General features: G+C 48.6%; 2 protein-coding genes and 1 pseudogene across 2 annotated transcripts; 1 reads left to right on the top strand and 2 right to left on the bottom strand.

The window, feature by feature from the left end:
- The first annotated feature begins 22,175 nt into the window (after window positions 1–22,175).
- On the top strand, window positions 22,176–59,388 carry LOC139230230 (zinc finger protein 420-like; annotated as a pseudogene).
- LOC139229879 (histone H3-like) lies at window positions 38,115–38,525 on the bottom strand. Its single transcript, XM_070861511.1, has one exon. It carries the CDS (start codon window positions 38,523–38,525, stop codon window positions 38,115–38,117), a length of 411 nt encoding a protein of 136 aa, XP_070717612.1.
- On the bottom strand, window positions 44,945–45,294 carry LOC139229881 (histone H4-like). Its single transcript, XM_070861512.1, has one exon. The coding sequence runs from the start codon at window positions 45,254–45,256 to the stop codon at window positions 44,945–44,947; it is 312 nt and encodes a 103-aa protein (XP_070717613.1). The 5' UTR covers window positions 45,257–45,294.
- Window positions 59,389–72,089: the final 12,701 nt, after the last annotated feature.

Genomic DNA, 72,089 nt, shown 5'->3' with positions numbered 1-72,089 from the left:
TGTGAATCTTTGAAATTCTCTACCCCAGACAGCAGCAGAGGCTGGGTCATTGAATATATTTAAATTGGAGATAGATTGATTTTTGAAAGATAGGGGTGTCAAGGGTTATCGGGAGAGAACAGGGAAGTGGAATTGAGGCCAAGATCAGATCAGCCATGATATTGTTGAATGGTGGAGCATGCTCAGGGGCCAGTGTAAGTGGTCCCTGGATTTGATGCCTCAGTGTTACTGGTCCCTGGATTTGTTATCACAATATTAGTAATCCCTCAATTTGGTGTCACGATATAATTCATCCTGGATTTGATGTCTCATTTAACTGGTCCCTGGATTTGGTGTTATGGTATAAGTGTCTCTGGATTTGATCCCTCGGTGTAAGGGATCCCTGGATTTGATGCCTCAGTGCAAGCGGTCCCTGGTTTGGTGTCTCAATGTAAGTGATCCCTCGATTTGGTGTCACAATGTATATGGACCCTGGATTTGGTGTCACAATGTAAGTAGTCCCTAGATTTGTTGTCAACAGCACCTCATCACTGGGACTGAGGGCAAACCCGCAGCCCAGCAACACATTCAGTACAGAACGTTCCCACACAAACCTATTTCCAATTAACACTGCCCACATTAATTCACCAGAAGCAGCCCAGTACCTGCAAGAAACTGCAGCCTCACATCCAACTTCAGTGAAACACAATATAAAACATTTAAAGGAAAAATAAACTTCATCATAGTTCAACAGAGGCGATTAATGGGCAGTAAATCCCCCTCACTCATGTACCTCCTTCGCCCCTACTCTCCAACTCCCCCTCCCCAACTACTCTTTCACCCCTACTCTCAAACTCCTCCATCACCCCATTTCTCTCAAACACTTACCCCAACTCCTCTTTCACCCCTACTCTCCAAACCCCTCACCTCTCACTCCAACACCTCCTTCACCCCTACTCTCAAAGTAATCACCCCAACTTCTCTTTCATCCCTACTCTCCAAATCCCCCTCAACCAACTCCTCTTTCACCCCTACAATTTTATTTTTAACAAGGCATCCACACTGGAAGTAAATCTCAGGAGCTTCTGTGTGATGGTGAGGTGATCACTCGTCAATAAAGCACAGAGACTGGTGGGTGGCTGCACATTACCCTCGGTGAGATTTAATCCCCTTTCTCACTGAATACTGCAAACAGACAGTCACCTTGGTAACGGAATGGTCAGTGTGACATCATTTTCTAAACAAGAGCACACAAGACAATGGGTCATCAATAACTGGTAAAGGTATTAAACACTCTGCAATTGCATTGTGAATAATAGCAAATAAAATGCTGGAAAATAACTGGTGAATATAATAAATCATCTCTGTGGAATTGACTAGCAAACATTATGATATGTTTAGTTTACACACACACACACACACACACACACACAATGACATATATATATATATATATGTGTGTTATTTGAAATATCACAATATTAATAACCCCTAAAACTCGGTTGGAGTTTTATCAGCAGAAACAAATCCCAACTAGCAGAACGAATACGATTCAGTCAGGATGCGATTAACAGCAGTAATAACAGTAGAACCCAACCCCTGCAGTCACTTGTGAACTCGCAATTAAGATGACTGAGTGAATCCCTTCCCACACTTCCCCAGTGTGAACTTGCTGAAGTTTCAGCAGATCGGATGACTGAGTGACACCTTGCCCACAGACGGAGCAGGTGAATGGTCTCTCCCCGGTGTGAGAGCAACAATGAATTTCTAGATCAGACAGGGAACTGAATCCCTTTCCACAGTCCCCACATTCCCATGGTTCCTCCGTGGCGCGGGTGTCCTTGTGTCTCTCCAGTTTGGACGATCAGTTGAATTTTCATCCACACACAGAACACGTGTAGTTTCTCCCCACTGTGAATGGTGCGACGTTTTTCAGGCTGTGTGACTGGTTGAAGCTCTTTCCACAGTCAGTGCACTGGAACACCTCACTTGGGTGTGTGTCGGTGCTTTTCTAGTCACACTAATGTTTGAAATATTTTTTCACAGACATAAGAACATAAGAAATAGGAGCAGGAGTAGGCCATATGGCCCCTCGAGCCTGCTCCGCCATTTAATATGATCATGGCTGATTCGATCATGGACTCAGGTCCACTTCCCTGTCAGCTCCCCATAACCCCTTATTCCCTTAACAGTTAAGAAACTGTCTATCTCTGCCTTAAATGTGTTCAATGACACAGCCTCCACTGCTCTCTGAGGCAGCGAATTCAACAGACTTACAACCCTCTGAGACAAGAAATTCCTCCTCATCTGTTTTAAATGGGCGGCCCCTTATTCTAAGATTATGCCCCCGAGTCCTAGTCTCCCATATCAGTGGAAATATCCTCTCTGCATCCACCTTGCGAAGCCCCCTCATAATCTTATACGTTTCGATAAGATCACCTCTCATTCTTCTGAATTCCAATGAGTAGAGGCCCAACCTACTCAACCTTTCCTCAAAAATCAACCACCTCATCTCCAGAATCAACCGTGAACAGTCTCCAAACTGCCTCAAAAGCAAGTATATCCTTTTGTAAATATGGAAACCAACATTGCTCCTTCCACATTCAAGGGCCGATGATGTTCATCATTTCCAGCTTACATGGTGGGTTCAGATCTGCACCCGCTGTGCGCAGAGTGAGAATAAAATCAATGAGCTGCTGATTTTCTCTGCTGGTCACTGAGCCTTTTGTGCTGGCCCAATGGGGTGAGCCCGGCTGGCCCAAAAGCGTGAGCCTGTGCTGGCCCAATTGGGTGAGCCTGTGCTGGACCAATAGGATGAGCCCGTGCTGGACCAATAGGGTGAGTCCGGGCTGGCCCAATAGTGTGATCCAGGGCTGACCCAATAGGGTGAACCCGTGCTGCCCAGAATCACCAGACAACAATCAGCACAGCAAGGCTCCCTATCAGGGGCCACTGACCTGGGCACAAACATGTGACCTATCAAACTGACAGATACCCTGAAGCCCCGCCCACACTTTGACCCTGCCCAAAGGACCTGCCCTGACCAACATGGTGCCACTGAGCCCGCTCCCCTGAGCGCCCTGCCCAACATGACGGCTGCTGAGCCCACCCCCCTGGGCGCCCTGCCCAACATGGTGGCCGGTGAGCCCACTCCCCGCGCCGGGGAAAACAATTACCGTGAAGAAAGGCATGAAGAAAATGATCACTAAAGCTCCACCGAAGGGCTGCATGAAGCGCAGAAAGTCGAGGAAGGAGAGTTACTCCATCTACATCTACAAAGTGATTGATGAAGCAGGTTCACCCCAACACCGGCATCATCTCCAAGGCCATGGGCATCATGAACTCGGTTGTGAACGATATTTTCGAGCGCATCCTGGGTGAGGCTTCCCCCCTGGCCATTACTCCACGCACCACACCATCAGCTCCCGGGAGATTAGGCCGCCTTGCACCTGCTGCTGCCCGGGGAGCTGGCCAAGCACGCCGTGTCGGAAGGGACAAAGGTGGTGACCAAGTACACCAGATCCAAGTAAAACTGCATGCTGTCCTGAGAGAACAAACCTAAAAACAACAGCTCTTTTAAGAGCCACCCACAGCCTCTCTGAAAGAGCTGCACAAACCCATCATCATTTAAGAAATAGGAGCAGGAGTAGGCCATTTGACCCCTGGAGCATGCTCTGCCATTCAATAAGATCATGGCTGATCTGATCATGGGCTCAGCTCCACTTCCCTGCCCGCTCCCCATAACCCTTTGCTCCCATATCACTCAAAAATCTGTCTATCTCTGCCTTAAATATAATCAATGACCCAGCCTCCACAGCTCACTGGGCAGAGAATTCCATAGATTTACAACCCTCTGAGAGAAGAAATGTCTCCTCATCTCACTGTTAAATGGGCGGCCTCTTATTCGGAGTCTATATCCCTTAGTTTTAGTTTAGCCTATAAGTGGAAATATCCTTTCTGCATCCACCTTGTCGAGCCTCCTCAGTATTTTATCAGTTCCAAAAAGATCACCTCTCATTCTTCTGAGCTCCAATGTGTATAGACCCTACCGACTCAACCTATCTTCATAAGTCAACCCCCTTATCTCCGCAATCAACCTAGTGAATCTTCTCTGAACAGCTTCCAATGCAAGTATATCCTTAAATACAGAGACCAAGCTGTATGCAGTACTGCAGCTGTGGCCTCACCAAGCCCTGTACAGTTGTAGCAGGACTTCTCTGCTTTTATATTCTATCCCCCTTGCAATAAAAGCCAACATTCCATTTGCATTCCTGCATATTAACTTTTTGTGTTTATTATAATTAGTTCCTGACACCCTTTGAAGTTCCAGCTGTAGATTTAGTTTTGAATTCTCAGATAAGCAGCTTCACTGTCCGGTTCGAACTTAGCGTCGCTGTTGAATTTCCCGCCAATCTACAAACACTGTCCCTGGTCGCTCTTTCCCTTTGCTCTCAATCATTCATTTACAGCACCTGCTGGCAAATTAAGAGCTTGTTTTAAGGCTGAGACGCCAACATTAGCCACCTCATTCCCTTTCATGCCCTTTTCAATTGAAAAAAAATTCTAGTTAGGGCTCAAACCGTTTATTAACCCTGGAGTCCGAGTGTAACAACCCAGAATGAGAGTTCTTCGAGACCAGAACGGGGGCAGTTTGAACACTCAGCCCCATTCATACCAAACTAAGGACTTACACCTCCCTGTAATTGGCAGTGTAGAAGTCAAAGTCGCCAATGATGGAGCAGTACACGAACTCCCGCTGTGGATTGTGCCAGGGGATGGCCCCACGTTGTTTGGCAGAAGCTGGCTTGGAAAAATCCGCTGGAACTGGGACGACATCCGACTGGTTTCGTCCATCGACAACGCCTCATGTGCCTAGGTTCTGAGCAGGTTTCCATTGTTGTTCGAGCCAGGCATTGGAAGCTTCTCGGGGACGAAAGTGCAGATCCATTTGGTTCCTGGTACGCAACCCATCCACCACAAGGCACGGGCGGTACCATATATGATGTGTGAGAAAGTGGAAATTGAGCTGGACAGGCTGCAGCGAGAAGGCATCATCGCACCGGTGGAATTCAATGAGTGGGCTAGTCCGATTGTCCTGGTACTTAAAGAGGACGGCACGGTCAGAATTTGTGGGGACTATAAAGTAATGGTTAACCATTTTTCGCTACAGGACAGACAACCTATTTGCGACCCTGGCTGGACCTGACCTCGGCCTACATGACACAGGAGCTGGAGGAGTCTTCAAAAGGCCTCACCTGCAGTAACACGCACAAAGGTCTGTTCATCTATAACAGATGCCCATTCTGGATTCAGTCAGCCACGGCAATCATCCAATGGAACATGGAGAGCCTGCTAAATTCAGTTCCTCGCATCGTGGTTTTCCAGGACAACATACTGGTTACAGGTCGGGACACCATTGAGCACTTGAAGAATCTGGAAGAGGTTCTTAGTCGGTTGGATTGCTTGGGGCTCAGATTAAAACGTTCAAAGTGTGTTTTCCTGGCACAGGAGGTCGAGTTCTTGGGAAGAATTGCAGAAGATGGCATCAGACCCACCGATGCCAAGGCGGAGGCCATCAATAATGCGCTGACAAAGAATGTGATGGAGCTGCAGGTGTTCCTGGGACTCCTTAACTATTTTGGTAATTTCCTACCTGGGCACCCTGCTGGAACCCCTACATGCACTACTGCGCAAGGGAGGGGACTTGGATGGTGGAATTCACAAGAGGCTGCCTTTAAGAAAGCCAAAAATCTGTTGTGTTCAAACAAACTGCTTGTCCTGTATAACACTTGTAAACGATTAGTGCTAGTTTGCGATGTGTCGCCATACGGGGTCGGGTGTGTGTTACAACAGGCTAACGAATTGGGGACTTTGCAACCGGTCACTTATGCATCCAAGAATTTGTCCAAGGCCGAAAGGCCGATTGCATGATTGAAAAAGAGGCTCTGGTGGCGTTTACGGGGTAAAGAAAATACATCCGTACTTATTTGGCCTCAAGTTTGAGCTTGAAACTAACTACAAGCCGCTCATAAAGCTGTTCTGAGAGGAAAGGAATTAACACCAATGCTTCTGCCCGCATCCAAGATGGACGCTCACGCTGTCGGCATACAACTATGTACTCTGCCAAAGACCATGTACAGAGAATGGCACAGATGCTCTCAGTCGACTGCCATTGCCCACCACTGAGGTGGAAATGGCACAGCCAGCGGACTTGCTCATGATAATGGATGCATTCAAAAACGAAAAGCCCCACATTACGGCCCGCCAGATCAGGATCTGGACCAGCCAGGATCCTTTACTGTCCTTGGTAAAAAACGGTGTCCTCCATGGGAGCTGGTCCAGCATCCCAGTGAAGATGCAGGAGGCAATTAAGCCGTTGCACAGGCACAAAGACGAATTGTCCCTGAAGGCAGACTGTCTTTTGTGATGCAATTGTGTGGTCTTGCCCAAGAAAGGCAGAGATACATTAATTTATGAATTGCATAGCACCCACCCAGGCATTGTAATGATGAAAGCCATAGCCAGATCCCATGTGTGGTGGCCTGGTATTGACCCAGATTTAGAGTCATGCGTACACCAGTGCAACACTTGCTCTCAGCTGAGCAATACACCCAGAGAGGCACCGCTAAGTTTGTGGTCGTGGCCCTCCAAAACCATGGTCGAGGATCCACGTGGACTATGCGGGCCCATTTCTAGGCAAAATGTTTTTGGTTTTCATGGACGCTTATTTAAAATGGATTGAATGTGCAATAATATCTGTAAGCATGTCCACGGCCACTATTGAAAGCCTATGAGCCATGTTTGCCATGCACAGCCTGCCTGATGTCCTAGTCAGCGACAATGGGCCGTGTTTCACCAGTGCTGAATTCAAGGAATTCATGACCCGCAATGGGACTAAGCACATCACATCTGCCCTGTTCAAGCCCGCATCCAACGGCTAGGCAGAATGGGCAGTTCAGACCGTCGAGCAAAGCTTGAAACACGTGTTAGAAGGCTCCCTGCTCAGCTACCGCACCAGACCCCACTCACTGGACTTCCCCTAGCCGAGCTGCTCATGAAAAGGGCGCTTAAAGCAAGATTCTCTCTTGTCCACCCTGATCTCCATGATCATGTAGAGGGCAGGCGGCATCAACAAAGTGTGTACCATGACCGCGCAAATTTGTCATGCGATATTGAAGTCAAGGACCCTGTGTTTGTATTCAATTATGGACATGGTCCCAAATGGCTCGCTGGCACAGTCATAGCCAAAGACGGGTGTAGGATGTTTCAGGTCAAATTGACCATTGGACTAACATGCAGAAAATATTTGGACAAATCAAATTGCGGTTCACCAACAATTACGAACAACCCGAAGAAGACACCACCAACTTTGACCCTCCAACACACACACAAGTGGCAACTCACATGATGGCTGACCACGAAGCCAAACTCACCACCCCCAGCAGCCCAGCAAGGCCGACAGCCCAGCAAGGCCGCTGCCCAACAGCCGAGTGAAGAACTAACCAACTCACCCACATCTGCATTTGTACCGAGACGATTGACAAGGGAGTGAGAAGCCCCAGATCGTCTCACCTCGTAAATAAGTGTACTATTGACTTCATGGAGGAGTGATGTTATGTATTTAACTCCTTGTAACCTGTTACACTACCACCAGAGAGTCTACCTGTTGGCGTCCCAAGGGATCCTAGCATCTCTTGGGAGCAAGGTATATAAGCAGGCCAACCACGAGGTATCTGCACTCTGGAGTCTTATTAAAGGAGCTAAGGTCACACTTGCTCATTGCATACAGTACTCAGTTTCATCCTTTATTATGAACGTATCAGAAACCTCTCAAAATGACAGGATTATCTGTGAGGGAAGACTGTAATGTCTGGGTAAAGGAGATTGTGTATCTCGGCCCACTCATTTTGACCCTGATACCTAGAGTTTCTGATCTCTCATATTAAAACATTGTTGTAAAATATTTAATAATTCCCATTTTTCCCACAGCGACTACACTCCAAAAGTACTTCATTGGCTTTGAGACGTCCGGTGGTCGTGCAAGGCACTATATAAATCCAAGTGTTTCTTTATTTCCATTAATTAAATAGCTGAACTAATTTCCCAACCAAACTGTCCACTCTCCCATCTCCAGGTCGCTGCTCTCTCTCTGAGGCGGTGGGTGGCGCTCAGAAGTGCCTTTGTGTTGTGTCCGGGGGAAAGGTCGCGTTGTTCAGCCGCCGAATCCATAGAGAGTGCGGCCCTGCCGTTTCAGAGCGTACACTACATCCATGGCAGTGACCGTATTGCGCGTGGCGTGCTTGGTGTCGGTGACCATGTCCCTGATCACATTCTCCAGGTAAACCTTCAGCACCCCGCGGCTCTCCTCATAGATCAGGCCCGAGATCCGCTTGACACCGCCACGGCGAGCCAGGCGGCGGATCGCGGGTTTGGTGATGCCCTGGATGTTATCACGGAGCACTTTACGGTGCCGCTTGGCTCCGCCTTTGCCCAGTCCTTTTTTTTTTTTAAAATTCATGTCCAATCGTTATCCAATCGTTACAATTCTTTGTCAAACGCCAGAGGTCACCCTGCACCAGTCAAGGATCACTCTGCGCCAATGCTCTTAGCCAAAAGGCCTAGAGCCACTGCACCGTTCCTGGAAGTACTGCAATACCAGGTTCGTGCCATGGAGGTGGATGGGTCAGGTCCCCCACACACCTCCGTGGAGGTGGATGGGTCACCAATCCCACCCACCTCCTGTTTTACAAAAATGTAAGCATATACCTTCCTGACCAGGGAGAAACCACCCGGACGTCATGGTGGCTGGTCAGGTTAGTTATGCAGATCTTAGCCCAGTCCTTTGCCACGGCCAGACACGACGATCTTCACTCAAACTGTCGCTGAATGAAAAACGAACTGCTCCTGGCTCCTTTTTATAGAGCCAGCCCCGACCTGACTGAGAAAGTGCAGAGAGTGAGGGGCGGGAAGGGGAGGAGACAGAGTGAGAGATTAAACAGAGAGTGCGGCAGGGGAGGAGACAGTCAAGATTGAGAGACAGAGCAGAGTGTGGCCTCTGATCTTCCAGCTCCACCTCCAGCTTTCTGCAAACGCCAATTTCACACTGTTTTCTCCGCAATAGAACCGATACACAGCGCTCTGCACAAACCCTTACAGCCTCGGAATTCATATTCAAGGCTTCCAGGAACCAGAAGTTTTTAAATAAGGCCCCATTACAATTAACAATCACGAATATTCGCGCCAATATAGTCCCTTCCCTGTCAATCTCAGACCTTATTCCATCTCCTCTCACAGACGGGTTCCGCAGTTTACAAACACCTTATTCCAGCTGATTTGGAGAATCTATTGTTTGGGGTTTGAGTTGAGGCGGGGTATCGCCGCCAGTACCACCGTCTCACTGAGACTTTCCCCTTGAATCTGTGAAATGACAATGACCAGGAACTGAGACTGGAGCCAAACACAAACCCCAGTTACTGTGAGGCCTGGGCCGGACATCCCATTCACTGTTTTATTGCAGACACTGGGGGAGGGTGTGCAGACACTGGGGGAGGCGTGGGCGCAGACACTGGGGGAGGCGTGGGCGCAGACACTGGGGGAGGGGTGGGTGCAGACAGTGTTGGGGGGGGGGGGTGGGTGCAGACACTGGGGGAGGGGTGGGTGCAGACACTGGGGGAGGGGTGGGTGCAGACAGTGTTGGGGGGGGGGGGCGCAGACACTGGGGGAGGGGTGGGTGCAGACACTGGGGGAGGGGTGGGTGCAGACAGTGTTGGGGGGGAGGGGGTGGGTGCAGACACTGGGGGAGGGGTGGGTTCCAACACTGCGGGAGGAGTGGGTGCAGACACTGGGGGGGGGGGGGTGCAGACACTGGGGGGGGGGGGGGGGGTGCAGCCAATGTCAGCGAGTCACCAGGGATCCTGGAATCATTTCCAATGACTTCTGTCTGGAATCTGTGCCCGGCCTCGGGACAGGGATCATTTGATTCCGGGATCAGCTCTGTTCTGAGAGGCGTGGGTGTCTCTGGGAAGAGCCTTTGGGTTCAGATGTTTACAAGTTGCCCTTTTTATTTACTTTTTGGCCACTGTTTTTTTAGTCTTTGCTGATTTAGGCGTGGCCTTGCCCCTCGGTTTCTCCACCTGTTTTGGCCGCCTTCACCTTTGCAGCTGTGGCCTTCTTGGGGCTCTTGGGCTTCTTCGACGCCTCCTTCGCTGTCTGTTTTGCCGTTGGCGCCTTCTTGGTGCTCGTTTGCTTGGCTGGAGATTTCTTGGCTGCAGATTTCTTCACCTCCCTTCCCACATTCCCCGGGATTTCCTTCTCAGCGACTTTGAAGGAGCCCGAGGCGCCCGTGCCCTTGATCTGCTTCAGGGAACCATTCTTCTTGATACTGAACCTGATCTGGGACCCGCGCTTCTCCACATCGACTCTTTTGGCCGCCAGAGCCTTCTTTATCGCAGCCTGGGACATCCCCTTGCGATCGCTGACTTCGGCCACAACATCGAGGATTTGTTCGGCCAACTTGGGACCGGCTGGCTTCGGGCGGGAAGCTGCCGCCTTCTTCTTGCTGGGAGCCTTGGTTTGAGAGGAGCCGTTTCGGCGGCTGCAGTATCAGTCATGTCCGCGACTCTGTGGAAAATCTCTCTGACCGTCAGAGCTGGGTCAGAAATGAAACGAGAGGCGGCGACACAGAGCAACTTAAAGGCAGCGAGCGGACGGGGCGGAGACATCCTGCTGTTAGCTCCCCGCCCCTCCAGCCTCTCTGTGTTTCTCTCTCCTCACTAACTTTCCGATTCCAATTCAACTCGGGCCCTCCCGATTCCCAGACTGCCCTCTTTCTGTCCCCAAGACCGGGATGTTTGCTGTCGAGAAAGTTCCATCCGAATGGAAGGCAGCAATTTTGATTTGAAACCCGTTTCATTGCTGCACTGGTCGCGCTCTCTCAGCCGATCGCGGATATTTTCTGTTTTTCAACTGAAATTTGAAATCAAATTAAACTTCCTGTTTAATTCCGGCTTCAGGCCTGAGCAGGGCAGCAGGGCGATCCTGTGACAGGGAAATCTTTGAATTTTACACAAGAGGGACTCTGAAATTCTGCGATGAGAGCGGACACACAAACACAGTGACATTAGTCTAACCCGCCCGCCCCTTTAACACAGTCTCGCTCACACAATGTTGAAATCTGCACATTCAAACACAAACTGTTCCCAGATTTACAGTTCCCAGCACAGGTTCTCCTCTCCGCCCGGCTGCAGATTCTCGGGTCAGTTGTAGTTTCCAAGCTCAGTAAGTCGGCGCTCCTCACAGTGCCTGTTCCCAGATTCAGGGGCAGGAACCAATCACAGCTGTGGCTGGCTTAACCCATCTCTGCTTTAAGTTGGTATATTGTTCGAATGCAGAAATATGTTTCACTAATATGAAAATACAAATGATGTGCTCACCGGTCCTGCAGCCTCTCTTTGGGCCCAAGTTTCCACATGATTTGCGCCTGATTTTTAGGAGCAACTGGTGGAGAACGGACTATCTTAGAAATCGCAATTCTCCACATTTTTTTTCTGCAGTTCTAGTCAGGTAGAACAGTTCTACTTTAGAACAGAATTTTTTCTTCAAAAGGGGGCGTGTCCGGCCACTGACGCCTGATTTCAAAGATTCCAGAGTGAAAACATACTCCAAACTAAAGTAGAATGGAGCAAGTGAAGATTTTTGTAGAACTGAAAAAACCTGTTCTACACATTAAAAAATCAGGCGCAGGTTACAAATTAGGCGTCCAGAACGAGGTGGGGGGGGGGAAGGGAACTCATTAAATTCGACAATAAATCCTTATTTATAATTCTACAAATATTATACAAATAAATCCAACCTGAATAAACATTTATAAGCAAAGAAAAGATTAAATAAACCATCTTCCTACCTGTGTGAAAGTGCTTCAGCCATCGTTCGAAGGAAACCGCCGTTTGTTGCCGCGCAGGGGAGGGAGGGGAAGGAGACAGTGGCTTGTTGCCGTGGAGGGAGGGGAGGGAGGGGAAGGAGACAGCGGCTTGTTGCCGCGCAGGGGAGGGAGGGGAAGGAGACAGCGGCTTGTTGCCGCGCAGGGGAGGGAGGGGAAGGAGACAGCGGCTTGTTGCCACGCAGGGGAGGGAGGGGAAGGAGACAGCGGCTTGTTGCCGCGCAGGGGAGGGAGGGGAAGGAGACAGCGGCTTGTTGCCGTGGAGAGAGGGGAGGGAGGGGAAGGAGACAGCGGCTTGTTGCCGCGCAGGGGAGGGAGGGGAAGGAGACAGCTATTTGTTGCCGCGGAGGGGAGGGAGGGGAAGGAGACAGTGAGAAGGGAAGCCTCAGTGCTGATGTGCTGATGGCAATTTGATTTTATTAAAAAATGTTCAAAAATTAAACAGCTACAAAGAACTACAAAAATGGCCGAGTGCCAATGTTTTTTTCCACACTGAGCATGCGCGAACGCTCCAACGCGCATGCGCAGCGTTGCCGGCTGGAAAAAAACTAATTTAAATAGTACCCGCCCCCTCCCACTTACAAAATCGGCGCGAGTGTAGGCTCCGCCCCCCTGGGCGCCGCGCCAAACAGACAAGGAGCTGCAAAGCGCTCGAGAATAGCGTGTTTTTTTTCTGGCGCCGTTTTAGGCGCGAAAAACGGGCGCCCAGCTCGCAAGGGCGCCCGTTTTTTATCCTGTGGAAACTTGGGCCCCTTGTCTCTCTCTCCTCCGAAAATGAGGGACATATAACAGTAACTGGTGTCCGATCCAGCCCATACTTGTGAGAGACGATATTGGCTCTAATGAACAAAATGTTGAATCACTGTGGGTGGTGATTAGACATAAGGGGAAAAATTCACTGTTGGGCGTAGTTTATAGGCCCCCAAATAATAACTTCACGGTGGGGCGGACAATAATCAGGGGAATAATGGAGGCATGTGAAAAATGACCGGCAGTAATCATGGGGGATTTTAACCGACATATCGATTGGTCAAATCAAATTGCACGGGGTAGCCTTGATGAGGAATTCATAGAATGCATACGGGATTGTTTCTTAGAACAGTATGTTACAGAACTTACAAGGGAGCAAGCTATCTTAGATCTGGTCCTGTGTAATGAGACAGGAATAATAAATGATCTCCTAGTAAAAGATCTTCTCGGAATGTGTGATCACAGTATAGTTGAATTTGTAATACAGATTGAGGTTGAGGAAGTAGTGTCTCAAACGAGCGTACTATGCTTAAACAAAGGGGACTACAGTGGGATGAGGGCAGAATTGGCTAAAGTAGACTGGGAACACAGATTAAACGGTGGCACAATTGAGGAACAGTGGAGGACTTTTAAGGAGCTCTTTCATAGTGCTCAACAATATATATTCCAGTGAAAAAGAAGGGCGGTAAGAGAAGGGATAACCAGCCGTGGATAACCAAGGAAATAAAGGAGAGTATCAAATTAAAAACCAATGCGTATAAGGTGGCCAAGGTTAGTGGGAAACTGGAAGATTGGGAAAATTTTAAATGACAGCAAAGAATGAATAAAGAAAGGAAAGATAGATTACGAAAGTAAACTTGCGCAAAAGATAAAAACAGATCGTAAAAGCTTTTACCAATATATAAAACGGAAAAGAGTGACTAAAGTAAATGTTGGTCCCTTAGAAGATGAGAAGGGGGATTTAATAAATGGGAAATGTGGAAATGGCTGAGACCTTAAACAATTATTTTGCTTCGGTCTTCACAGTGGAAGACACAAAAACCATGCCAAAAATTGCTGATCACGGGAATGTGGGAAGCGAGGACCTTGAGACAATCATTATCACTAGGGAGGTAGTGCTGGACAGGCTAATGGGACTCAAGCTAGACAAGCCCCCTGGTCCTGATGAAATGCATCCCAGGGTATTAAAAGAGATGGCGGAAGTTCTAGCAGATGCATTTGTTATAATCTACCAAAATTCTCTGGATTCTGGGGAGGTGCCATCGGATTGGAAAGCAGCTAATGTAACGCCTCTGTTTAAAAAAAGGGGGCAGACAAAAGGCAGGTAACTATAGGCCGGTTAGTTTAACATCTGTAGTGGGGAAAATGCTTGAAGCTAGCATTAAGGAAGAAATAGCGGGACATCTGGATAGGAATAGTGCAATCAAGCAGACGCAACATGGATTCATGAAGGGGAAATCATGTGTAACTAATTTACTGGAATTCTTTGAGGATATAACGAGCATGGTGGATAGAGGTGTACCGAGGGATGTGGTGTTTTTAGATTTCCAAAAGGCATTCGATAAGGTGCCACACAAAAGGTTACTGCAGAAGATAAAGGTACACGGAGTCAGAGGAAATGTATTAGCATGGATAGAGAATTGGCTGGCTGGCAGAAAGCAGAGAGTCGGGATAAATGGGTCTTTTTCGGGTTGGAAATCAGTGGTTAGTGGTGTGCCACGGGGATCGGTGCTGGGACCACAACTGTTTACAATATACATAGATGACCTGGAAGAGGGGATAGAGTGTAGTGTAACAAAATTTGCAGATGACACAAAGATTAGTGGGAAAGCGGGTTGTGTACAGGACACAGAGGGACTGCAGAGAGATTTAGATAGGTTAAGCGAATGGGCTAAGGTTTGGCAGATGGAATACAATGTCGGAAAATGTAAGGTCATCCACCTTAGAAAAAAAAACAGTAAAAGGGAATATTATTTAAATGGGGAGAAATTACAACATGCTGCAGTGCAGAGGGACCTGGAGGTCCTTGTGCATGAATCCCAAAAAGTTAATTTGCAGATGCAGCAGGTAATCAGGAAGGCAAATGGAATGTTGGCCTTCATTGCGAGAGGGATGGAGTACAAATGCAGGGAGGTCCTTCTGCAACTGTATAGAGTATTGGTGAGGCCGCATCTGGAGTACTGCGGGCAGTTTTGGTCACCTTACTTAAGGAAGGATATACTAGCTTTGGAAGGGGTACAGAGACGATTCACTAGGCTGATTTCGGAGATGAGGGGGTTACCTTATGATGATAGATTGAGTAGACTGGGTCTTTACTCGTTGGAGTTCAGAAGGATGAGGGGTGATCTTATAGAAACATTTAAAATAATGAAAGGGATAGACAGGATAGAGGCAGAGAGGTTGTTTCCACTGGTCGGGGAGACTAGAACTAGGGAGCACAGCCTCAAAATACGGGGGAGCCAATTTAAAACCGAGTTGAGAAGGAATTTCTTCTCCCAGAGGGTTGTGAATCTGTGAAATGACCTGCCCAAGGAAGCAGTTGAGGCTAGCTCATTGAATATATTCAAATCACAGATAGATAGATTTTTAACCAATAAGGGAATTAAGGGTTATGGGGAGCAGGTGGGTAAGTGGAGCTGAGTCCATGGCCAGATCAGCCGTGATCTTGTTGAATAGCGGAGCAGGCTCGAGGGACTAAATGGCCTACTCCTGTTCCTAATTCTTATGTTCTTATGTTCTTATGAATGTTGGGGAAGTCCAGAATCAGGGGTCACAGTATAAGGATAAGGGGTAAGCCATTTAGGACCGAGATGAGGAGAGACTTCTTCACACAGAGAGTGGTGAACCTGTGGAATTCTCTGCCACAGAAAGTTGTTGAGGCTAATTGACTAAATATATTCAAAAAGGAGTTAGATGTAGTCCTTACTACTCGGGGGATCAAGGGGTATGGCGAGAAAGCAGGAATGGGGTACTGAGGTTGCATGTTCAGGCATGAACTCATTGAATGGCGGTGCAGGCTCGAAGGGCCGAATGGCCTACTCCTGCACCTATTTTCTATGTTTCTATACTCAAGACCCAGAGATGGCTATCAGAGAAAGTGAGAGAGACAGACACAGCATCAGTCTTAAACTCCCAAACTGTGTCGCCATATTATGCTCAATAATAGTATTACTCATTCATGTGCAGCACCAGCAGAAAAGACAGAGAAACAGAGACATTATCAGTCTTACACTTCCAACAGTGTTTCCACATTAAGCTAAATAACAGTATCCACCTTCACAACCAGTACAAGAGAGCGGATAGCAACAGAGAGACAGAGAGACGAGAGAGGGCTGAGCAAGAGACAGGAGAGTGCGAGGTAGGGTGGTGAGACACAGAAAGACATGCACAGTATCAGTTCCAGACTGACCTGTGAAATCCCGTTTTATCCTGAAATATCCCAATGCAGAGACAGAAGATGCAGTGTCCCCTCTCACTGATATTGTACCAGAGACAGACACATTATTAATCCCACACTGCAGGACAGTGTCAGATAGTGAAACATAGAAACATAGAAAATAGGTACAGGAGTAGACCATTCGTCCCTTCGAGCCTGCACCGCCATTCAATAAGATCACTGCTGATCACTCCCTCAGTACCCCTTTCCTGCTTTCTCTCCATACCCCTTGATCCCCTTAACCATAAGGGCCATAACTAACTCCCTCTTGAATATATCCAATGAACTGGCATCAACAATTCTGTGTGGCAGGGAATACCACAGGTTAACAACTCTCTGAGTGAAGAAGTTTCTCCTCATCTCAGTCCTAAATGGCCGACCCCTTATTCTAAGACTATGTCCTCTGGTTCTGGACTTCCCCAACATCGGGAACATTCTTCCCGCATCTAACCTGTCCAGTCCCGTCAGAATCTTATAGGTTTCTATGAGATCCCCTCTCATTCTTCTAAACTCCAGTGAATAAAGACCCAGTTGATCCAGTCTCTCCTCATATGACAGTCCAGCCACCCCTGGAATCAGTCTGGTGAACCTTTGCTGCACTCCCTCAATAGCAAGAACGTCCTTCCTCAGATTAGGAGACCAAATATTCCAGATGAGGCCTCACTAAGGCCCTGTACAACTGCAGTAAGACCTCCCTGCTCCTATAGTCAAATCCCCTCGCTATGAAGGCCAACATACCATTTGTCTTCTTCACCGCCTGCTGTACCTGCATGCTAACTTTCAATGACTGATGAACCATGACACCCAGGTCTCGTTGCACCTCCCCTTTTCCTAACCTGTCGCTATTCAGATAATATTCTGAGAGAAACAATGGCCCACATTTAACCCTCGCTTGCCTGTTGTAATCTCTGCAACCTTGCAGCTCAGGGCTGCTCGGTATTACTCTCAGTGACCGAGTGTTTTGCTCTAATTAAACTGATCTCGGACTGTTTCTGGCAGATATTAACTCCTGCACAATCCCAGCAAACACTCCCACTCCCTCGTCCCACCGATATTTCTGCAGGGTTGCTTTGTGAAGACGGGCTCATGGAGAGAAACACTCTGCTGGGAATGATCCCAAATTGAGCATCTCTAAGGGACAAGGCTCTCGGCTTTAATCATTCTCTGCCCTTTTCCTCCGGGCCCAGTTCCTTTGCTCAGATTCGGATAAAAGTAAATTGGGAAAAGTGCACTTTGATTTTTACAAGTTGAATTAGTGCGGAGAGCTGCGCATGCGCGGATACGCCCCGCCCCCGGTGTCGATTTCCAGTGAGTAGAAGAGCGCATGCGCCCTCCCTTCCCCCAGCCCTGCCTGTGATCGCCATTCGCTCAGTGAGCGGAAGAAGATGGTTTAAAACAGCCCGGAATGGCTACAGCGCAGCCCCGGGGTAAGGCACCGAGCAGCAGCCTCCTTACAGCATCGCAGCGCTTTGGTAGCGTGTCCGCAGATGGGCTCAGAAATCGACATTGAGTCCGGGGGGGGGAGTGCTGTGTGTAAGAAGCAGAGTGGACCAGAAACCAGTCTCAGTGCGTGGTGTGAGTGGGGGAAGGGAGAGGCCATTCTCGGGCTGTGTGTGGACAGTGTAAGGTAACAGAGAAAGTAAACCACCTCGTTCTTTCAAATCATTACTGCTTTCTTTCCCCAAATCAGTAGTGAATGTTCCTGATTCAGTTCCAATCTCACCGTGTCTGTTCTTGGACAGTGAGCAGTGGAAACACAGCCTGACAGTGAGGATGTGGGGAGTTTCACAAAGTGCATCTATTGCAGGCACCAAGAGAGAAGATATTTTAAAAACCGGTTATATTGTTTCGGTGAGCTCCCTCGGATACATCATATTCTCCCCAGCATCCATATCTTAGACCTAATATTAGTTCTCATATTATTCTCAGAGCAAAATTCTTTAACCAGCCAGAACAGATGTGAGCTTTCCTCCAACCGGAACACAAGGAACACTGCAGGCAGCTCCTTCTCACACACAGTAAGTAGATTATCACTCTCAGAGCGCAGCGACACAGAACTGGCCTCAATCCTATTGTCACAGGCAGCAGAAGCTGTCAGTCCCACAGTGATCCGAAGTGGCAGAGTTACATTGTGAATTTTATAGCCATATGGAGCAGTAGAATCAGATGTTGTTTCACCATTGAAACAGATCACACTGACAGGTACAGTAAACACCCACACTCACTTGCCAGAAACTGGCAGGTGGAGAATAAATCACACACTCACCTATCAGGAAAAAATGTCAAACAGCTGGTACAAACCACACACTCATATCAGAAGCTGACGGGTACGGAGCAAAAGCCATATTCATGTTTCAGAATCTAACGGATTCAGTATTTAACCCCGAACATATCAGAAGGTGACAGGTGCAGAATAAAACCCACATTCCCGTACCACAGACTGACAAATACAGTATACAACACACACACATATATGTTAGTGACAGTAACAGAATAAAATTTGCAATTGCATACCAGAGAGTGACAGGTAAGTGTAAATCCCATCTGCACATATCGGAAAACTGAAAGGCAGTAAGTAAAATTGTTACTTGCATCGCAGAAAGTGATAGGGGCAGAGTAAAACCCACACGCACACATCAGAAAAATGACACGTAGAAGGCAAAATCTTGACTCACATATCAGAAATACAGATAAAAATAAAATTGATTCTCATGTTCACATACCAGAGACTGACAGATACAGAGTAAATTCCACACTCACAGCAGGAACTGACAGGTACAATCTAAAACACAGTCATGTAGCAGGAACAAATAGGTACAGATTAAACCCAGACTAACATAACAGAAACTGAGAGGCACAGATTAAACCCCATACTCACATACAAGAAACTGACAGATACAGATTATACCCCACACTCATACCAGAAACTGACAGGTACAGATTCTATCCACACTCACAATCGAGAGACTGACAGGTACAGAGTAAACCCACACTCACATACCAGAAACTGACATGTACAGATTCTATCCACGCTCACAATCGAGAGACTGACAGGTACAGATTAAACCCACACTCTCATACCAGAAACTGACAGGTACAGTATAAAACATACAACCACGTAGACTAATAGATACAGATTAAATGCAGACTAACATACCAGAAACTTAGAGGCACAGCTTAACCCCCCCACACACATGCAAAATCCTGGCAGGTACAGAATAATACACACACTTGCATATCAGAGACTGAGAGGTACAGTACAAAACTCACTCACATCAGAGACTGACATCTTAAAATACATATTCCCATAACATAAATTGACAGTGAAATGCCCATACTCACTTATCAGTAATTGACAGATACAGGTTAAAGACACTTCCATACCAGAAACTGACAGGTACAAATGAAAGCCCACTTTTAATCAACCAGGAACATGCAGGTATAGAGTAAGGCCCACACATTCATATCAGTACTTGAAAGATACAGAATAAAACCCACACTCCCATAACAGAAATGGCAAGATACAGAGAAAGGCCCACATTCACATACCAGAGACAGATAGATACAGAGTGAAACTCAGACTTATTTACCAGAGACTGACAGATTCAACATAAACAATCACCTCCATATCAAAAATTGACAGTTAGAAAGTAAAATGAAAACTCTATCAGGAATTGGTGGTACACAGTAAAGCAATACTTACTTACTGGAGAATGACGGGTATGGAATAGAGCTCACATTCACATAACCAAGATGGACAGATACAGCATAAAACACACACACACAACAGGAATGGAATGATACAGAATGAAACCCACAGATAATTACCAGAAATTGACAGATCCACGATAAAACCCACACTCACGTATCAGAAACTAACATACAGAATAAAACCCTCATTCACATACCAGAGTTGGACAGATGCACATTAAAAACCATACTCCCATACCAGACACCCACAATATTAATTCTATATTTACCTGTCAATGGATCAGAGAGTGAAAGTGTCAATATCTATCCTACACTCACATCAATCAGAATCTGTCACATAATGTCAGAGAATGAGAGAGGCAGTATCTATCCAACACTCACCTGTCACGTAGTGTCAGAGAATGAGAGAGGTAGTATCTATCCTACACCCACCTGCCATCAGAATATGGCACATAGAATGAGAGAATAATAAGGGCAGTATTTATAATTAAAAACTCTGCCTCACTGTACCAGAGATTGAGAGATGCAATATCTATCCTATGTTAACAAATATATCCCATACTTATAGCAATATCAGAGAATGAGAGGTACAGTGTCTATCACATATTCAGCAGTCAATCCTACAAAATAATATATAAGTTCAATTGGTCACACTGTATTACAGAGTGGGAGTTAAAATATCTATATACTGTATTCAACTGACAATCAAACACTGCCACACAGTATCTTCTCTTAGGATAGAAGTACACTATCTATCCTAAAGTCAACAACAATTCCCAAACTGATATGTATGACCAGAGAGTGAATGGCAGGTATTACCTATACACACCTGTCAATCCTACACTGACACGCAGTGCCTGTCCGATAAACACCTGTCAATCCCACACTGACACACATAACCAGAGAGTAAGTGGCAGGTATTTCCTATACACACCTGTCAATCCCACACTGACACACAGTACCAGAGAGTGAGTGGCAGTGTCTGTCCTATACACATCTGTCAATTCCACACTGACACACAGTACCAGAGAGTGAGTGACAGTGTCTGTCCTATAAACATCTGTCAGTCCCACACTGACACACAGTACCAGAGTGTGAGTTGCAGGTATTTCCTATACACACCTGTCAATCCCACACTGACACACAGTACCAGAGAGTGAGTGGCAGTGTCTGTTCTACACACACCTGTCAATCCCACACTGACACACAGTACCAGAGAGTGAGTGGCACTGTGTGTCCTATACACACCTGTCAATCCTACACTGACTACAGTACCAGAAATTGATACATAAAGTGTTTAGTCAAATTAACCAAACAATTTAAAACTGTCCCATTTTATCAATGAATGATAGAAACAATATCAATCCCTTTTCACTGGACGAGTGAGTGTAGAACTGGATCCAGCCAGAGTCAGCACCTTAAGGGGAGGAGAGGGAGCGGAACCAGTGATTGTAGAACTGAACGCAGCCAGAGTCAGCACCTTCAGGAGAGGGGAACCAGTGAGTGTAGAACTGAACCTAGCCACAGTTAGCATCTTCAGGGGAGGGGAACCAGTGAGTGTACAACCTGAACCCAGCCAGAGTCAGCAGCTTCAGGGGAGGAGAGTAGGGGAACCAGTGAGTATAGAACAGAACGCAGCCAGAGTCAGCATCTTCAGGGGATGGGATTGAAAGGAACCAGTGTGTGTTGAACTGAACCCAGCCAGAGTCAGCACCTTCAGGGGATGGGATTGAGAGGAACCAGTGTGTGTTGAACTGAACCCAGCCAGAGGCGGCACCTTCAGGGGAACCATTGAGTATAGAGCTGAATCCAGCCAGACGCAGCTCTTTGAGAGGAGTGGGAGGGAAACGAGTGAGTGTGGAACAGAACCCAGCCAGAGTCAGCACGTTCAGGGGAGGAGAGGGAGGGGAACCAGTGAGTGTAGAACTGGACTCAGCCAGAGTCAGCAACTTCAGGGGAGTGTAGAACTGAATCCAGCCAGAGTTGGTGATGAAAATTGAGAGCAGAGGACAAGCTACCTGCAGATGTGTGATGTGTTTGAATGTCAGGACAGCGAGGGGGAAGAGTGTATGGGGTGGGGATTTACAGCTTTGGAGGAACAAGAGAAGAAAGAATGTTCCATAGAATCTAGAATTGTCTGTTCTGAATTTCTGTCCTGTACTTGCAGTAATGATTTTTGTAAACTCCTTTTCCAGGGTATCAGGAAGGGAGAATTTGCAGATGGGAAACACAAACCAAACATCAAGTCAAGATCTGACAGAATCACTCGATTCTTCAGGACCTGAATATCATCAGCCTTTAAATGTTGAAGAAAAGTTTGTTTGTTCTGTCTGTGGGAATAGATTTCAAACATCAGTGTGACTGGAAAAACACCAAGACACACACACCCGAGTGAGAGTGTTCCAGTGCACTGACTGTGGAAAGAGCTTTAATCAGTTACATAGTCTGTCAAAACATCGCAGCATTTTCAGCGGGAAGAAACCGTACACGTGTTCTGTGGTGGACGAGGCTTCAACTAATCGTCCAAACTGGAAAGACACAAGGACACACGCACCATGGAGAAACCGTGGGAATGTGAGGACTGTGGGAAGAGATTCAATTACCCATCTGAGCTGGAAGTTCATCGGCGCAGTCACACAGGGGAGAGGCCGTTCACCTGCTCTGAATGTGGGAAGGGATTCACTCATTCATCCCACCTGCTGACACACCAGCGAGTTCACACTGGGGAAAGGCCGTTCACCTGCTTTGAGTGTGGGAAGGGATTCATTACCTCATCCACCCTGCTGGAGCATCGGCGCAGTCATACTGGGGAGAGGCCATTCACCTGCTCCGAATGTGGGAAGGGATTCACTACCTCATCCCAATTGCTGAGACACCAGCGAGTTCACACTGGGGAGAGGCCATTCACCTGCTCTGACTGTGGGAAGGGATTCATTACCTCATCCTACCTGCTGATACACCAGCGAGTTCACACTGGGGAGAGGCCGTTCAACTGCTCTGAGTGTGGGAAGGGATTCACTGCCTCATCCCGCTTGCTGGAACACCAGCGAGTTCACACTGGGGAGAGGCCGTTCACCTGCTCTGAATGTGGGAAGGGATTCACTCGGTCATCTAACCTGCTGGATCACCAGCGAATTCACACTGTGGAGAGGCCATTCACCTGCTCTGAGTGTGGGAAGGGATTCACTGAATTATCCCACCTGCTGACACACCAGCAAGTTCACACTGGGGAGAGGCCGTTCATCTGCTCCATATGTGGGAAGGGATTCACTCAATCATCCAGCCTGCTGACACACCAGCGAGTTCACACTGGGGAGAGGCCATTCACCTGCTCCGTGTGTGGAAAGGGATTCACTCAGTCATCCAGCCTGCTGTCACACCAGCGAGTTCACAGTGGGGAGAGGCCGTTCACCTGCTCTGTGTGTGGGAAGGGATTCACTCAGTCATCCAACCTGCAGAGACACCAGCGAGTTCACAAGGGACTGCAGAATTTGGATTCTGCTGTTGTCCCAGACTGAATCGTGTCCATTCTGACAGTTGGGGTTGCTTTCTGCTGATATTGATTACCTGTATAACTGGGTTCGAGCCCTAATATTCTGGATATTTGACAAATTAATTAACGGAAAAATTGTCAGATAAAAAAATAATGCTGACTGTGTTTGCATCTATACTTTACCCTTTAAAAAGCATAAGTAATATCAGCAGGAGTAGGCCATTGGGCACTCAAACCTGCTCTGCCATTTAATAAGAGCATGGCTGATCTGATCTTTGGCACAGCTCCAATTCCCTGCCTGCTCCCCATTATCGCTCAAAAATCAGGCTATCTACACCTTAAATATATTCAATGACCCAGTCTCCCCAGCTCTCTGGGATAGAGAATTCTAAAGATTTACGACCCTCAGAGAAGAAAATTCTCTTCATCTCCGTTCTAAATAAGCGACACCTAATTCTTAAACTACATCCCCTAGTTCTAGATTCTCCCATGAGTGGAAACATCCTCTCTGCATCTACCTTGTCACGTGCCTTCAGTATCATGTTTCAATAAGATCACCTCACATTCTTCTAAACTCCAATGAGTATAGGCCCAACCTGATCAACCTATAAGTCAACCATTTCATCTCAGGAATCAAACTAGTGAAATGTCTCTGAACTGTCTCCAATGCAAGTACATCCCTCCTTAAATAAGAAGATCAAAACTGTATGCAGTACTCCAGGTGTGGTCTCACCAATACCCTGTTCAGTTGTGGCAGGACTTCCCTGCTTTTATACTCCATCCTTGCAATAAAGGCCAACATTTCTATTGGCTTCATAATTACTTGCTGTATCTGCATACTAACTTTGTGTTTCACACACAAGGACACCCAAGTTCCTCTGTACTGCAGCATTTTGTAATATCTCCCTATTTAAATAATAAATTGTATGTTTATTTTTCCTGCCAAAGTGGATAACCTCACACTTTCCCACATAATGCTCAATATGCCAAATATTAACCCACTCACTTAGCCTGTCTACATCCATTTGCAGATTCTTTGTGTCCTCCCCCAATTTGCTTTCTCATCCACCTTTGTATCATCTGCAAACTTGGCTACATTACACTCGGTCCATTCATCCAAGTCATTAATTATTGCAAAGAGGATGGAGCATAAAAGCAGGGATGTCTTGCGACAGCTATATAAGGTATTGGTGAGGCCACACGTGGAATACTGTGAGCAGTTTTGGGTTCCATATTTCCGAAAGGATATACTTGCTTTGGAGGCAGTTCAGAAAAGTTTCACTGCGTAGATCCCGCGAATGAGGGGGTTGACTTATGAGGAAAGGTCGAGTAGGTTGGGCCTCTACTCATTGGAATTTAGAAGAATGAGAGATGATATTATCAAAACATAAGATTAGGAAGGGGCTTGACAAGGTGGAGGATGTTTCCACTGATGGGGGAGACGAGAACGAGAGGGCATGATCTTAGAATAAGGGGCCGCCCATTTAAAACTGAGATGAGGAGAAATTTCTTCTCTGAGGATTGTAAATCTGTGGAATTCACTGCCTCAGAGAGCAGTGGAGGCTGGCACATTCTCTATTTTTGTCTTAAATTTATTCAGTTTCTTAAACGATAAGGGGTTATGGGGAGCGGGCGGGGAAGTGGAGCTGAGTCCATGATCGGATCAGCCATGATCTTATTGAATGGCGGTGCAGGCTCAAGGAGCTGTATGGCCTACTCCTGTCCCTATTTCTTATGTTCTTAATATAGCTTGTAAATAGTTGAGGCTGATCCCTGCGGCACGCCACTAGTCACCGTTTGCCATCCGGAAAATAATCCATTTATCCTGACTCTCTATCTTCTGTTAGTTAGTCCACCCTCTGTCCATGCTAATATATTACTCCCGAATCCATGCACATTTATTTTGTGCAGTAACCTTTTACATGGCACCTTATTGAAAGCCTTCTGGAAATCCAAATACACCACATCCATTGGTTCCCACTTATCCACCCTGCACATTACATCCTCAAAGCACTCTAGCAAATTTGTCAAACATGATTTCCCTTTCATAAAACCATGCTGACTCTGCTTGTCTGTATTAAGCTTTTCCAAATGTCCTGCTACTGTTTCCTTAATAATGGACTCCAGCTTTTCCCCAACAACAGATGTTAGGCTAACTAGCCTATAGTTTCCTGTTTTCTGTCTCCCTCCTTTTTTAAATAGCAGTGTTACATTTATGGTTTTCCATGCCACTGGGACCTCTCCACAATCCAGGGAGTTTTGGCAGATTTCAACCAATGCATCCACTATCTCTGCAGGCACTTCTTTTAAGACCCTAGCATGCAGGCCATCAGGTCCAGGGGACTTGTACAGCTTTGATCTAGGGGACGTGTTCACCTTTAGTCCCATTATTTTACTGAGTGCTTTTTCTTTACTGTCAGTGATAGTTTTAAGTTACCCCTTCCCTATAGGTCCTTGATTATATATTATTGGGATATATTTAGTATCTTCTCCCTTGAAGTCTGATACAAAATATCAGAAGGGTTTTATTCAAATACTGAAAGATGCAACAAATGGAGCTAAAGTTTGTTAAACAATTGATAATAAAATGAATTGAATCTGCAGGTTATTTTGGATTTCTCTGGGATGCAGCCGAACATGATGCCTTGAAATACCACCGGTGTCCAGTAAATGACACTGTCCCTCCAATTAATTCGGACTGATTGGAGCGTGACTGCCTCCTAGAGCAGGAGGAATGAGGGCAGATCCGGGTCAACACTGAACATACTGCACCCCACAGGGACATCACACACTGCCCCCTCCCTGGGACAGCTCGGGGTCAGATACATCCCACACTGCCCCCTCCCTGGGGCAGCTCAGGGTCAGACACTGAACATACTGCACACTATAGGGGATGCACAAACTGCCCTGTCTCTGGGGGAGTCACTGCTGGAGGGTCCGCAGACAGAAGGGGAACTTCTCCAAACCTTCTGGTCATGAATCCTGAGTCGAATGATGCCGAATCCCCACATTCAGCACTGCAACCTGAAAAGCCAAAGAGACCATGTGAGACATCACAGACCTTGGAGAAGCCCCCAGACCCTAGGGCTTTGGCCCACAGACCTGGGACACTGGGTCCCCACACGGGGGGCAGCGATCTCTCTGCTCCCCCAGACCCCCCCGTTAGCTCCACTGTCACTGAGCTGCGGGGAGTTACATTTATCCCCAGCAGCTCTCCTCCCCTGAAGATGCTGACTCTGGCTGGGTGCGGAAATAGATAGCAATCATCTTCAATTCCCAGCATACACTCAGGAAATGTGCCCGACTTACCGGGCATTGTACAGGACTGGAGCAGGCAACACCTCTCTCAATTGTCCTGGTCCCAGACTAACCCAGAACCAGATGCCCTCTCACCCTCCCATGTCCCAGACTGACCCAGAACCACCCTCACCCTCCCCTGTCCCAGACTGACCCAGACCCCCCCCTCGCGCTCCCTATCCCAGACTGAACCAGAACGACCCTCACCCTCTCCTGTCCCAGACTCAACCAGACCCGCCTCACCCTCCCCTGTCCCAGATTGAACCAGACCCCCCTCACCCTCCCCTGTCCCAGACTGAACCAGACCCCCCTCACCCTCCCCTGTCCCAGACTGACGCAGAACGAGACCCTCCTCACCCTCCCCTGTCCCAGACTGAACCTCACCCTCTCCTGTCCCAGATTGAACCAGATGCCCTTACCCTCCCCTGACCAAGACCCTCCCTCACCCTCCCCTGTCCCAGAACCAGACCCCCCTCACCCTCCCCTGTCCCAGACTGAACCAGACCCCCCTCACCCTCCCTTGTCCCGGACTGAACCAGACCCCCTCACCTTCCCCTGTCCCAGACTGAACCAGACCCCCTCACTCTCCCCTGTCCCAGACTGAACCAGACCAACACCACCACCCCCACCCTCCCCTGTCCCAGACTGAATCAGACACTCCCCTGCCCCTCATCCTCCCCTGTCCAGACTTCCTAAAAGTTTTTGGTAAGGTGCCGCACAAAGGGCTGCTCCATCAGATCGAAGCCTAAAACATAAGAACGTAAGAAATAGGAGCAGGAGTAGGCCATTTGGCCCCTTGCACCGGCTCTGCCATTCAATCCGATCATGGATGATCTCATCATGGACTCAGCTCCACTTTCCTGCCCACTACCCAGAACCCTTTATTCCCTTATCGCTCAAAAATCTGTCTATTTCCGCCTTAAATATATTCAATGCCCCAGCCTCCACACCTCTCTGGGACAGAGAATTCCACAGATTTACGACCCACTGAGAGAAGATATTTTTCCACAGCACAGTTTTCAATGGGCGGCCCTTATTCTGAGACTATATCCCCTAGTTCTAGTTTCGCCTATGAATGGAAATATCCTCTCTGCATCAAGCTTGTCGAGACCCCTCATTATCTTATATCTTTCGATAAGATTACTTTTCATCCTGCTGAACTGCAAAGTTAGGCAAGAATACTTATTAGAAGGTGGGTAGGCACAGTAGCTTAGAATATTGGTCTATTACCACTGCATTCAAAGCGAGCTCAGACTGATGAAAGTCCCCTTGTACTTCTCACTGCTTGATCTAACGGTCCCAAGTGAATGAGTTGGGCAGTTTCCTATTGGATAAAGTAACCAGTGCACGATTGTCTAAAAGTTTGGCATTGGCCAACACCAAATTGGATTTTTCACTCTGAAACCAGAAACACAATGTTGTGGGCTGTGGGAACGTCTAAAGTAGACTGGGAACACAGACTAAACGGTGGCACAATTGAGGAACAGTGGAGGACTTTTAAGGAGCTCTTTCATAATGCTCAACAAAAATATATTCCAGTGAAAAAGAAGGGCGGTAAGAGAAGGGATAACCAGCCGTGGATAACCAAGGAAATAAAGGAGAGTATCAAATTAAAAACCAATGCATATAAGGTGGCCAAGGTTCGTGGAAAACTAGAAGATTGGGAACATTTTAAATGACAGCAAAGAATGACTAAGAAAGCAATAAAGAAGGGGAAGATAGATTAAAAATGTAAACTTGCACAAAACATAAAAACAGATAGTAAAAGCTTTTACAGATATATAAAACGGAAAAGAGCGACTAAAGTAAATGTTGGTCCCTTAGAAGATGAGAAAGGGGATTTAATAATGGGAAATGAGGAAATGCATGAGACCTTAAACAATTATTTTGCTTCCGTCTTCACAGTGGAAGACACAAAAATCATGCCAAAAATTGCTGGTCACGGGAATGTGGGAAGGGAGGACCTTGAGACAATCACTATCGCTGGGGAGGTAGTGCTGGACAGACTAATGGGACTCAAGGTAGACAAGTCCCCTAGTCCTGATGAAATGCATCCCAGGGTATTAAAAGAGATGGCGGAAGTTATAGCAGATGCATTCATTATAATCTACCAAAATTCTCTCGACTCTGGGGAGGTGCCATCGGATTCGAAAGCAGCTAATGTAATGCCTCTGTTTAAAAAAGAAAGGGGGGCAGACAAATAGGCGGGTTAGTTTAACATCTGTAATGGGGAAAATACTTGAAGCTATCATTAAGGAAGAAATAGCGGGACATCTAGATAGGAATAGTGCAATCAAGCAGACGCAGCATGGATTCATGAAGGGGAAATCATGTTTAACTAATTTACTGGAATACTTTGAGGATATAACGAGCATGGTGGATAGAGGTGTACCGATGGATGTGGTGTATTTAGATTTCCAAAAGGCATTCGATAAGATGCCTGCAGAAGATAAAGGTACGCGGAGTCAGAGGAAATGTATTAGCATGGATCGAGAATTGGCTGGCTAACAGAAAGCAGAGAGTCGGGGATAAATGGGTCCTTTTTGGATTGGAAATTGGTGGTTAGTGGTGTGCCACAGGGATCTGTGCTGGGACCACAACTGTTTACAATATACATAGATGACCAGGAAGAGGGGACAGAGTGTGGTGTAACAAAATTTGCAGATGACACAAAGATTAGTGGGAAAGCAGGTTGTGTAGAGGTCATAGAGAGGCTGTAAAGAGATTTAGATAGGTTAAGCGAATGGGCTAAGGTTTGGCAGATGGAATACAATGTCGGAAAATGTGAGGTCATCCACCTTGGGGGAAAAAAAAACAGTAAAAGGGAATATTATTTGAATGAGGAGAAATTACAACATGCTGCGGTGCAGAGGGACCTGGGAATCTCCTTGTGCATGAAACTCTTTTTGGAGTTCACCTGCAAAACATAAAACATTAAACGGTGCCACCCGACCTGGGTGACACTCCAGACATTTACAAGGCCCTTTTTTTTTCCCCCTTTTTTTTTTTGTGTTTTTGTTTTTTTTTTTGTTTTTTTTTTTGGGCACTAAAATCACAATTTTTCCCCAGTGCCCCCTATAAAAGGGAAGGGGACACTAAAAGCACCGGCAATTAAACAAATTAACTTTAAAACGTAAAATCAAATTAAAATTTGGTTGCCGGGCGTGATGATGCACTCCAGTCCCCTCCTTGTGCATGAATCCCAAAAAGTTCGTTTGCAGGTGCAGCAGGTAATCAGGAAGGCAAATGGAATGTTGGCCTTCATTGCGAGAGGGATGGAGTACAAAAGCATGGAGGTCCTGCTGCAACTGTACAGAGTATTGGTGAGGCCGCACCTGGAGTACTGAGTGCAGTTTTGGTCACATTACTTAAGGAAGGATATACTAGCTTTGGAGGGGGTACAGAGACGATTCACTAGGCTGATTCCGGAGATGAGGCTGTTACCTTATGATGATAGATTGAGTAGACTGGGTCTTTACTCGGCGTTCAGAAGGATGAGGGGTGATCTTATAGAAACATTTAAAATAATGAAGGGGATAGACAGGATAGAGGCAGAGAGGTTGTTTCCACTGGTCGGGAGACTAGAACTAGGGGGCACAGCTTCAAAATACGGGGGAGCCAATTTAAAACTGAGTTGAGAAGGAATTTCTTCTCCCAGAGGATTGTGAATCTGTGGAATTCTCTGCCCAAGGAAGCATTTGAGGCTAGTTCATTGAATATATTCAAATCACAGATAGATAGATTTTTAACCAATAAGGGAATTAAGGGTTATGGGGAGCGGGCGGGTAAGTGGAGCTGAGTCCACGGCCAGATCAGCCATGATCTTGTTGGGTGGTGGAGCAGGCTCAAGGGGCAAGATGGCCTACTCCTGTTCCTAATTCTTATGTTCTTATGTTCTTATTAATGTTGGGGAAGTCAGAACCAGGGGTTACAGTCTAAGGATAAGGGGTAAGCCATTTAGGACCGAGATGAGGAGAAACTTCTTCACCCAGAGAGTGTTGAACCTGTGGAATTCTCTACCACAGAAAGTTGTTGAGGCCAATCCACTAAATATATTCAAAAAGGAGTTAGATGTAGTCCTTACTACTAGGGGGATCAAGGGGTATGGCGAGAAAGCATGAATGGGGTACTGAAGTTGCATGTTCAGCCATGAACTCATTGAATGGCAGTGCAGGCTCGAAGGGTCAAATGGCCTACTCCTGCACCTATTTTCTATGTTTCTATGTTTCTATGTACAGGTCCAACCTATCTTCGTAAGTCAACCCCCTCATCTCCGAATAAACCGAGTTAGCCTTCTCTTCTGAACTGCCTGCAATGCAAGGATATCCTTCTTTAAAAATGGAGACAAAAACTGAATGCAGTACTCTAGGTGTGGCCTCACTAATACCCTGTACAGTGGTGGCAGAACTTCTGATTTTATACTCTATTCCCCTTGCAATAAAGGCCAACATTCCATTTACTTTCCTGATTACTTGCAGTAACTGCATAATAATTTATTGTGTTTCATGCTCAAAGACCCCCAAGTCCCTCTGTACTGCAGGATTTTGCAATTTGTCTCCATTTAAATAATTTGCTTTACTATTTTTTCTGCTGCAGTGGATAACCTCACATTTTCCCACATAATATTCCATCTGCCCAAAAATTGCCCACTCACTTATCCCTTTGCAGATTTCTTGTGTCCTCCTCACAATTTTCTTCTACACTCATCTTTGTATCATCAGCAAACTTGGCTACATTACACTCAGTCCTTTCATTCAAGTCATTAATATAAATTGTAAATGGGCGAGGCCCCAGCACTAATCCCTGCGGCACCCCACTAGTTACTGTGCCAATCGAAAATGACCCATTTATCCTGACTCTCTGTTTTCTGTTAGTTAGCTAATCATCTATCCATACTACCCCCAATCCCGTGAGCTTTTATCTTGTGCCATAACCTCTTATGTGGCACTTTATCGAATGACTTCTGGAAATTCTGCTCCACAATCAATATGATTATGGCTGAACAGCCAAAAATCCAGTCTCTGCTTCTGACAAAGAAATCCAATACTGGGCCCAGCAAGAACAAATAAAGTGGACAAGTTTTAATCTAATAAAGTTATTTTCAGAGCCACCCACACTATCAATGAAAGGGCTGCTTACTGTCTAAAGAAACTGATCGATTGATCACAATCTTATCAGCTGTGTTTCAGTTGGTAGCACTCTCGCTTCTGAGTCAGAAGGTTGTGGGTTCAAGTCCCACTCCAGGGACTTGAGCATAACAATCTAGGCTGACACACCAGTGCAGTGATGAGGGAGTGCTGCACTGTTTGAGGTGCCATCTATAGGAAGAGATGTGAAACCAAGATCCCTTCGGCTCTTTCAGGTGGACGTAATAGATCCCACAGCTACTATTTTGAAGAAGAGCATGCAGGTTATCCCCGGTGCTCTGGCCAATACTTATCCCTCGATCAACCTAACACAACAGCTTATCTGGTCATTATCAAATTGCTGTTTATGGGAGCTTGCTGTATGCGAAATGTCTGCCGCTTTTCCTACATTACTACAATGTCTACACTTCTAAAAGTACTTCATTGGCTGCGAAGCACGTTCAGAACTCCGACGGTCATGAAAGGTGCAATATAAACCCAAGTCCCTATTTCTCTACTTAATATTAAATCCCTACGGTTGATAAGCGGGGAGTTTCCTGACCAGGTGACCCTCAGTCGCTCTCAGTTATCAACCGGTCAATGTCTGTTGAACATGTAGTAATGTAGATCGACAAACAGAGCAGCGAGTTTGCTGTTTAAATCATTGAATATATACTAAAAATTGAATGAACCTTCCTCGTAAGATTTTGGCCTGAGAGCAGAATAGAAACACACAAAGAACAGAGTATAACTCAAGAGGTGTTGTAACTGATGACATCATTCAAGAATTTGTGATTGTGGCGAGCAACAAATCTGATTGGATTTTTAAAGAGATCAATCAGAGAGATATAGAACAATGGCAATTGACAAGGCCACCAATGAACCAATCACAATCATTGCCTTTACCCACCCCTCATTACCATAGGGCTGTGGGTGGAGTGTGGGGCTGCCCATATAATGCGGATTCGGAGCAGAGTTTCCTCAAATCTGCGCTGGACTGAAGGAGACGATGGCTGATGAAAATAAAATGGTTACTGCCAAGAAAGCAATCAAGAAAACACAACCGAAGAGCGGCAAGAAGCGCAGCATATCGAGGAAGGAGAGTTGCTCCATCGACATCTACACAGTGATGAAGCAGGTTCACCCGAAACCGGCATCTCCTCCAAGGCCATGGACATCATGAACTCATTTGTGAACGATATTTTCAAGCGCATCGCGGGTGAGGCTTCCCGCCTGGCCCATTACAAAAAGCATCGCACCATCAGCTTCCCGGAGATCCAGACCACTGTGCGCCTGCTGCTGCCTGGGGAACTGGCCAAGCATGCTGGTCAGAATGGACAAAGGCGGTGACCAAGTACACCAGCTCCAAGTCCCTGACTATTATGTGTGCGGGAAGTGTATCCAACTGCAGCTCCTGTCAGACTGCATTTCGGCACTGGAGCTGCACATGGATTCACTCGGGAGCATTTGCGATGCTGAGGATGTCAAGAATAATACATTTAGTGAGTTGGTCACACCGCAGGTAAAGATTACACAGCCAGATAGGGAATGGGTGACCATCAAAAAGAGCAGTGGAATGAAGGTATTAGAAACATAGAAAATAGGTGCAGGAGTAGGCCATTCAGCCCTTCTAGCCTGCACCGCCATTCAATGAGTTCATGACTGAACATGCAACTTCAGTACCCCATTCCTGCTTTCTCGCCATACCCCATGATCTCCCTAGTAGTAAGGACTACATCTAACTCCTTTTTGAATATATTTAGTGAATTGGCCTCAACAACTTTCTGTGGTAGAGAATTCCACAGGTTCACCACTCTCTGGGTGAAGAAGTTTCTCCTCATCTCGGTCCTAAATGGCTTACCCCTTATCCTTAGACTGTGACCCCTGGTTCTGGACTTCCCCAACATTGGGAACATTCTTCCTGCATCTAACCTGTCTAAACCCATCAGAATTTTAAACGTTTCTATGAGATCCCCTCTCATTCTTCTGAACTCCAGTGAATACAAGCCCAATTGATCCAGTCTTTCTTGATAGGTCAGTCCCGTTATCCTGGGAATCTTCGCTGTCTGGTGAACCTTTGCTGCACTCCCTCAATAGCAAGAATGTCCTTCCTCAGGTTAGGAGACCAAAACTGTACACAATACTCCAGGTGTGGCCTCACCAAGGCCCTGTACAACTGTAGCAACACCTCCCTGCCCCTGTACTCAAATCCCCTCGCTATGAAGGCCAACATGCCATTTGCTTTCTTAACCGCCTGCTGTACCTGCATGCCAACCTTCAATGACTGATATACCATGACACCCAGGTCTCGTTGCACCTCCCCTTTTCCTAATCTGTCACCATTCAGATAATAGTCTGTCTCTCTGATTTTACCACCAAAGTGGATAACCTCACATTTATCCACATTATACTTCATCTGCCATGCATTTGCCCACTCACCTAACCTATCCAAGTCGCTCTGCAGCCTCATAGCATCCTCCTCGCAGCTCACACTGCCACCCAACTTAGTGTCATCCGCAAATTTGGAGATACTACATTTAATAATCTCGTCTAAATCATTAATGTACAGTGTAAACAGCTGGGGCCCCAGCACAGAACCATGCAGTACCCCACTAGTCACTGCCTGCCATTCTGAAAAGTACCCATTTACTCCTACTCTTTGCTTCCTGTCTGACAACCAGTTCTCAATCCATGTCAGCACACTACCCCCAATCCCATGTGCTTTAACTTTGCACATTAATCTCTTGTGTGGGACCTTGTCGAAAGCCTTCTGAAAGTCCAAATATACCACATCAACTGGTTCTCCCTTGTCCACTCTACTGGAAACATCCTCAAAAAATTCCAGAAGATTTGTCAAGCATGATTCCCCTTTCACAAATCCATGCTGACTTGGACCCATCATGTCACCTCTTTCCAAATGCGCTGCTATGACATCCTTAATAATTGATTCCATCATTTTACCCACTACCAATGTCAGGCTGACCGGTCTATAATTCCCTGTTTTCTCTCTCCCTCCTTTTTTAAAAAAAGTGGGGTTACATTGGCTACCCTCCACTCGATAGGAACTGATCCAGAGTCAATGGAATGTTGGAAAATGACTGTAAATGCATCCGCTATTTCCAAGGCCACGTCCTTAAGTATCCTGGGATGCAGTCCATCAGGCCCTGGGGATTTATCGGTCCTCAATCCCATCAATTTCCCCAACACAATTTCCCGCCTAATAATGATTTCCCTCAGTTCCTCCTCCTTACTAAACCCTCTGACCCCTTTTATATCGGAAAGTTGTTAGTATCCTCCTTAGTGAATACCGAACCAAAGTACTTGTTCAATTGGTCCGCCATTTCTTTGTTCCCCATTATGACTTCCCCTGATTCTGACTGCAGGGGACCTACGTTTGTCTTTACTAACCTTTTTCTCTTTACATATCTATAGAAACTTTTGCAATCCGTCTTAATGTTCCCTGCAAGCTTTTTCTCATACTCCATTTTCCCTGCCCTAATCAAATCCTTTGTCCTCCTCTGCTGAGTTCTAAATTTCTGCCAGTCTCTGGGTTCACTGCTATTTCTGGCCAATTTGTATGCCACTTCCTTGCCTTTAATACTATCCCTAATTTCCCTTGATAGCCACGGTTGAGCCACCTTCCCTTTTTTATTTTTACACCAGACAGGAATGTACAATTGTTGTAGGTCATCCATGCGCTCTCTAAATGTCTGCCATTGCCCATCCACAGTCAACCCCTTCAGTATCATTCGCCAATCTATCCTAGCCAATTCACGCCTCATACCTTCAAAGTTACCCTTCTTTAAGTTCTGGACCATGGTCTCTGAATTAACTGTTTCATTCTCCATCCTAATGTAGAATTCCACTATATTATGGTCACTCTTCCCCAAGGGGCCTCGCACAACGAGATTGGTAATTAATCCTCTCTCATTACAGGGGTCCCCTGCAGTCATCTCCCTCCAAAACAGATATACCACCTTGGGTACTGTTGGGGGAGATGGCCAATCAGGGGAAGACAGCAGCAGCCAAGTTCATGGCACCAAGGGTGGCTCTGCTGTGCAGGAGGGCAGGAAAAAGAGTGGGAGAGCTATAGTGGTAGGGGATTCTATTGTAAGGGGAATAGATAGGCGTTTTTGTGGTCTCTGTCGAGACTCCAGGATGTTAAGTTGCCTCCCTGTTGCAAGGGTCAAGGATGTCCCTGAGCGCCTGCAGGCCATTCTGAGGGGGAGGGTGAACAGCCAGTTGTCGTGGTGCATATAGGTACCAATGATATAGTTAAAAGGCGGGATGAGGTCCTACAAGCTGAATTTAGGGAGCTGGGAGTTAAATTAAAAAGTATGGCCTCAAAAGGTAGTAATCTCAGGATTGTTACCAGTGCCACGTGCTAGTCAGAGTAGGAATGACAGGATAGTTAAGAAGAATACGTGGCTTAAGGAATGGTGCAAGAGGGAGGGATTCAAATTCCTGCGATATTGGAACCGGTTCTGGGGGAGGTGGGACCAGTACAAACTGGATCGTCTGCACCTGGGCAGGACTGGAAGCAATGTCCTAGGGGGAGTGTTTGCTAGTGCTGTTGGGGAGAAGTTAAACTAATAGGGCAGGGGGATGGGAATCTATGCAGGGAGATAGTAAAATGGGGTCAGAAGCAAAAGGTATAAAGAAGAAAAGTAAAAGTAGAAGGCAGAAATTTCACAGGCAAAAATCAAAAAGGGCGACATTGCAACATAATTTAAAAAGAACAACGTGTGTTAACAAAACAAGTCTGAAGGCTCTGTGTCTCAATGCGAGGAGCATGCGTAATAAAGTGGATGAATTAACTGCACAGATAGCTGTTAACAGATATGATGTAATTGGGATTACGGAGACATGGCTCCAGGGTGACCAAGGCTAGGAACTCAATATCCAAGGGTATTCAATATTCAGGAAAGATAGACTGAAAGGAAAAGGAGGTGGGGTAGCGTTGCTGGTTAAAGAGGAGATTAACGCAATAGTAAGGAAGGACATTAGCGTGGATGAGATGGAATCTGTATGGGTATAGCTGCAGAACACAAAAGGCCAGAAAAGGCTAGTGGAGGTTGTGTACAGATACCCAGTCATAGCGAGGTTGGGGATGACATCAAACATTACATTAGGGATGCATGCAATAAAGGTACAGCAGTCATTATGGGTGACTTTAATCTACATATAGATTGGGCTAAACAAACTGGTAGCAATGCGGTGGAGGAGGATTTCCTGGAGTGGATAAGGGATGGTTTTCTAAACCAATATGGTGAGAACCAACTAGAGAGCTTGCCATCCTAGACTGGGTGATGTGTAAGGAGAGGGGATTAATTAGCAATCTTGTTGTGCGAGGCCCCTTGGGGAAGATTGACCATAACATGGTAGAATTCTTCATTAAGATGGATAGTGACACAGTTAATTCAGGGACTAAAGTCCTGAACTTAAAGAAAGGTAACTTCGACGGTATGAGACACGATTTGGCTAGGATAGACTGGCGAATGATACATAAAGGGGTAACGGTGGATAGGCAATGGTCAACTTTTAAAGATCACATGGATCAACGCTGGGGATGTTGGCCTGGTCGAGGACGCTAATGTAGATGCGTCTGTCCTCCCAGGGGATTTGTAGGATCTTGCAGAGACATCGTTGGTGGTGGTTACATGGTCCATGTCTCTGAGCCATACAGGAGGGCGGGTATTACTACAGCGTTGTAGACCATGAGTTTGGTGGTAGATTTAAGGGCCTGGTCTTCAAACACTCTTTTCATTGTTCACATGCCAGACACGAGACTCCCAAAGCAAGTACTCTACTCAGAACTCCTTCACAAATGAGCCAAAGGTGGGCAGAGGAAACATTACAAGGACATTCTCAAAGCTTCCCAGAAAGAGTGCAGCTTCCTCACTGACACTTGGGAGTTCCTGACCAAAGACCACCATAGGTGGAGGAACTGCATCTGGGAAGTCACTGAGCACCTCGAGTCTCATTGCCGAGAGCATGCGGATATCAAGCGCAGGCAGCGGAAAGAGCGTCCCTCCTGTGATGGACTGTGGTCCTCGTATTGGACTGATGAGCCACCCAAGAACTCGTTTTTTAGAGTGGAAGCAAGTCTTCCTCGATTCTGAGCGACTGTCTATGAGGATGACCCACCCGCATTGGACGGGTGCATCTCACTCACATTTAAACCTGGATCAAACCCGCACCATCAGACATTCACCACCTGCAGTGTGTAAATCCAGTTACAGTAACCCTACAAAACCTGCACGGTGTGTGCACAGGCGAGTTTGCCTGGCGCTGGTTGCAGTTCTTTCCTTTGCTGATTTAGTGGCTCTGAAAAGAGCGGTTGTTGCACTTGGTGCTGAAGCTTCGAGCCCGGGCAGGGGGAGTCTAGGCGCGCTCCCCACGGATGCGGCGGGCCAGCTGGATATCTTTAGGCATGATGGTGACTCGCTTGGCGTGGATTGCGCACAGGTTGGTGTCCTCAAACAGTCCCAGCAGGTAAGCCTCGCTGGCTTCCTGCAGGGCCATGACGGCCGAGCAACGGAAGCGCAGGTCGGTCTTCAAGTCCTGAGCGATCTCCTGCACCAGGCGTTGGAAGGGCAGCTTGCGGATCAGCAGTTCAGTGAATTTCTGGTAGCGGCGGATTTCCCACAGAGCCACGGTGCCGGATCTGTGGCGATGAGGCTTCTTCACTCCACCCGTGGCCGGAATGCTCTTCCGGGCCGCTTTGGTCGCCAGCTGTTTTCGAGGAGCTTTCCCTCTGGTCGACTTGAGCACTGCCTGCTTGGTCCTGGCCATCTTCTGAACGGATCTCAGCACGAACTGGAATGCGGAGCCTCCTTTTAAGTGTCTGTGAGGGTCCGCCCCAGGGCTGTGATTGGTCGCAGCCCGATTACCAGTGAAGTTTGAACCAATTCACCGAGAACGAAACAGAAGGACGGGGATGACTGGGCCATGATTGACTGAAATGAAACTGACATTTCGTTAATTTCAAAAAGCCCGCCAATTTCAGAGTATCAAAAAACAGAGATTAAAGAAACTCTAATTTCCCGCCAGCAATGTAAGAATCCCACTCTTTATAACGCAGCTGCCATGTTCCACCTCACAGTCAACAAGCTCCCCGCTGGAGTGGAACTAAAATACAGAACCAGTGGGAACCTGTTCAACCTTTGCTGTCTCCAGGTCAGGTCCAAGACCACTCCAACCTCTGTCGTTGAGCTACAATGCGCCGGTGACGCCTGCGTCTGCGCATATACAGAGGTTGAATTCCAGGACATAGTCGACGTATTTACTGAGGCATACAAGAGCATAGGCCTTACACTAAACATCAGTTAGACAAAAGTCCTCCACCAACCTGTCCCCGCCGCACAGCACTGACTCCACCCCCCCCCCCCCACCCCAGTGACTAAGATCCACAGCATGGCCCTGGACAACATGAATCATCTCCCATATCTTGGAAGTCTCTTATCAACAAGAGCAGACATAGACAACGAGATTCAACAGCGCCTCCAGTGTGCCAGTGCAGCCTTCGGCCACCTGAGGAAAAGAGTGTTTGAAGACCAGGCCTTCAAATCTTCCACTAAGCTCATGGTCTACAGGGCTGAAGTAATACCTGTCCTCCTGTAAGGCTCATAGACATGGACCATGTACAGTAGACACCTCAAGTCACTGGAGAAACACCACCAACAATGTCTCCGCAAGATCCTACCAATTTCCTGGGAGGACAGATGCACCAACGTTAGGGTCCTTGACCAGGCCAACAGCCCCAGCATTGATGCACTGATGACACTTGATCAGCTCCGCTGGGCAAGCCACATTGTTTGCATGCCAGACACGAGACTCCCAAAGCAAATGCTCTACTCGCAACTCCTTCATGGCAAACGAGCCAAAGGTGGGCAGAGGAATACTTACAAGGACACCCTCAAAGCCTCCCTGATAAAGTGCAATATCACCACTGAAACCTGGGAGTTCCTGGCCAAAGACTGCTCTAAGTGGAGGAAGTGCATCCGGGAAGGTGCTGAAATGCAGAAATCTAGTGCAGGCAGCAGAAAGAGCGTGCAGAAAATCTGTCCCACCCACCATTTCCCTCAACGATTATCTGTCCCATCTGTGACATGGACTGTGGTTCTCATATTGGACTGTTCAGCCACCTAAGGACTCATTTTTAGAGTGGAAGCAAGTCTTCCTCGATTCCGAGGGAATGCCTATGATGAAGATGGTGCCCCATTATAAGTCATCAATCCCATTCTTTTTAACATTCCAGTTTGAATTCTGTCCCATTCCCTGATCGAACTGTACTGGGCAGGAATAATTCTCCGGTCACTGCATCCTGTAAATACAAATTCCCGCATCGATCCCGCCAGTGCCGTCCCATTTAACCGATTCTCACACAGAAACCTCACAACACGACAGGATTATCTGTGAGGGGAGACTGTAATGTCTGGGTAAAGGAGACTCTGTATCCCCACCCGGCCATTTTGACCATAATAATCAGAGTTTCTGATCTCTCATATTAAAACATTGTTCTAAAATATTTAATAATTCCCATATTGCTACAGCGACTATACTGCAAAAGTACTTCATTGGCTTTGAGATGTCCGGTGGTCACGTAAGGCGCTATATAAATCCAAGTCTTTCTTTCTTTCTGTTATGCTCATAATAAAGGATGAAATTGAGTATTGTATGCAATGAGTAAGTGTGACCTTAGCTCCTTTAATTAGACTCCAGAGTGCAGATACAGCTTGGGGGCCTGATTATATACTGTGCTCCCAAAGGATGCTGGGATCTCTTGGGACTCCAACAGGTAGGCCCTCCAGTGGTGGTGTGATACAGGTTGCCAAGGGTTAAAAACATAATATCACTCTCTTGTAAAGTCAATAGTACACTTATTTACAGGGTGAGACGATCTGGGGCTCTTCGCTCCCTTGTCGAATGTCTCGGTACAAATGCAGGTGTGGGTGAGTTGGTTGGTTCTTCACTGGGCTGCTGGGCAGCTGGCCTTGCTGGGCTGCCAGGGATGGTGAGTTCTGCTTTGTGGTCAACCGTGATGTCTGTTGCCACTTGTGTGTGTGTTGGAAGGTCGAAGTTGGTGGTGTCCTCTTCAGGTTGTTCGTAGTTGTTAGTGAACCACAATTTGATTTGGTCCAAATGCTTTCTGCACGTTAGTCCATTGGTCAATTTGACCTGAAACACCCTACTCCCTTCTTTGGCTATGACTGTGCCAGCAAGCCATTTGGGACCATGTCCATAATTGAGTACAGACACAGGGTCATTGACCTCAATATCACGTGACAAATTTATGCAATCATGGTACATGCTTTCTTGATGCCACCTGCCCTTGACATGATCATGGACGTCAGAGTGGACAAAAGAGAGAGAGCCTTGTTTTGAGCCCTCTTTTCATGAGCAGCTCAGCTGGGGGTACCCCAGTGAGCGAGTGAGGTCTGATGCAGTAGTTGAGCAGAACTCGGGACAGTCAGGTCTGCAGGGAGTCTTTCGACATGTATTTCAAGCTTTGATTGATGGTTTGAACTTCCCGTTCTGCCCAGCCATTGGATGCAGGCTTGAACGGGGCAGATGTGATGTGCTTGATCCCATTGCGGATCATGAATTCCTTGAATTCAGCACTGGTGAAACACGGCCTATTGTCGCTGACTAGGACATCAGGCATAACGTGTGTGGCAAATATGGTTCGTAGGTTCTCGATGGTGGATGTGCTTACAGACATTATTACACATTCAATCCATTTTGAATAAGCATCCACAAGAACCAAGAACATTTTACCTAGAAATGGGCCCGCATAGTTGACGTGGATCCTAGACCATGGTTTGGAAGGTCGCGACCACAAACTTAGTGGTGCCTCTCTGAGTGCATTGCTCAGTTGAGAGCAGGTGTTGCACTGGCACACGCATGACTCTAAATCTGAGTCAATGCTGGGCAACCAGACATGCGATCTGGCTATGGCTTTCATCATTACAATGCCTGGATGGGTGCTGTGTAGGTTGCGTATGAACGTTTTTCTGCCTTTCTTGGGCAAGACCACGCGATTACCCCACAAAAGACAGTCCGCCTGTAAGGACATTTCATCTTTGAGCCTGTGGAATGGCTTAATCTCTTCCTGCATCTCCACTGGGATGCTGAACCAACTCCCATGGAGGACACAGTTTTTTTTTACCAGGGACAGTAAAGGATCCTAGCTGGTCCAGGTCCTGATCTGGTGGGCTGTAACGGGTGACTTCTCATTCTCGAATGCCTCCATTACCATGAACAAGTGTCATTTCCACCCCGGTGGTGGGCAATGGTAGCCGACTGAGAGCATCAGCGCAGTTCTCTGTGCCCGGTCTGTGGCAAATTCCATAGTTGTATGCCGACAGCATGAGCGCCCATCTTTGGATGTGGGCAGAGGCATTGGTGTTAATCCCTTTGCTCTCTGAAAATAGTGATACGATCAGTTTCTAGCTCAGACTTGAGACCAAACAAATACTGATGCATTTTTCTCACCCCGTAAATTCTTTTTCAATCATGCTGTAGACCTTTCGGCCTTGGACAGACTCCTGGACGCATAAGTGACCAGTTGCAAAATCCCCAATTCGTTAGCCTGTTGTAACACACACCCGACCCCAATGATGATGCATCGCTAGCTAGCACTAGTCGTTTACATGGGTTATACAGAACAAGCAGTTTGTTTGAACATAACAGATTTCTGGCTTTCTCAAAGGCAGCCTCTTTTGAATTCCCTCATACTCAGCCGTCTCCCTTGCACAGTAACACATGTAGGGGTTCTAGCAAGGTGCTTAACCCGGGTCGGAAATGACCAAAATAGTTGAGGGGTTCCAGGAATGACCGCAGTTCCGTCACGTTCTGTGGTCTCGGCGTGTTCTTGAAGGCCTCCATCTTGGCATGGGTGGGTCTGATGCCATCTGCCGGGATCCTTCTCCCTAAGAACTCGACCTTTAATGCCAGGAAAACACACTTTGAGCATTTCAACCTCAGTCCCATGCGATCTAGCTGACTTAGAACCTCTTGATTATTCTTCAAGTGTTCGATGGTGAGCCAACCTGTGACCAGTATGTCATCCTGGAAAACCATACTGCACGCGACCGACTTTCGCAGGCTCTCCATGTTCCGTTGGAAAATTGCTGCAGCCGATTGAATCCCAAACGGGCATCTGTTATAGACGAACAGACCTTTGTGCGTGTTGATGTAGGTGAGGCCTTTTGAAGATTCCTCCAGCCAGGGTCGCAAATAGGTTGTCTGCCTTGGGTAGCAGGTACTGGTCCTGTAGCAAGAAATGGTTAATCGTTACTTTATAGTCCCCATAAATTCTGACCATGCCATCACCTTTGAGTACCGGGACAATCAGACTGGCCCATTCATTGAATTCCGCCGGTGCCATGATGCCTTCTCGCTGCAGCCTGTCCAGCTCAATTTCCACTTTCTCACACATCATATATGGTACCGCCCGTGCCTTGTGGTGGATGGGTCGTGTATCGGGAACCAAATGGATCTCCACTTTCGCCCGCGAGAAACTTCCAATGCCTGGCATGATCAACGATGGAAATCTGCTCAGAATCTGGGTACATGAGGCGTTGTCGATGGATGAAAGCACTCGGATGTCATCCCAGTTCCAGCGGATTTTTCCCAGCCAGCTTCTGCCGAATAGTGGGGCCATCACCTGGCACAATCCATAGTGGGAGTTCGTGCACTGCTCCATCATTGGAGACTTTGACTTCTGCACTGCCAATTACTGGGATCAGCTCTTTGGTTAAGTTCTTAGCTTGGTGTGAATGAGGCTGAGCTTGGGCCTGTGTGCCTTGTTGCACCACAGCCTGTCAAAGTCATTTTTGCTCATTATGAACTGACTCGCACCCGTGTCCAGTTCCATGGATACTGGAATTCCATTCAGTTCAACTTTTAACATAATTGGTGGACATTTTGTGGTGACGGTGTGTATCCCATACACTTCTGCCTCCTCGATTCGAGTTTCTGGTTCAGCCTGATCCGCCATGGATTGATCTTCCTCTGCAACATGGTGATTTGCAGGGTTTGCAGCTCGCCTGCACATTCGTTGGAGGTGTCCCATTGTTCTACAACCGTTGCACAGATAGTGCTTGAAGCGGCATTGATGGGCCCGATGATCACCTCCACAACGCCAACAAGGTGTTAACTGCCTCGCATTAACGATTGATGGCGAACTCTGGGTCATCTGAGGTCGTGCAGCAGCCTGCGTGTACATTCTGCCATGTATATTCCTGCTCAAAAACGACGTTACTTTGTGCACGGTATTGGCCGAAACCTCTTTGTGCTGCAAAATTTGTTCGGTGTTATCACTGGTAAACATAAATGCCTGGGCTATTGTTATGGCTTTGCTCAGATTTGGTGTTTCAACAGTCAATAGTTTGCGAAGGATTACCTCATGGCCAATGCCAAGCACAAAAAAGTCTCTTAGCATTTGTTCAAGGAATCCATCAAATTCGCCATGTCCTGTAAGGCGCCTTAGTTCGTCGATGTAGTTCGCCATTTCCAGGCCCTCTGACCGTTGACACGTGTAGAACCATCAAAACGCTTTCCTTCGGATTTAGGTGTTCCCGTACCAGTGTACACAATTCTTCATAGGATTTGGTTGTTGGTTTTACCGGAGCTAGAAGATTCTTCATGAGGCCATAGGTTGTTGCCCCACAGACGGTAAGGAGGATCGCCCTTCATTTGGCAGCGTTCTTGTCCCCTTCCAGCTCATTAGCCACGAAGTATTGGTCGAGTCGCTGCACGAAGGCCTCCCAATCGTCCTCTTCTGAGAACTTCTCCAAGATACCAACAGTTTGTTGCATTTTTGCGCGGTTGTTGGATATCTCATCACCAATTGTTACACTCATAATAAAGGATGAAACTGAGTACTGTATGCAATGAGTAAGTGTGATCTTACCTCCTTTAATTAGACTCCAGAGTCCAGGTACCGTGTGGGAGGCTTGCTTTTTTAACCGTGCTCCCAAGGGATGCTGGGATCTCTTGGGAGTCCAACAGGATGCCCTCTGGTGGTGGTGTGATACAGGTTGTCAAGGGTTAAATGCACAACACTTTCCATGAATTAAATAGCTGAAATTATTTCCCAACCAAACTGTCCACACTCCCATCTCCAGGTCGCTGATCTATCTCTGTGAGGCGGTAGGTGGCTCTCAGAAGAGCCTTTGTATTGTGCTGGGTGGGAAGGATCGAGTTGTTCAGCCGCCGAATGTACAGAGAGTGCGGCCCTGCCGTTTCAGAGCGCACACCACATCAATGGCAGTGGCCGTCTTGCACTTGACGTGCTCGGTGTAGGTGACCGCGTCCCTGATCATATTCTCCAGGGAAACTTTCAGCACCCCGCGGCCCTCCTCGTAGATCAGGCCCGAGATCCGCTTGACACCGCCATGGTGAGCCAGGCGGCGGATGGCGGGTTTGGTGATGCCCTGGATGTTATCACGGAACACTTTACGGTGCCGCTTGGCTCCGCCTTTGCCCAGTCCTTTGCCTCCTTTACCTCGGCCATACATGACGATTCTTCACTCAAACTGTCGCTGAATGAAGAACGAACTGCTCCTGGCTCCTTTTTATAGAGCTGGCCCCGACCTGACTGAGAAAGTGCAGAGTGAGAGAGGCGGGAAGGGGAGGAGACAGAGTGAGAGATTAAACAGAGAGCGCGGCAGGGGAGGAGACAGAGTCAAGATTGAGAGACAGAGCAGAGTGCGGCCTCTGATCTTCCAGCTCCACCTCCAGCTTTCTGCAACCAACAATTTCAAATTGTTTTCTCCAATACACAGCGCTCCGCACCAACCCCAACATACACGGAATTCATATTCAAGACTTCCAGGAACCAGAAGCTTTTAAATAAGGTTCCGTTATAATTAACAGTCACGAATATTCCCGCCTATATAGACCCTTCCCTTTAAATCTCAAACCTTATTCCATCTCCTCTCACAGACGGGTTCAGCAGTTTACAAACACCTTCTTCCAGCTGATTTGCAGAATCTGGTGTTTGGGGTTTGAGTTGTGAGGCGGGGTATCGCCGCCAGTACCACCGTCTCACAGAGACTCTGCCCCTGAATCTGTGAAATGACAATGACCAGGAACTGAGACTGGAGCCGAAAACAACCCCCCAATTACACTGAGGCCCGGGCCGGGCATGCCATTCTCCGTGTGCTTTATTGCAGACACTGGGGGAGGGGTGCGTGCACGCATTGCGGGAGGTGTGGGTGCAGACACTGGGGGAGGGGATGGTGCTGACACTGGGGGAGGGGTGCGTGCAGACACTGGGGGAGGGGTGTGTGCAGACACTGGGTGAGGGGTGGGTGCAGACACTGGGGAGGGGTGTGTGCAGACACTGTGGGAGGGGGTGCGTGCAGACATTGGGGGAAGGGATGGTGCTGACACTGGGGGAAGGCTGGGTGCAGGCACTGGGGGGAGGGATGAGTGTCGACACTGGGGAGTGGTGGGTGCAGACACTGGGGAAGGGTGGGTGCAGACACTGGGGGTGGGTGGGTGCAGGCACTGGGGCAGGGGCTGGTGCAGACACTGGGAGAGGGTGCGTGCAGACACTGCGGGAGGCTGGGTGCAGATACTGGTGTAAGTTGGGTGCAGACACTGGGGGAGGGGTGGGTGCAGACACTGGGGTAGGGGCGGGTGCAGACACTGGGGGAGGGGTGGGTGCAGGCACTGGGAGAGGGTGGGTGCAGACACTGGGGGAGGCTGGGTGCAGACACTGGGGGAGGCTGGGTGCAGACACTGGGGGAGTGTGGTTGCAACCAATGTCAGCGAGTCACCAGGGATCCTGGGATCATTTTCATTCCGTCTGGAATCTGAGCCCGGCCCCAAGACAGAGATCACTTGATTCCGGGATCAGCTCTTTTCTGAGAGGCGTGGGTGGCTCTGAGAAGAGCCTTTGGGTTCAGATATTTACAAGTTGCCCTTTTTATTTACTTTTTGGTCGCTGCTTTCTTGGTATTTGCTGATTCGGGCGTGGCCTTGGCCCTCGGTTTCTCCACCTGTTTTGGCCGCATTCACCTTTGCGCCTGTGGCCTTCTTGGGGCTCTTGGGCTTCTTCGCCACCGCCTTCTTCCCAGCCGGCGCTTTCGCTGTCTTTTTTGCTGTTGGCGCCTTCTTGGTGCTCGTTTGCTTGGCTGGAGATTTCTTGGCTGGAGATTTCTTGGCTGCTGGTTTCTTCACCATTCTTCCCACTTTCCCCGGGGTTTCCATCTTCGGGACTTTGAAGGAGCCCGAGGCGCCCGTGCTTTCAGGGAACCATTTGTCACATTCTTCTTGATACTGAACCTGATCTGGGACCCGCGCTTCTCCACATCGCCGCCTTTGGCCGCCAGAGCCTTCTTTATCGGGGCCAGGGACATCCCCTTGCGATCGCTGCCATCGGTCACAACCTTGAAGATCTGTTTGCCCAATTTGGGAGCGGCTGGCTTGGAGCGGGGAGCCGCCTTCTTCTTCTTGCTGGGAGCCTTGGTTTGAACGGCGGCGGCGGGAGGAGCTGTTTCGGCGGCTACAGTTATCAGTCATGTCCGCGACTCGGAAAATCTCTCTGACAGTCAGAGCTGGGTCAGAAATGAAACGAGAGGCGGCGACACAGAGCAACTTAAAGGCAGCGAGCGGACGGGGCGGAGACATCCTGCTGTCAGATCCCCGCCCCTCCAGCCTCTCTGTGTTTCTCTCTCCTCACTAACTCTCCGATTCCAATTCAACTCGGGACCTCCCGACTCCCAGACTGGCTTCTTTCTGTCCCCAAGACCGGGATGTTTGCTGTCGAGAAAGTTTCATCCGAATGGAAGGCAGCAATTTCGATTGAAACCCGTTTCATTGCTGCACTGGTCGCGCTCTCTCACCCGATCGCGGATATTTTCTTTTTTTCTCGACTAAAATTTGAAATCAACTCAAACTTCCTGTTTACTTCCAGCTTCAGGACTGAGCAGGGCAGCAGGGCGATCCTGTGACGGAAATCTTTGAATTTTACACAAGAGGGACTCTGAAATCAGGCGATGAGAGCGGACACACAAACACAGTGACATTAGTCTAACCCGCCCGCCCCTTTAACACACTCTCATAAGAACATAACATAAGAACATAAGAATTAGGAACAGGAGTAGGCCATCTAGCCCCTCGAGCCTGCTCCGCCATTCAACAAGATCATGGCTGATCTGGCAGTGGACTCAGCTCCACTTACCCGCCCGCTCCCCATAACCCTTAATTCCCTTATTGGTTAAAAATCTATCCATCTGTGACTTGAATACATTCAATGAGCTAGCCTCAACTGCTTCTTTGGGCAGAGAATTCCACAGATTCACAACCCTCTGGGAGAAGAAATTCCTTCTCAACTCGGGTTTAAATTGGCGCCCCCGTATTTTGAGGCTTTGCCCCCTAGTTCTAGTCTCCCCGACCAATGGAAACAACCTCTCTGCCTCTATCTTGTCTATCCCTTTCATTATTTTAAATGTTTCTATAAGATCACCCCTCATCCTTCTGAACTTCAACGAGTAAAGACCCAGTCTACTCAATCTATCATCATAAGGTAACCCCCTCATCTCCGGAATCAACCTAGTGAATAAGAACATAAGAGCATAAGAATTAGGAACAGGAGTAGGCCATCTAGCCCCTCGAGCCTGCTCTGCCATTCAATAAGATCATGGCTGATCTGGTCGTGGACTCAGCTCCACTTACCTGCCCTCTCCCCGTAACCCTTAATTCCCTTATTGCTTAAAAATCTATCTATCTTTGACTTGAAAACATTCAATGAGCCAGCCTCAACTGCTTCCTTGGGCAGAGAATTCCACAGGTTCACAACCCTCTGGGAGAAGAAATTCTTTCTCAACTAGGTTTTAAATTGGCTCCTCCGTATTTTGAGGCTGTGCCCCCTACTTCTAGTCTCCCCCACCAATGGAAACAACCTCTCTGCCCCTATCTTGTCTATCTCTTTCATGATTTTAAATGTTTCTATAAGATCACCCCTCATCCTTCTGAACTCCAAGGAGTAAAGACCCAGTCTACTCAATCTATCATCATAAGATAACCCTCTCATCTCCGAAATCAGCCTAGTGAATCGTCTCTGTACCCCTTCCAAAGCTAGTATATCCTTCCTTAAGTAAGGTGACCAAAACTGCAAGCAGTACTCCAGGTGCGGCCTTACCAATACCCTATACAGGGTTGCAGAAGGACCTCCCTGCTTTTGTACTCCATCCCTCTCGCAATGAAGGCCAACATTCCATTCGCCTTCCTGATTACCTGCTGCATCTGCAAACTAACTTTTTGAAATTCATGCACAAGGACCCCCAGGTCCCTCTGCACCGCAGCATGTTGTAATTTCTCCCCACTCAAATAATATTCCCTTTTACTGTTTTTTTCCCCAAGGTGGATGACCTCACACTTTCCGACATTGTATTCCATCTGCCAAACCTTAGCCCATTCGCTTAACCTATCTAAATCTCTTTGCAGCCTCTCTGTGTCCTCTACACAACCCGCTTTCCCACTAATCTTTGTGTCATCTGCAAATTTTGTTACACTACACTCTGTCCCCTCTTCCAGGTCATCTATGTATATTGTAAACAGTTGTGGTCCCAGCACCGATCCCTGTGGCACATCACTAACCACCGATTTCCAACCCGAAAAGGACCCATTTATCCTGACTCTCTGCTTTCTGTTAGCCAGCCAATTCGCTATCCATGCTAATACATATCCACTGACTCCGCGTACCTTTATCTTCTGCAGTAACCTTTTGTGTGGCACCTTGTCGAATGCCTTTTGAAAATCTAAATACACCACATCGATCGGTACACCTCAATCCACCATGCTCGTTATATCCTCAAAGAATTCCAGTAAATTAGTTAAACATAATTTCCCCTTCATGAATCCATGCTGCGTCTGCTTGATTGCACTATTCCTATCCAGATGTCCCGCTATTTCTTCCTTTATGATAGTTTCAAGCATTTTCCCCACAACAGATGTTAAACTAACCAGCCTATAGTTACCTGCCTTTTGTCTGCCCCCTTTTTTTAAACAGAGGCGTTACATTAGCTGCTTTCCAATCCGCTGGTACCTCCCCAGAGTCCAGAGAATTTTGGTAGATTATAACGAATGCATCTGCTATAACTTCCGCCATCTCTTTCAATACCCTGGGATGCATTTCATCAGGACCAGGTTAAAATCCCCCATGATTACTGCCGTTCCTTTTTCACATGCCTCCATTATTCCCTTGATTATTGCCCGCCCCACCATGAAGTTATTATTTGGGGGCCTATAAACTACGCCCACCAGTGACTTTTTCCCCTTACTATCTCTAATCTCCACCCACAATGATTCAACATTTTCTTCATTAGAGCCAATATCGTCTCTCACAACTGCCCTGATATCATCCTTTATTAACAGAGCTACCCCACCTCCTTTCCCTTCTTGTCTATCTTTCCGAATCGTCAGATAGCCCTGTATGTTTAATTCCCAGTCTTGGCCACCCTGTAACCACTTTTCTGTAATGGCCACACATCATACCCATTTGTAATGATTTCATACCCATTTGTAATGACACAATGCTGAAATCTGCACATTAACACACAAACTGTGCCTAGATTTACAGTTCCCAGCACAGGTTTTCCTCTCCGCCCGGCTGTGCTGCCGATTCTCGGGTCAGTTGTAGTTTCCCAGCTCAGTAAATGTTAAACACTCTGAGGCTGCGCTCCTCACAGTGCCTGTTCCCAGAGTCAGGGGCAGGAGCCAATCACAGCTGTGGCTGGCTTAACCCATCTCTGCTTTAAGTTGTTATATTGATCGAATGCAGAAATATGTTTGACTAACATGAACATACAAATAATGTGCTCACCGCCCCTGCAGCCTCTCTTTGTCTCTCTCCTCCTCCGAAAATGGTTTCCATATTTACAAAAGGATATACTTGCTTTGGAGGCAGTTTAGAGAAGGTTCACTAGGTTGATTCCAGAGACGAGAGGGTTGACATGAGGAAAGGTTGAGGAGGTTGGGCCTCCACTCATTAGAATTCAGAAGAATGTATAAGATTATGAGGGGGCTTGACAAGATGGATGCAGAGAAAATGTTTCCACTGATGGGGGAGACTAAAACTAGAGAGCATAATCTTAGAATAAGGGACTGCCTATTTAAAACTGAAACGAGGAGAAATTTATTTTCTCAGAGGATTGTAAATCTGTGGAATTCGCTGCCTCAGAGAGTTGTGGAAGCTGGGGCATTGAATAAATTTAAGTCAGAGATTGACAGTTTCTTAACCGATAATGGAATAAGGGGTTATGGGGACCAGGCGGGGAAGTGGACCTGAGTCCATGATCGGATCAGCCAAGGTCATATAAAATGGCGGAGCAGGCTCGAGGGGCTGTATGACCTATTCCCGCTCCTATTTCCTATGTTCTTATGTAAAATGAGGGACATATAACAGTAACTTGTGTCTTAACCATCCCATACTCAGGGATGGCTATGAGAGAGAGCGACAGAGAGACAGACACAGTATCAGTCTTAAACTCCCAAACTGTGTCTCCATATTATACTCAATAATAGTATCACACATTCATGTACAGCGTCAGCGGAAAAGACAGAGAGACAGACACAGTATCAGTCTTACACTTTGTATCAGTGTCTCCATATTATGCTCACTTCACGTATTGCACCAGAGAGAGAAACAGAGACATTATCGGTCTTACACTTCCACAATGTTTCCACATCACGCTAAATAACAGTATCCCGCCTTCACAACCTGTACAAGAGAGAGCGGATAGCAACAGAGAAACAGAGAGAGGGGAGAGCTGAGCGAGAGACAGGAGAGTGCGAGGTAGGGCGGTGAGACACAGAAAGACATGCACAGTAGCAGTTCCAGACTGACCTGTGAAGTCCCGTTTTATCCTGAAAGATGCCATTGGAGAGACAGAAGATGCAGTTTCCTCTCTCACTTGATATTTTACCAGAGACCGACACATTATTAATCCCACACTGCGGGACAGTGTCAGAGAGTGAGAGAAACAATGGCCCACATTTAACCCTCGCTTGCCTGTTGTAATCTCTGCAATCTTGCAGCTCAGGGCAGCTCGGTATTACTCTCAGTGACCGAGTGTTTTACTCTAATTAAACTGATCTCGGACTGTTTCTGTCAGATATTAACTCCTGCACGGTCCCAGTAAACACTCCCACTCCCTCGTCCCTCCGATATTTCTGCAGGATTGCTTTGTGAAGACGGGCTCATGGAGAAAATCACCCTGCACGGAATGATCCCACATTGAGTATCTCCAAGGTACAAGGCTCTCAGCTTAAATCATTCTCCGTCCTTTCCTCCCGGGACCAGTTCCTTTGCTCAGATTCGGATAAAAGTAAATTGGGAAAAGTGCACTTTGATTTTTACAGGCTGAATTACTGCAGAAAGCCGCGCATGCGCGGATAAGCCCCGCCCCCAGTGTCGATTTCCAGTGAGCAGAAGAGCGCATGCGCCCTCCCCTCCCCCAGCCCTGTCTGTGTTCGCCATTCACTCAGTGAGCGGAAGAAGATGGTTTAAAACAGCCGGGACTGGAGACACCGCGGCCCCGGGGTAAGGCAGAGAGTAGCAGCCTCCTTACAGCAGCGCAGTGCTTTGTGTCCGCAGATGGGCTCAGAGATCGGCATTGAGTCCAGGGGGAGTTCAGGGGGAGTCGGGGGCTGTGCGTAAGGGGCAGAGTGGACCAAGAACCAGTCTCGGTGCATGGTGTGAGTGGGGGAAGGGAGAGGCCATTCTCGGGCTGTGTGTGGACAGCGTGTGTCCAGGGTAAGGGAGACAGTATGGGCAGAATCTGCTATTTACAATCATTGCTGCTTTTTCTCTCCAAACCAGTGGTGAACGTTCCTGGTTTAGTTCCGTCGGGGGCCGTGTGTAAGAGGCAGAGTAGATCAGGAACGAGTTCCGGAACATGGTGTGAGTGGGGGAAGGGAGAGGCCATTCTCGGGCTGTGTGTGGACAGTGTAAGCTAACCGAGAAAGTAAATCACCTCGCTCTTTCAAATCATTGCTGCTTTCTTTCCCCAAATCAGTCGTGAATGTTCCTGATTCAGTTCCAATCTCACCGTGTCTGTTGTTCTTGGACAGTGAGCAGTGGAAACACAGCCTGACAGTGAGGATGTGAGGAGTTTCACAAAGTGCATCTATTGCAGACACCAGAGAGGAGTGTGGGAGAAGATATTTAAAGACCAGTTATATTGATTCGGTGAGCTGAATTCTCCAGAACTGTGTTGCTGGTGATCGAGAGATACATTATTGCTACCTCAGATACATCATATTATCCCGTGCATCCATATCTTATCACTAATAATGTTCTCGTATTATTATTCTCAGAGCAAACTTCTTTAACCAGCCAGAACAAATATGAGCTTTCCTCCTCCACCCAGAACACAAGGAACAGTGCAGGCAGCTCCTTCTCACACACAGTATGTCGATTATCACTCGCAGAGCACAGAGACACAGAACTGGCCTGAATCCTATTATCACTGGCAGCAGAAGCTGTCAGTCCCACAGTGATCCGAAGTGGCAGAGTTACATTGTGAATCTTCCAGCCACATGGAGCAGTAGAATCAGATGCTATTTCACCATTGAAACAGATCACACTGACAGGTATGTTAAACACCCACACTCACTTGCCAGAAACTGACAGGTAGAGAATAAAACACACAATCACCTATCAGAGACTGACAGGTACAGATCATACCCCACACTCACATACCAGAAACTGACAGGTACAATGTAAAACATAAAACCACGTAGACTAATAAATACAAATTAAAGGCAGACTAACATATCAGAAACTTAGAGGCACAGCTTAAACCCCCACACACATAGCAAAACCTATCCGGTGCAGAATAATACACACACTCGCATATCAGAGACTTAGAGATACAGTATAAAACCCACACTCACATATCAGAGCCTGACATATTAAAATCCATATTCCCATAACATAAATTGACAGATACAGTGAAATGCCAATAGTCACTTACCAGTAATTGACAGGCATATGGTAAAGACTTCTCTTCCATACCAGAAACTGACAGGTACAAAGGAAACCCCACTCTCAATTAAGCAGAAACTGTCAGTTATAGAGTAAGACCCACAATCACAAGTCAGAACTTGACAGGTACAGAATAAAACCGAGACTCCCATAACAGAAAAGGAGATACAGAGAAAGGCCCATGCTCACATACCAGAGACAGATAGAATCAATGTGAAACTCAAGACTCATTTACCAGAGACCGGCAGATTCAACATAAACACTCATCTCCAGAACAAAAATTGACAGTTAGAAAGTAAAATGAATACTCTTATCAGGAATTGGTGATACAGAGTGATACAATACTAACATACTGGAGAATGACGGATATGGAGTAGAGCTCACATTCACATAACAGAGATGGACAGATGCAGCACAAAACAAACACTCACACACCAGGAATGGAACGTCACTGAATGAAACCCACCAGAAATTACCAGAAATTGACAAGTACAGGATAAAACCCACACTCTCGTATCAGAAACTGACATACAGAGTAAAACCCTCATTCACATACCAGAGATGGACAGATAGAGAGTAAAATCCACACTCCCATACCAGGCACACACAATATTAATTCTATATTTACCAGTCAATGGATCAGAGAATGAAAGTGTCAGCATCGATCCTATAATCACCAGTCAGTTCCACACTGACACTGCACCAGAGATTGAAAGTGGCAGTGCCCATCCTACACTCACCTGTCAATCAGGATTTGTCACATAGTGTCAGAGAAAGAGAGAGGCAGTATCTATCCAATAATCACCTGTCACATAGTATCAGAGAATGAGAGAGGCAGTATCTATCCAACACTCACCTGGCAATCCAACTCTGCCTCACTGTACCAGAGGTTGTGAGATGCAATATCTATCCTATGTCAACAAATATATCGCATACTGATAGCAATATCAGATAATGAGACGTTAAGTTTCTATCCCATATTCAGCAGTCAATCCTACAATAATGCACAGTACCAGAGAGTCACAGTGGCAGTGTCTTTCCTATATTCTCCCTCAATCCCACACTGACACACTTTATCAGAGAGTAACAGATACATTACGTCTCAGTTAAATTGGTTCACACTGTATTACAGAGAGGGAGTTAAAGTATCTATATATTGTATTCCACTGACAATCAAACATTGCCACAGTAACAGAGAGTGACAGGTACACTATCTATCCTATAGTCAACAGAAATTCCCAAACTGATATGTATGACCAGAGAGTGAGTGGCAGGTATTTTCTATACACACCTGTCAGTCACACACTACACACAGTCCCAGAGAGTGAGAGGCAGTGTCTGTCCTATACACACGTGTCAAACTCACACTGACACACAGTACCAGAGAGTGAGTGGCAGTGTCTGTCCTATACACACCTGTCAATCCCACACTGACACACAGTACCAGAAAGTGACAGATAAATGTCTAGTCTATCCTAACCAAGCAATTTAAAAATGTCCCATTGTACCAATGAGTGACAAAAACAATATCTATCCCTTTTAATTGGACCTGTGAGTGTAGAACTGAACCCAGCTGGAGTCAGCACTTTCGATTGGAGTGGGAGGGGAACCAGTGAGTGTAGAAATGAACCCAGCCAGAGTCAGCACATTCAGGAAGGGGATGGAGGAGAACCAGTGAGTGTAGAAATGAACCCAGCCAGAGTCAGCACATTCAGGAAGGGGATGGAGGAGAACCAGTGAGTGTAGAACTGAATCCAGCCAGAGTCAGCACCTCAGGGGAGGGAGAGGGAGGGGAACCAGTGAGTGTAGAACTGAACCCAGCCAGAGTCAGCACCTTCAGGAGAGGGAACCGGTGAGTGTAGAACTGAACCCAGCCAAAGTCAGCACATTTGCTGAAGGAGAGGGAGGGGAACCAGTGAGTGTAGAACTGAACCCAGCCGGAGTCAGCACCTTCAGGGGAGGGAACCGGTGAGTGTAGAACTGAACCCAGCCAGAGTCAGCACCTTCAGGGGAGGGAACCGGTGAGTGTAGAATTGAACCCAGCTAGAGTCATCACCTTCAGGGGAGGAGAGCAAGGGGAGCCACTGAGTATAGAACTCAACCCAGCCAGAGTCAGCACATTCATTGAAGGAGAGGGAGGAAAACCAGTGAGTGTAGAACTGAACCCCGCCAGAGTCAGCACCTTCAGGGGAGGGGAACCAGTGAGTGTAGAACTGAACCCCGCCAGAGTCAGCACCTTCACGGGAGGAGAGGGAGGGGAACCAGTGAGTGTAGAACTGAACCCAGCTAGAGGTGGTGATGACAATTAGGAGCGGAGGACAAGCTGCCTTCAAACATGTGATATGTTTGAATTTCAGGACAGCGAGGGGGAAGAGTATGCGGCAGGGATTTACTGCTTTGGTGGAACAAGAGAGGAAATAACGTTCCATAGAATCTAGAATTGTCTGTTCTGAATTTCTGTCCTGTACTTGCAGTAATGATTTTTGTAAACACCTTTTCCAGGGTATCGGAAGGGGAGGATTTGCACACAGGAAAATCAAAACAAACATCACGTCAAGATCTGACGGAATCACTCGATTCCTCAGGACCTGAATATCATCGGCCTTTGAATGTGGAAGGAGAAATGTTTGTCTGTTCTGTCTGTGGGAATAGATTTCAAACATCAGTGTGTCTGGAAAAGCACCGAGACACCCCCCCACGCCCGAGCGAAAGTGTTCCAGCGCACTGACTGTGAAAAGAGCTTTAACCAGTTACACAGCCTGAAAAAACATTGCACCATTGACAGCAGGAGAAACCATACATGTGTTCTGTGTGTGGACCAGGCTTGAACTGATCGTCAAACCTGGAGAGGCACAAGGACACCCACACCACGGAGAAACCGTGGGCATGTGGAGACTGTGGGAAGGGATTCAATTACCCTTCTGATCTGGAAGTTCATAGGCGCAGTCACACTGGGGAGAGGCCGTTCACCTGCTCCGACTGTGGGAAGGGATTCACTACTTTATCCAACCTGCTGACACACCAGCGAGTTCACACTGGGGAGAGGCCGTTCACCTGCCCCAAGTGTGAGAAGGGATTCACTCAGTTATCCACCCTGCTGCAGCACCAGCGAGTTCACACTGGGGAGAGGCCGTTCACCTGCTCCGAGTGTGGGAAGGGATTCACTCGGTCATCCAACCTGCTGACACACCAGCGAGTTCACACTGGGGAGAGTCCGTTCACCTGCTCTGATTGTGGGAAGGGATTCACTCGGTCATCCCGCCTACAGCAACACCAGCGAGTTCACACTGGGGAGAGGCCGTTCACCTGCTCTGAGTGTGGGAAGGGATTCACTCAGTCATCCACCCTGCTGGAACACCATCGAGTTCACACCGGGGAGAGGCCGTTCACCTGCTCTGAGTGCGGGAAGGGATTCACTCGGTCATCGCGCCTGCTGAGACACCAGCAAGTTCACACTGGGAGAGGCCGTTCACCTGCTCCGTGTGTGGGAAGGGATTCATGCAGTCATCCCACCTGCTGACACACCAGCGAGTTCACACTGAGGAGAGACCATTCACCTGCTCTGTGTGCAGGAAGGGATTCACTCGTTCATCCAACTTGCTCCATTTGTCGGAAGGTATTCACTCTGTCATCCCACATGCTGAGGCACCAACAAGTTCACAAGTGACTGCAGGGTTTGAATTCTGCTGTTGTCCCAGACTGAATCGTGTCCATTCTGACAGTTGGGCTTTCTTTCTGCTAATATTGATACCCCTGTAACTGGGCTGGAGTTTAATATTCTGGATATTTGACCAATTAATCAACAGGAAAAGGATCAGATAAAAATATAATGCTGATTGTGTTTGCATCCATAATTCACCCTTTAAAAAACATAAGAAATAGGAGCAGGAGTAGGCCATTGGCCACTCGAACTTGCTCTGCCATTTCATAAGATCATCACTGATCTGATCTTGGGCACAGCTCCAATTCTCTGCCCGCTCTCCATAACCCTTCACTCCATTATCGCTCAAAAATCTGTCTACCTCCACCTTAAATACATTCAATGACCCAGCCTCCACAGTTCTCTGGGATAGAGAATTCCAAAGATTTACGACCCTCTGAGAGAAGAAATTTCTCCTCATCTCAGTTCTAAATCCCATATTCTTAAACTATGCCCCCTAGTTCAAGATTTCCCCACGAGTGGAAACATCCTCTCTACATCTACCTTGTCGAGCCCCCTCAGTAGCATATGTTTCAATAAGATCATCTCTCATTCTTTTAAACCCCAATGAGTATCAGTCCAATCTGCTCAACCTATCCCTGTATGTCAACCCCTTCATCTCAGGAATCAAACTAGTGAAGCTTCTCTGAACTGTTTCCAATGCAAGTATATCCCTCCTTAAATTTAAGATCATCAAAACTGCACGCAGTACTCCAGGTGTGGTCTCACCAATACCCTGTACAGTTGTAGCAGGACTTCACTGCTTTTATACTACATCCCCCTTGCAATAAAGGCCAACATTTCTATTGGCTTCATAATTACTTGCTATACCTGCATACTAACTTTTAGTGCTTCACACACAAGGACAAACTGGTCCCTCTGTACCGCAGCATTTTGTAATATCTCTGCATTTAAATAATAAATTGTATTTTTATTTTTCCTGCCAAAGTGGATAACCTCACATTTTCCCACATTATACTCAATCTGCCAAATATTAACACACTCACTTAGCCTGTCTACATCCATTTGCAGATTCTTTGTGTCCTCCCCCAATTTGCTTTCCCATCCATCTTTGTATCATTAGCAAACTTGGCTACATTACACTCGGCCCTTCATCCAAATCATTAATATAGATTGTTAATAGTTGAAGCCAATCCCTGCGTCACCCCACTAGTCACCGTTTGCCAACCGGAAAATGACCCATTTATGCCGACTCTATTTTCTGTTAGTTAGTTCACCGTCTATCCATGCTAACATATTACCCCCAATCCCATGAGCTTTTATCTTATGCAGTAACCTTTTATATGGCACCTTATTGAAAGCCTTCTGGAAATCCAAATACACCACATCCACTGGTTCCCTCTTATCCACCCTGTTCATTACATCCTCAAAGAACTCCAGCAAATTTGTCAAACATGTTTTCCCTTTCATAAAACCATGCTGACTCTGCCTGACTGTATTATGCTTTTCCAAATGTCCTACTACTGGTTCCTTAATAATGGACTCCAGCATTTTCCCAGCAACAGAGGTTAGGCTAACTAGTCTATAGTTTCCTGTTTTCTGTCTCCCCTTTTTAAATAGCGGTGTTACATTTGTGGTTTTCCAAACCGCTGGGACCTCTCCACAATCCAGAGAGTTTTGGGAGATTTCAACCAATGCATCCACCATCTCTGCAGCCACTTTCTTTAAGACCCCAGGATGCAGGCCATCAGGTCCAGGCGATTTGTCCACCTTTAGTCCCATTATTTTACCGAGTACTTTTTCTTTAGTGTCAGTGATAGTTTTAAGTTATCCCTTCCCTACAGGCCCTTGATTATATATTATTGGGATGTATTTAGTCTCTTCTACCGTGAAGACTGATACAGAATATCAGAAGGGTTTTATTCAAATATTGAAAGCTGCAACAAATGGAGCTAAGGTTTGTTAAACAATTGACAATAAAATGAATTGAATCTGCAGATTGGTTTTTGATTTCTCTGGGATGGAGCCGGACATGATGTGCCTTGAAATACCGCAGGTGTCCCTCCAATTAATTCAGACTGATTGGAGCGTGACTGCCCCCTAGAGCAGGAGAAATGAGGGCAGAACCAGGTCAACACTGAACTTACTGCACCCCACAGGGATATCACACACAGCCCCCTCCCTGGGGCAGCTCAGGGTCAGACACTGAACACACTGCACCCCCCCAGGGACATCACACTGTGTCACCTCCCTGGGGCAGCTCGGGGTCAGACACTGAACACACTGCACCCCATGGGGACATCACACACTGCCCCCCTCCCTGAGGCAGCTCAGAGTCAGACACTGCACCCCATGGGGACATCAACACTGCACAGGGAGATTACTACCTTTAAGGTCTTGATTTTTAATCTCTTTCCTAGCTCCCTAAAATCGGTCTCGAGAACCTCATCCCTTTTTCTACCTACATCGTTGATGCTGATATGGACCATTTCTGCCCTGCCCTGTGTATATACTGTCAGAGGAGTTGTACGCTTCATGAGCCACATGCTACATCTGAGTTCAGTGTGCTTAATGAACGATTTTACAGTGAATTTACACAGTATCTAACCCCTGTGAGAGATGGGAGACAGAGAGTGCGGGAGTGAGGGGGGACTGAGAGTGTGTGAGTGTTGGGGGACTGAGAATCAGTGAGTGAGGGGGACTTTGAGTCGGTGACTGAGGAGGGAGTGAAAATCAGTGAGTGAGGGGGGACTGAGAGTCAGTGAGTGAGGGGGACTGCAAGGGAGTGAATCAGGGGCGATTGAGAGTGAGCGAGGGGGACTGAGTGAGTGAGGGGTCCTGAGAGTCGGTGAGTGTGGTGGGCTGGGGGGGACTGAGTGTGAATGAGTGAGGCGGGACTGAATGAGTGAGTGCGGGCAGACTGAGAGTCAGTGAGTGAGGGGGGACAGAGTCAGTGAGTGAGGGGGGACTGAGAGGCAGTGAGTGAGGGGGGACTGAGAGTCAGTGAGAGAGGGGGGACTGAGAGTCAGTGAGAGAGGGGGGACTGATAGTCGGTGAGTGAGTAAGGGGGGACTGAGAGTCAGTGAGTGAGGGAGGACTGAGAGTCAGTGAGTGAGGGGGGACAGAGTCAGTGAGTGAGGGGGGACTGAGAGGCAGTGAGTGAGGGGGGACTGAGAGTCAGTGAGAGAGGGGGGACTGAGAGTCAGTGAGAGAGGGGGGACTGAGAGTCAGTGAGAGAGGGGGGACTGAGAGTCAGTGAGAGAGGGGGGACTGAGAGTCAGTGAGAGAGGGGGGACTGAGAGTCAGTGAGAGAGGGGGGACTGAGAGTCAGTGAGAGAGGGGGGACTGAGAGTCAGTGAGTGAGAGGGGACTGAGAGTCAGTAAGTGAGGGGGAACTGAGAGTGAGTGAGTAAGGGGGGACTGAGAGTCAGTAAGTGAGGGGGGACTGAGAGTCAGTGAGTGAGTAAGGGGGGACTGAGAGTCAGTGAGTGAGGGGGGACTGAGAGTCAGTGAGAGAGGGGGGACTGAGAGTCAGTGAGTGAGGGGGGACTGAGAGTCAGTGAGTGAGGGGGGACTGAGAGTCAGTGAGAGAGGGGGGACTGAGAGTCAGTGAGTGAGTGAGGGGGGACTGAGAGTCAGTGAGTGAGGGGGGACTGAGAGTCAGTGAGTGAGGGGGGACTGAGAGTCAGTGAGTGAGGGGGGACTGAGAGTCAGTGAGTTAGGGTGACTGAGAGTGAGTGAGTGAAGGGGACAGAGTGAGTGAGTGGGGACAGAGTGAGTGAGTGAGGGGGACAGAGTGAGTGAGGGGGGACTGAGTGAGTGAGGGGGAATGAGAGTGACTGAGTGAGGAGGGACTGAGAGACGATGAGTGAGGGGGAACTGAGAGCGAGTGAGTGAGGGGGACTGAGGTGAGTGAGTGAGGGGGACTGAGTGAGTGAGGGGGACTGAGAGTGAGTGAGGGTGACAGAGTGCGAGAGAGGGGTCTGAGCGTTGGTGAGTGAGGGGGGACTGAGATGGAGTGAGTGCGGGAGGAATGAGAGTCAGTGAGAGTGGGGGGACTGAGTGTGTGAGTGAGGGAGGACTGAGAGTCAGTGAGTGAGGGTGGACTGGGAGTCAGTGAGTGAGGGGGCCTGAGAGTCAGTGAATGAGGGAACAGTGAGAGTCAGTGACTGAGGGAGGACTGAGAGTCAGTGAGTGAGTGGGGACTGAGTGAGTGAGCGAGGGGGTACTGGGAGTGAGTGAGTGGGGGGGATTCAGGGTGAGTGAGTAAGGGTGGACTGAGTGAGCGAGTGAGGAACAGAGAGTCTGTGATTAAGGTGGGCTGAGATTGAAAGTGAGCAGAACTGAGAATCAGTGAGTGAGGGGTGGACTGAGAGTCAATGAGTGAGGGGGGAATGAGAATGAGTGAGTGAGGGGGGTGACTGAGAGTGAGTGAATGAGGGGGACTGATAGTGAGTGAGGGGGGACTGAGAGTGAGTGAGGGGGGAGTGAGTGAGGGGGGACTGAGAGTGAATGAGTGAGGGTGGACTGAGAGTCAGTGAGTGAGGGTGGACTGAGAGTCAGTGAGTGAAGGGGGACTGAGAGTGGGTGAGTGATGGGGGACTGAATGAGTGAGGGGAGACTGAGTGAGTGAGGGGGGATTGAGGGTGAGCGAGTGAGGGGGGACTGAGCGAGCAAGGGGGGACAGTGTGTCGGTGATTGAGGTGGACTGAGAGTGAATGAGGGAGACTGAGAATCAGTGAGTGAGGGGGACTGAGAGTGAGTCAGTGAGGGAGGACTAAGGGTGAGTGAGTGAGGGGAGAACTGAGAGTGAGTGAGGGGAGGACTGAGTTTCAGTGAGTGAGTGGGATTGAGAGTGAGTGAGTGAGAGGGTGTGAGTGGGGGAGACTGAGAGTGAGTTAGTGAGGTGGGACTGAGTTTGAGTGTGAGGGGGGACTGAGAGTGAGTGAGCTGGAGTGAGAATCAATGAGTGAGTGGGGACTGAAAGTCGGTAAGTGAGGAGAGAGTGAATGAGTGGGGACTGAGTGAGTGAGTGAAGAGGGACTGGGAGTGAATGAGTGAGGGAGAACAGAGGGTGAGTGAGGTGGGACTGGAGTGAGTGAGGGGGGATTGAGAATGATTGAGTGAGGGGGAATGAGACTGCATGAGTGATGGGAGACTGAGAAAGTGAGTGAGGGGTGGACTGGGAGTCAGTGAGTGAGGGGCGAATGAGTGTCAGTGAGTGAGGGGGGACAGAGAGTCAGTGAGTGAGGGGGACTGAGAGTGAATGGGGGTGACTGAGAGTGGGTGAGTGAGGGGTGAATGAGAGTGACTGAGTGAACGGGGTGACAGAGATGGTGAGTGAGGTGGGACTGATAGCGAGTGATTGAAGGGGGACTGAGAATGAGTGAGTGATGAACTGAGAATGAGTGACTGAGAGGAGTCTGAGAATTGATGAATGAGGGGGACTGAGAGTTAGTATGTGAGGTGGGACTGTGTGAGGGAGTGAGGGTGACTGTGAATGAGTGACGGGGACTGAGGGTCAGTGAGTGAGGGGGACTGAGTGTGAATGAGTGAGGGGAGGACTGAGTGAGTGAGTGAGGGGGGACTAAGTGTCAGTGAGTGAGGGGGACTGTGTGTGAGTGAAGAGGGACTGAGAGGGAGTGACTGGGGGGGTGTGAGAGTCAGTGAGTGAGGGGGGACTAAGAGTCAGTAAGTGAGGGGGGAGTGTGAGTGATTGAGTGAGGGGGGAATGAGAGTGAGTGAGTGAGGGGGGACTGAGTGAGTGAGGGGGGACTGAAAGTCAGTGAGTGAGGGGGGACTGAGAGTGAGTGAGGGGGGACTGAAAGTCAGTGAGTGAGGGGGGACTGAGAGTTGGTAAGTGAGGGGGGACTGAGAGTCAGTGAGTGGGGGGAGTGGGAGTGAGTCAGTGAGTGAGGGGGACTGAGAGCGAGTGACTGAGGGATGAATGAGAGTGACTGAGTGAGGAGGGACTGAGGGATGGTGAGTGGGGGGGACTGAGAGTGAGTAAATGGGACTGAGGTGAGTGAGTGAGGGGACTGAGGTGAGTGAGGGGTGAATGAGAGTCAGTAAGTGAAGGGGAGTAAGAGTGAATGAGTGTGGGGACTGAGTGTAGTGACTGAGCGGCATCTAAGAGTGAGTGAGTGAGAGGGTACTGAGTGTTAGTGAGTGAGGGGACTGCGAGTGAGTGAGGGGGGATTGAGTGTAAGTAAGTGAGTTGGGACTGACCGAGTGAGTGAGGGGCACTGAGAGTCAGTGAGTGTGCTGGATTGAGAGTGGCTGCGTGAGGGGGGACTCTGAGTGAGTAAGGGTGGATTCAGAGTGAGTGAGTGAGGCGGGACTGAGTGAGTGAGGGGAGACTGAGAGTCAGTGAGTGAGGGGGGACTGACAGTGAGTGAGTGAGCAGGGGACTGAGAGTAAGTGAGTGAGGGGGGACTGCGAGTGACTGGGTGAGGAGGAACTGAGAGATGGTGAGTGAGGAGGGACTGAGAGTGAGTGAGTGAGGCAGACTGAGGTGAGTGAGTGAAGGGGACAGAGTGAGTGAGTGAGGGGGGACTGAGAGTCAGTGAATGAGAGATGAATGAGAGTCGGTAAGTGAAGGGAAGTGAGAATGAATGAGTGAGTGGGGATTGAGTGTGAGTGACTGAGGGGCATCTAAGAGTGAGGAGTGAGAAAGTACTGAGTGTTAGTGAGTGAGGGGGACTGCGAGTGAGTGAGGGGGGATTGAGAGTGAGTGAGTAAGGCGGGACTGAGCGAGTGAGGGGGGACTGAGAGTCAGTGAATGACGGGGGACTGAGAGTCAGTGAGTGGGGGGGACTGACAGTGAGTCAGTGAATGGAGACAGAGATTCGGTGAGTGAGGGGGGGACTGAGAGACTGAGTGAGGGGGAACTGAATGTGAGTGTGCGAGGGGAACTAAGTGAGTGAATGAGTTGGGGCTGACAGTGCATGAGTGAAGTGGGACTGAGAGTGAGTGATTGAGGTGGGATTGAGTGAGTGAGGGGGACTGAGAGTGAGTGAGGGGGACTGAGAGTGAGTGAGAGAGAGGGGATTGAGCATGTGAGTGAGGGGGACTTTGAGTCGGTAACTAAGGAGGGAGTGAGAGTCAGTAAATAAGGGTGGACCGAGAGTCAGTGAGTGCGGAGGCCTGAGAGTCAGTGAGTGAGGGGATACTGAGTGTGAGTGAGTGAGGGGGGACTGGGTGTGTGAATGAGAGGAACTGAGGGTGAGTCAGCGAGGGGGGACTGAGTGTCGGTGAGTGAATGACAGGAGACTAAGAGGCAGTGAGTGCGGGGGGCACTGAGAGTTAGTGAGTGAGGGGTGGCTGAGAGTCCGTGAGTGAGGAGAAACTGAGAGTGAGTGAGTGGGACTGAGAGTGGGTGAGTGAGGGGCGAATGAGAACGAATGATTGGGGGGACTGAGTTAGTGTGTGAGGTGGAACTGAGTGAGTGAGTTAGGGGACTGAGAGTGAGTGAGGGGGACTGAGAGTGAGTGAGTGAGGGGGACTGAAAATCAGTGAGTGAGGGGGTTATGAGAGTGACTGAGTGAGGAGGGACTGAGAGACGGTGAATGAGGGGGGACTGAGAGTGAGTGAGGATGCCTGAGGTGAGTGAGTGAGCGGGACAGAGTGAGTGAGGGGGGACTGAGAGTCAGTGAGTGAGGGGTGAATGAGAGTCGGTAAGTGAAAGGGAGTAAGAGTGAATGAGTGAGTGGAGACTGAGTGTGAGTGACTGAGGGGCATCTAAGAGTGAGTGAGTGAGAGGATACTGAGTGTTAGTGAGTGAGGGGTACTGAGTGTTAGTGAGTGAGGGGGTCTGCGAGTGAGTGAGGGGGGATTGAGAGTGAGGGGGGATTGAGAGTGAGTGAGTGAGGCGGAACTGAGAGTCATTGAGTGTGGTGGGTTGAGAGTGGCTGCGTGAGGGGGGAGTTAGAATGAGTGAGTGAGGGGGGATTGAGAGTGAGTGAGTGAGGGGGGACTGAGAGTCAGTGAGTGACGGGGGACAGAGTCAGTAAGTGATGGGGGAATGAGATTGTGTGAGTGAGGGTATTGAGATTCGGTGAGTCAGGGGGGACTGAGAGACTGAGTGAGGGGGAACTGAATGTGAGTGGGTTAGAGGAACTGAGTGAGTGAGTTGGGGCTGGCAGTGCATGAGTGAAGTGGGACTGCGAGATTTTGAGTGAGGTGGGACTGATGTTCAGTGAGTGATGGGGGACTGAGAGTGAGTGAGGAGGGACTGAGAGTCAGTGAGTGAGGGGAAGACTGAGAATGAGTGAGTGGAGGACTGAGTTTCAGTGAGTGAGGATGGACTGAGCGTGAGTGAGGGGGCCTGAGAGTGAGTGAGCTGGAGTATGTCAGTGAGTGATTGGGGACTGAGAGTTGGTAAGTGAGGGAGAACTGAGAGTGAGTGTGGAAGAGCTGAGAGTGAGTGAGGGGGACTGAGGTGAGTGAGGGGGACTGAGGTGAGTGAGGGGGACTGAGGTGAGTGAGGGGGACTGAGGTGAGTGAGACGGACTGAGGTGAATGAGAGGGATTGAGGTGAGTGAGAGGGACTGAGGTGAGTGAGTGATAGGGGATTGAGACTGCATGAGTGATGGGGACTGAGAGTCAGTGAGTGAGGGGGACTGTGAGTGAGTGAGATGGGACTGAGAGGGAGTGAGGGGGACTGAGAGTGAGTGAGGGGGGACTGAGAGTGAGTGAGGGGGACTGAGAGGGCATTGAGCGTCAGTTAGTGAGGGGGAATTTGAGTTGGTGACTGAGGAGGGAGTGAGAGTCAGTGAGTGAGGTGACAGTGCGAGTGAGTGAGGGAGGGCTGAGAGTCAGTGAGTGAGGGGGGACTGGGAGTGAGTGAGGTGGATTGAGAGTGGGTGAGTGGGGGGGACTGAGAGTGAGTGAGTGCGGGGGGCGGAGAGTCGGTGAGTGAGGTGGGCTGAGAGTCAATGCGTGAGGGGGGACTGAGAGTGCGTCAGTGAGGGGGGACTGAGTGTTGGTGAGTGAATGACGGGGCACTGAGAGTCAGTGAGTGCGGGGGGTACTGAGAGTCAGTGAGTGAGGGGGACTGGGAGTGGGTGAGTGACGGGGGACTGAGAGATGGTGAGTGAGGTGGGACTGAGAGCGAGTGATTGAGGGGGGACTAAGAGTGAGTGAGTGATGGGGCTGAGAATGAGTGACTGAGAGGAGTCTGAGAGTCGATGAATGAGGGAGGACTGAGAGTTAGTGTGTGAGGTGCGACTGAGTGAGTGAGGTGGGACTGAGGGTCAGTGAGTGAGGGGGAGTGAGTGAGTGAGGTGGGACTGAGGGTCAGTGAGTGAGGGGGAGTGAGTGAGTGAGGGGGACTGAGAGTGAGTGAGCGAGGGGGGACTGAGTGTGAATGAGTGAGGGGGACTGAGTGTGAATGAGGGGGACTGAGAGTGATGAGTATGGGGGGACTGAGAGTGAGTGAGTGAGGGGGATGTAAAGTGACTGACTGAGGGGGGACAGAGAGTCAGTGAGTGAGGGGGGACTGCGAGTGAGTGACGGGGGACTGAGAGTCAGTGAATGAGGGGTGAATGAGAGTCGGTAAGTGAAAGGGAGTGAGAGTGAATGAATGAGTGGGGACTGAGTATGAGTGACTGATGGGTGTCCAAGAGTGAGTGACTGATGGGTGACCAAGAGTGAGAGAGGGGGGCTGAGAGTCGGTGAGTGAGTGGGACTGAGAGTGAGTGAGTGAGGGGGGACTGAATCAGTGAGTGAGGTGGGACTGAGAATCAGTTGAGTGAGGGGGAATAAGATTGTGTGAGTGAGGGGGACTGAGAGTCGGTGAGTGAGGGGGAATGAGAGTCGGTGAGTGAGGGGGAAAGAGAGACAGTGAGTGAGGGGGGATTGAATCAGTGAGTGAGTGAGGGGGACTGAGAATCAGTTGAGTGAGGGGGAATGAGATTGTGTGAATGAGGGGGTCTGAGAGTCAATGAGTGAGGGGGGACTGAGAGACAGTGAGTGAGGGGGAACTGAAAGTGAGTTGGTGAGGGGAACTAAGAGTGAGTGAGTGAGTTGGGGCTGACAGTACATAAGTGAAGTGTGACTGAGAGTGATTGAGTGAGGTGTGACTGATGTTCAGTGATTGAGGGGGACTGAGAGTGAGTGAGTGAGGGTGGACTGAGAGTCAGTGAGTGAGGGTGACTGAGAATGAGTGAGTCAGGGCTGAGAGTGAGTGAGTCAGGGCAGTGTCAGTAAGTGAGGGGGACTTTGAATCACTGACTGTGGAGGGGGTGAGTATCAGTGAGTGAGGGTGGTCTGAGAGTCAGTGAGTGAGGGGAAGTGAGAGTCAGTGAGTGAAGGGAAGTGAGAGTCAGTGAGTGAGTGAGGACTGAGTGAGGGGGACTGTGAGTGAGTGAGTGGGATTGTGAGTGAGTGAGGGTGGACTGAGTGAGTGAGGGGGGTGGGACTGAAAGTGAGTGAGTGAGAGGGGACTATTCGTCAGTGAATGAGGGGGACTTTGAGGCAATGACTGAGGAGTGAGCGAGAGTCATTGAGTGAGGTTGGACTGAGAGTCAGTGAGTGAGGGGGCCTGAGAGGCAGTGAGTGAGTGGACAGTGAGAGTGAGTGAGTGAGGGAGGACTGAGAGTGAGTAAGTGAGGGGGGACTGAGTGAGTGAGTGAGGGGGGCCTGAGAGTCGGTGAGTGAGGTGGGAATGAGAGTCAGCGAGTGAGGGGGACTGAGAGTCAGTGAGTGAGGGGGACTGAGAGTCAGTGAGTGAGGGGGACTGAGAGTGAATGAGTGAGCGGGGATTGAGAGTGGGTGAGTGAGGGGAGACTGAGTGTGTGTGATTGATGGGTGACTGAGTGTCAGTGAGTGAAGGGGACTTTAATCGGTGACTGAGGAGGGAGTGAGTGTCAGTGAGTGAGGGTGGACCCGAGATTCAGTGAGTGAGGGGACAATGAGAGTCAGTGAGTGAGGGAGAACTATGAGTCAGTGAGTGAGGGGGGACTGAGTGTGAATGAGTGAGAGGGGGACTGAGAATCAGTGAGTGAGGGGGGACTAAGGGTCAGTGAGTGAGGGGGTACTGAGTGATTGAGTGAGGGTGGACAGAGAGTCAGTGAGTGAGGGTTACTGAGTGAGTGAGGGGGATTGACTGTGAGTGAGTGAGGGGGTGACTGAGGGGGGACTGGGTGTCAGTAAGTGAGGGGGGACTGGGTGTCAGTAAGTGAGTGGAACTGAGAGTGAATGAGTGAGGGGAACTGTGAGCGAGTGAGTGGATGAGGGGGAACTGAGAGTGAGTGAGTAGAATTGAGAATGAATGAGTGAGGGGGAACAGTGAGTGAGTGAATAAGGGGGGACTGAGAGTAGGTGAGTGAGGGGGGACTGAGTGTGAAGGAGTGAGGGGAGGACTGAGAGTGAGTGAGTGAGGGTGGACTGAGATTCAGTGAGTGATGGAAGGACTGCGACTAAATGAGGGGGGACTGTGAATAAGTGAGGGGGTCTGTGAGTGAGTGAGGGCGACGGAAATTGACTGAGTGATGGGGGACTGACCATCAGTGAGTAAGGAGGAAATGAGAGTGACTGAGTGAGGAGGGACTGAGAGATGGTGAGTAGGGGGGGAGACTGAGAGTGAGTGAATGAGCGGGACTGAGAGTGAGTGAGTGAGGGGGACAGAGTGAGTGAGTGAGGGGGGACTGAGAGTCTAGGCGAGGGGTGAATGAGAGTCGGTAAGTGAAGGGTAGTGAGCGTGAATGAGTGAGTGGGACTGAATGTGAGTAACTGATGGGTGTCTAAGAGTGAGTGAGTGAGGGTGACTGAGAGTGAGTGAGGGTGACTGAGAGTCGGTGAGTGAAGGGGACTGTGATTGAGTGAGGGGGACTGAATCAGTGAGTGAGGTGGGACTGAGAATCAGTTGAGTGAGGGGGAATGAGATTGTGTGAGTGAGGGGGACTGAGAGTCGGTGAGTGAGGGGGGACAGAGAGACAGTGAGTGAGGGGGACTGACAGTGAGTGAGTGAGGGGGACTGAATCAGTGAGTGAGTGAGGGGGGACTGAGAATCAGTTGAGTCAGGGGGAATGAGATTATGTGAGTGAGGGGGACTGAGAGTCGGTGAGTGAGGGGGGACTGAGAGACAGTGAGTGAGGGTGACTGAGAGTGAGTGAGTCAGGGCAGGACTGAGGGTGAGTGAGTGAGGTGGGACTGAGAGTTAGTGAAGGGGGACTGAGGTTCGGTGAGTGAGAGGTGACTGAGAGCTATTGAGTGAGGGGGACTGAGTGAATGAGGGGCGACTGAGATCAGTGAGTGAGGGGGGGACTGAGAGCGAGTGAATGAGTGGGACTGAGGTGAGTGAATGATGGGGACAGAGTGAGTGAGTGAGGGGGGACTAAGTCAGTGAGTGAGGGGGACTGAGAGTGCATAAGTTAAGGAGACTGAGTGTTAGTGAGTGAGGGGGACTTTGAATCACTGACTGTGAAGGGGGTGAGTGTCAGTGAATGAGGGGGCCTGAGAGTCAGTGAGTGAGGGGACAGTTAGAGTCAGTGAGTGAGGGAGGACTGAGATTTAGTGAGTGAGGGGGGACTGAGTGTGACTGATTGAGGGGGACTGTGAGTGAGTGAGCGAGGGGGATTGAGAGTGAGTGAGTGAGAGTGGACTTTGAGGCAATGACTGAGGAGGGAGTGAGAGTCAGTGAGTGAAGGTGGACTGAGAGTCAGTGAGTGAGGGGGGTCTGAGTGTAAGTGAGTGAGGGGGGACTTAGTGAGTGAATGAGGGGGCCTGAGAGTCGGTGAGTGAGGTGGGAATGAGAGTGAGTGAGTGAGGGGGACTGAGAGTCAGTGAGTGAGGGGGGACTGAGAGTGAATGAGTGAGGGGGGTCTGAGAGTGAGTGAGTGAGGGGGACTGAGTGAGTGAGTGAGGGGGGAACTGAGAGTCAGTGAGTGAGGGGGGACTGAGAATGAATGAGTGAGCGGGGACTGAGAGTGGGTGAGTGAGGGGAGACTGAGTGTGTGTGATTGATGGGGGACTGAGAGTCAGTGAGTGAGGGGGACTTTGAATCGGTGACTGAGGAGGAAGTGAGTGTCAGTGAGTGAGGGTGGACCGAGAGTCAGTGAGTGAGGGGATAGTGAGAGTCAGTGAATGAGGGAGAACTAAGAGTCAGTGAGTGAGGGGGGACTGGGTGTAAATGAGTGAGGGGACTGAGAATGAGTGAGTGAGAGAGATTGAGAGAGTGAGTGAGGTTGGGCTGAGAGTGAGTGAGGTGGGACTGAGGGTCAGTGAGTGAGGGGCTACTGAGTGATTGAGTGAGGGCGGACTGAATGTGAGTGAGTGAGGGGGTGACTGAGTGAGTGAGGGGGACTGAGTGTCAGTGAGTGAGTGGAACTGAGAATGAATGAGTGACGGGAACTGTGAGTGAGTGAGTGAATGAGGGGGGACTGAGAGTGAGTGAGTGGAATTGAGGGTGAATGAATGAGGGGGAACAATGAGTGAGTGAATGAGGGGGGATTGAGAGTGAGTGAATGAGGGGGACTGAGTGTGAAGGAGTGAGGGGTGACTGAGATTGAGTGTGTGAGGGGGACTGAGAGTGAGTCTGTGAGGAGGGACTGAAAGTGAGTGAGTGGGTGAGGGGGACTGAGATTTAGTGAGTGAGGGGGGGACTGAGAGTGTGTGAGGGGTGTCGGAGAGTCAGTGAGTGAGGGGGATATAGTGAGTAAGTGAGTGGGGACTGAGAGTCATCGAGTGAGGGTGGCTGAGTGTCAGTGAGTGAGGAGGGACTGAGCGTGAATGAGGGGGAGTGAGAGTCAGTGGGGGGGAATGAGAGTCAGTGAGTGAGGGGTAACTGAGTGTGAGTAAGGGGTTTGTGAGAGTCAGTAAATGAGGGGGACTGAGAATGAGTGAGGGGGGACTGAGCATGAGTGTGTGTGTGAAGGTGACAGAGTGAGTGAGGGGGACTGAGAGTCAGTGAGTGAGGGGGGACTGAGAGTGAGTGAGAGAAGGGGGAATGAGAGTGAGTTTGTGAGGGGGGACTGAGAGTGAGTGTGTGAGGGGGTACTGATAGTGAGTGAGAGAGGGGGACTGTGACTTAGTGAGTGAGGGTGGTCGGAGTGATGGGAATATAGTGAGTAAGTGAGTGGGAATTGAGAGTCATTGAGTGAGGGCGGTTGAGTATCAGTGTGTGAGGGGGACTGAGAGTGAGTGAGGGGGAGTGAGAGTGAGTGAGGGGGGATTGAGAGTCAGTGAGTGAGGAGGGACTGACAATAAGTGAGGGGACTGAGAGTCAGTGAGTGAGGAGGAACTGAGTGTGATTGAGGGGTTTGTAAGAGTCAGTGAATGAGGGGGACTGAGAATGAGTGAGGGGGGACTGAGCATGAGTGAATGTGTAAGGGGAATATAGTGAGTGAGGGGGACTGAGTGTCCGTGAGTGAGGGGGACTGAGTGTCCGTGAGTGAGGGATGACTGAGAGTGAGTGACTGAGGGGGGGGGGGGACTGAGAGTCAGTGAGTGAGGGGACTGAGAATGAGTTGAGCGAGAGGGGACTGCGCGTCAGTGAGCGAGGGGGAATTTGAATCGGTGACTGAGGAGGGAACGAGTGTCAGTGAGTGAGGGTGGTCTGAGAGTCAGTGAGTGAGGGAGCCTGAGAGTCAGTGAGTGAGAGGACAGTGAGAGTCAGTGAGTGAGGGAGGACTGAGCATCAGTGAGTTAGGGGGGATTGAGTGTGAATGAGTGAGGGGGACTGAGAATGAGT

Source organism: Pristiophorus japonicus, chromosome 19, assembly GCF_044704955.1.
Source record: "Pristiophorus japonicus isolate sPriJap1 chromosome 19, sPriJap1.hap1, whole genome shotgun sequence".
NCBI lineage: Eukaryota > Metazoa > Chordata > Chondrichthyes > Pristiophoridae > Pristiophorus > Pristiophorus japonicus.
Note: the sequence above shows the minus strand (reverse complement) of the source record. Positions and strands in the feature narration are given on the sequence as shown.

What these genes read in the sequence shown, in the direction of transcription:
- LOC139229879 (XM_070861511.1), bottom strand. Translation starts at nt 38,525, where the DNA reads ATGGCCAGGACCAAGCAGGCAGTGCTCAAGTCGACCAGAGGGAAAGCT.
- LOC139229881 (XM_070861512.1), bottom strand. Translation starts at nt 45,256, where the DNA reads ATGTATGGCCGAGGTAAAGGAGGCAAAGGACTGGGCAAAGGCGGAGCC.